Source organism: Candoia aspera, chromosome 7 (assembly GCF_035149785.1).
Source record: "Candoia aspera isolate rCanAsp1 chromosome 7, rCanAsp1.hap2, whole genome shotgun sequence".
Taxonomy (NCBI): Eukaryota; Metazoa; Chordata; class Lepidosauria; order Squamata; family Boidae; genus Candoia; species Candoia aspera.
Genome location: NC_086159.1, coordinates 33,176,561 through 33,248,649, shown reverse-complemented (window position 1 = coordinate 33,248,649; position 72,089 = coordinate 33,176,561). Strand labels below are relative to the sequence as shown.

At 42.7% G+C, this 72,089-nt stretch overlaps 1 protein-coding gene across 1 annotated transcript; it reads left to right on the top strand.

Moving 5' to 3' along the window:
• The first annotated feature begins 20,441 nt into the window (after positions 1 to 20,441).
• On the top strand, positions 20,442 to 61,908 carry EMP1 (epithelial membrane protein 1). Its single transcript, XM_063308578.1, has 5 exons — positions 20,442 to 20,646; positions 48,748 to 48,867; positions 58,584 to 58,689; positions 58,793 to 58,933; positions 59,995 to 61,908. The coding sequence occupies exons 2-5, from the start codon at positions 48,790 to 48,792 to the stop codon at positions 60,147 to 60,149; spliced, it is 480 nt and encodes a 159-aa protein (XP_063164648.1). The 5' UTR covers positions 20,442 to 20,646; positions 48,748 to 48,789; the 3' UTR covers positions 60,150 to 61,908.
• Positions 61,909 to 72,089: the final 10,181 nt, after the last annotated feature.

Genomic DNA, 72,089 nt, shown 5'->3' with positions numbered 1-72,089 from the left:
CTCAGAATTCACAGCTAACCCAGCCAACAATATTGGCAATTTGGAATTACAGGAACTTAATGCCAGACTGGGGAAGATTGATAAAGGATATAGTAGATTCCACCACTCCCACCCCCAAATAGTATTCAGACCACACAGCAGAAGAAATGCCATGATCTTTGGGTGTTTCTAGGCAAATGGCTTCAAGTACAACTGTGCAAAAGACACTTTGCAACCATTCTGACTTTTGCTGTTTAATTTTATTTATTTATTTAATTGATCATTTAGCTGATAACATGGATTTAATGGTTTTTTCCTTTAGTTTCTTTTTGGAAAGAAAATGATGAAAGAAATAGGAAACCTAAAAAGGCTTAGCAGTGGAAAATGCACACAGCACCAACCACTAAATGAATGAAGTAAAAAAAAAAAACCCTGCATCACAAACACCCCCACTAGTTTGGGAACACCCTTTATTTTTCTACATTTAATGCAGCATCTTATACATAATGAATAGTTTTTTAAAAAAAATGTACAGAGACATACACTCATGATAACAGGAATTGTCTTCATGTTGAAGAATTGAATTTGAACGTTTTATTAATCTGAAGAATATTCCAAAAAAGTTTCAAACTCAGAATGAAATATTTTGTATAGTATATATAGAATGTATACTACCATCCATGCAAAATGATTGAACATACCCCTCAGATTGGAGAGGTCCATTCTGAGTTTTTCAAAGGATTAGTCAGTGCTTGCTTAACTCTTAAAAGATGTTACATTTCTTTTTGCTGAAATTTAATGATGTGAGGAACGCCTTTCTGCCTTTGGAAGATCATTGCTCTGGCCAGCAACTTCCCTTCCCTTCCCTTCCCTTCCCTTCCCTTCCCTTCCCTTCTTTTGAATAGTTTAACAGAAAGGACAATTTCTGGTGTGAAAATTGACCATTTAGTTAGTATTCGGGCACTATAGCTCTTTTTGGAAAGAAAACGTGCCAAATCAGTCATTTGACTGGAAAATAAGCATAGCAAGAAAGCAAAAAATTATCCCATATTGCGGTTGATTTTCTTTCCTGCTATGTGAAACTTCGTTTCACATCTGAGATGTCCAGTGCACACGGGCCTCAATCTGGAAGAACCACTTTTGCTCTTTCAGGTTGCTGCTTTAATGGTCTTAAGACTGTTTCCCTCATTATGCTTCCCTCTTTGCCTTGCTGCAGTGTGTGGAGAAGCAGTCAGATGTTAACCCTCATTCTTCTTTCCAATATGCAGCAGTTAAGCACATGACAAGTTTCCAGACCCTTTGCCAGATGCACATCTGAAGAGAGTCTCATTTTAGCATTTGTAACTGATGTATATCTTTCTGAGTGTATGGGTGGGGATAGGGTGATGCAAGACAGAAGGGTCTTTTGGAATAAAATTAAATAAAACAAAAAGTGATCTATGAAGTGATGTATGGATGTGCTGGAAGAAAAGATGGTTTGCAGCATAGTAAACCTATGGAAATACATAGTGGAACATAAACTAGATTTTTCAATATTCCCTTTCCAATTTTTTTTTTTAATCTCATGCCTTTAATTTCTTTGCACTACTATTTCTTACTCCTTTTCTATACTTTGCATAATGTTATGTTTCCTGAAAGGGAATAGTGTGATGGGTATGAATATAATTACAAACCTTGGGCCAGTTAAAATGTTGCCCAGTCTCCTTGCAAACGTGATAATCTACACATTTGTACCTATGGAAATGAAATACTGTACATAAGATATATGCAAACAGATGGAAAAATATATGCAATGCATACTTCCAAGGCCCTACCTTCTGCTCCCAGACCGAATTTCTTTAAGTTGTCAATCCTGCCATTGGGCCTGTATATCTGTAAACTGCCTAAAGTGCTTCCATAAAAAGTTGTGGATAAAATCATATTTATATGTGCAGATATATGTACAGTTTACAGATATTTAAAAACATAATATAAAGAATAATGAAACAATAAATTACAACAATAAATCATTAAAAATTAAAAATTCCATTAATACATTAACTAATATAGGTGCCTAGGCTTCACAACTAACCCCTGTAGGGCCTCTAGAAGAACCAGGTTTTTACCAGTTTCCAGAAGGCCATAAAGGTGGGGGCGACCCTTCCTTCTGGGGCAGGCTGTTCTATTAGGAGAGGAGAGCTTCCACAGAGAATGCCTGTACTGGGCCTCCTCCTGCCACACCTCCTGGCAGGTGGAGCCCTCTCTGGATGTGTGGGTTAGGTGGAAGAAACTACTGGGGAGGGCAGTCAGCTACCCAGGCCTTGAACCATGTAGAATTTTAGGTATAGTCACCAGCACCTTGAATTGCACTTGAAAATATATTGATAACTGGTGCAGCTCCCACAGCAAGTAATGTGACAGTATTGTGGTTGTCCGGTAAGCATGCAGGCCGTTCCATTCTGCACTAGCTGAAGTTTCTAGGTGGTCTTTAAAGACAACCCATGTTGAACTAATTACACTAATCTAACTGAAAGATGGCAAGGACATGAATGACCATCCAGAGGGTGTCTTGTTTCCACCTTCTCCTCAAGTAGGAGCCAAGAATCCAGGAGACTCCCCAAGTTGTGAGCCTTCTTTCTCTGGAAAGTATAGCCTCATCAACAGTCCGATTTGGTACAACCCTAGAACCAATAGGTTTCTTAATTAAGAGCACCTCTATCTTGCTTGGATTGAATCTGAGCATGTTTTTCTCTATCCAGCCTCTGTCCTTACAGTCTTCAGGTACTGAATCAAAGCTTCCACTGCATCTCTCATTGAGGCTGGGGTACAGATGTTATCACCATATACAGTAGATGCTACCTTACCCTAAACAAATGGCTAATCTCTCCCAATGGCTTCATGTATGTCAGCCTTTGAGGTAGTCTGGACAGGAAACCGAAACTGTGAGTACTACTACCTTTATTGTAAGGATACAGTAACAGAGTCTTACAAATCTGAAAGCACTTCCTCCCTCCCCTGTCTTTACTTCCAGAGAACTAGGGAGGGTGCCTTCTGAGATGCTTTCTCCACCCCCATCCCTCCTTTGGACTCAGATATCATTTATCAGACCTTTGTCTAGGCTGCAGCTCTTTCTACTGTCTCCTAAGGTTATTCTCACAGCCCATTACATGTAGATGTTAAATAGGACAGAGAAAAAACTGAGCCCTGGGGCACCCCACTAATGGGGCACCTGTAGGTCTCCCCTCTCCCCCCCACTTGGACCAATTCTCTCAGGTAAGAGCAGAACCACCATAAAATAGTGCCTTCAATGCCTAATGTTCACTAAGAGCCCAGGAGGATACATGGTTGACAATATTAAAAGCTGCAAAGAGACCTAGGAGGACAGGGATGGTCACATTCTCTCCCTCCAAGTCTACCACAGGTCATCCCTGAGAGCAATCAGTATTGTTTCTGTCCTATGTCTCCCATCTGAAATCAAATTGTCATGGGTCTATATAATTAGTATTGTCTAGAGCGCTCTAAAATTATAGCCTCATGACATTCTCAACAACCTTTCCTAAAACTACATGCGCTTCACTTATTATCCAATGCAAATACTTCCTAACCCAGGGTAAATTAGTAGACTTAGGATAAATTAGCTGTACTTAGTTCCTCTTGAAATCAATGGAACATAAGTCATGAGCAACAAACTGACCTTTAATGCAATTAAATTGTGGGTTGGACCTGATGACCTTTAAAGTACCTTCCAACTCACATATCTGGATCCACTTTGACTGTTATGCCAGTTGCTCACCCTATAAACTGATGTCACACATCTGTTTAAATATTTAAGGGACCCTGTTTGGAGTGGCCATGTTGAAGTTTCTGAATAAAAGTTAATCTGTCTCCCTTAGAAATCCATAGGTCTAAACTGAAGACTTTCAAATTAAAAAATTAGTGAAGAATATTTTGAATGAAAGGTTTTAAAACAAATGTTACTTTGTGAAGTTGTTAAAGCAGCCTGGCCAATATTGTGCCATAATTAAGTAATGGGTTGGGCAATATAATTGCATCTCCTGCTTTCAGTTTTTAATTGAAAGATTTCTCCATTGTGTGAGACCTCTTTTATTCTATATCCTCCTCTGAGATACTCACTTGGTATTGTTGTTCTAGTGCTGGGACAACACTTCTAATTTACTATGACATTTATTTTAATTTTTGCTTAATGTTATATCTGTTGCTTTTATTGTTATTTTCATGTGATGTTTGTAAGCTGCTTTTACAAAATGGTTTTACACTGAAGACAAGGTTGTAGTTTATAATATCCATATCTGTATTAGATTATGAAAGATACTTTTGAAATTATTTTGACGGTCTTCTCATTGCCATTTACACTGGGACCTGTCAGCCCTTCAATGCACATAAAAAACAAGCAGAGCTTCAATCACATTTCATGACCACCTCTGACTTTTTTTGACCACACCCAGTGGACACATCTGACCAAACCAGCTTTGATTATTCATCATTAGATTCTCAGGGAATGCTAGCAGTACACACCACTGGCTATTTATCAGCTAATCAGCATCCTTAAGATATCCCCCTTCCCTTCATCTGGCTAACTGCAGAGAGAGACAGACATGCCCTTATTTTGAAACAGTGATGTCTGAGTTAATACTAATGATTCTTAGTGTCTCACATCTGTGGAGAAATCTTTCCAAGATAAATTATCTTCTAATATTGCAGTCCCATCCAGTTCAGTTGCTCTTATTCCAAGGAGAGTAGATACAGGATTGTAGCCAATTTCTACAATAGTTACTGGCTTTGTTTGGTTTAATACATGTACTTCATACAAAGAAAAAGAGACACAGCCATCTCCCACTAAAAAAGACATTTATTTTCTATGGGCCCAGTTTCACCATGTAGGGATGCATTTCATCTTTTGAACCAATACAGAGAATTTACACCTTGCAGGATGATCCTGTGCATACCTGATAATGATATTCCCCTGTATGAGATTTGCATCTAAAGAAACTCTGCTAGACTCAACAGTATTAAATAAGAGGATTCAGTGAAGGAACTCTGACTCCAAAAATTTTATGGATTTCAGCAGGTCTTCTGCTCCTTCTTTGTGCTATGGCTGAGTTTGATCTGAATGCATTGGTTTTATGGCAGGCTGTTCTTAGCAGCTCTGTCCCCCACTTGCCCAAGTTTTTTTTTTAATGAGTCACAGCGTTCAAAAGGTTCGTTTGGATAGGCATACCATAGATTGGATTTCAAAGGGAGAAACATCCAAAGAAATTCTTCAGATGTAAATGACCTCCAGATGTGAACATTTCCTCGTCCCAGTCCAGATTTGGAACAGAGGATGCCTGGAGTGTTTCTCTGTAGTGGAAGACTACCATTTCTAAGGTGTAAATATCTGGACAGACACTAGACACCAGTCATGAGTTAGGGTTTTCTGTATCTCTTTGCTGCCTTCTGTAATATGAGGAAAATAAAAATTGACCTTCAGGGCAATTGGGGGGAAGGGGGAAGAGACACGGAATCAACAATGAGATGCTGTGGAAAAAAATGAACCATTTGGAACATTTCAGAGTGTGCACCATTTCTAAAATAATATTCCCCCTCCCCTCTCTTCTACAAAATCAGGGCATCTGATTCAGTCTTACATTCTGAAATTTCTCCTGGGATGTCTGACAAAGAGACAGAAAGCCAACAATCACTGCAAAGCTGTAATTATGTTTGGCAGCAACTGCTCTGTTCATCATGCATTTTTTAAAATGAATTTTCCGGTTTAACTAATATCAAATAGATATTGCATATGTTTCTACTGATTCTATTTATTTACTAAAAAACTTAAGCTGCCCAATAGCCAAAGCTCTCTCTGGGCAGTTTCAATAAAACACACTAAAAATACAGTTTGATAAAAACATATACAATAAAGTTAAATAAAATGCAAACTAAAAGACCATATAAACTAGGAAGGGGCAAGGGCAAGTCATTAAAAATCTAAAGCACTATAAATTAAAATACAATTGCTGTAAAATACGAATATATATATGATGTTTATAACTTCTGGAAGTTATAAAATATGTAACTTCCAGCAAGATGGTGGTGAGAGTGGGTTGGTGGTGTAAATGCAGGCTGTTCAAACATTTGTTATGGAGGCTATTGGAGCTGTTGGAAGGTATGCTGGCTGGTTGGTGGTATAGGAACCTACCTGCCTTTCCTGGGCTAGCTTTAGTGGAGAACTGGACTGCTTTGAATTGGACTTACATCTACAGTGGGTGTTTTGTGACAGCCACTGTGGAGGAGGTTTGCCAGAGTAAATTTGCTGCTATTTTTCCACCTGTGGGTGGCAACCTGGCTGCTGGCAACAGAGGCATTGCTGATGGAGGCTCAGGAGGCTTTGGCAGGGGTGGTGAGAGTGCTCTGCCAGCTGGTGATGGCCAGAGACTGTGTCATCCTGTTGTGGGCAATGATAAAGCTGCCCAGCCATGTTTTTGCTATGCTTGTGACAGCAGGAGTGTGACAGACCGACTTGTGCTGGGGACAGACGCAGGGCCGCAACTGGGGGGACAACCGGGCGCTGAGCTGGTGAGGTGCCAAAATGAGCGCTGGGGGAGGTGCCAAAATGGGTGCGGAATCCATGTTTGCCCCGGGTGACACAGACCCTAGCTGCAGCCCTGGACAGGCGGTGCAGCACATTGTTTCCCATGGTGTCTGTAACAAGAGGCTGCCCATGACATTATCTAGGACTCTCAGGACTGTCTGGTATCACCTTTGGGGGAATCGGATGGTTGGGATCGGCTGAGCTGGGAGGGGGTAGCAGCAGTGGAAGGCTGGTGTCAAAAGGCTGTTGTGGACTCCCCCCTCTTGAGGAGGCCATTTTAACTCTGGTTCTCAAAGCCATGTCCTGAATGGTGGGGGGTTTCTTATGATAGAGGTTGACCACCCTTCTTGTGGGTGAAAGCCATGGGGGGATTGGTGGGTGTGGGTGGTGCATGGATTGGAGGGCAACCCCTAGCCAGCTGGTGAGAATGGCTGGTAGGGGAGACTGTTGTTGGTAGGTTGTAGAAGGGAGGGGGTTCACCTGAGTCCCTATGGTGCTGAGAGCATGAGCTAAAGTGCCTGGAAGACTCAGTTCCCTCCTCTCTTATGATGAATAAATGTGGGGAGGAGATGTAGGGATCCCCTTTTTTGGGAACTGGAGGGCATGGGTTGGGGTATGGGGAGGTCTCGGGGGGGTCAGGGTTGGGGCAGAATATCATGGTGTTGATGGGTACGGGAAGGTATGGTGAGAGGCCGGGGACAGGCCACACTCGAGGAACAAGGGCCTGGTGCCTGGTACAGGTCTCATGTTCTGGCCTCTGGATCTCAACCCCAGATTCAGAAGGCCCTAAAACCCAAAGCCTTGCTTGGGTTGAGTCTTAATACTAGTTGGAATCCCCTGGAAGCAATGAGATTATCGGAGGTCAATAGGAATTGACAATTCCTGTAGGAATTGCCTGTCTCCTGCATCTGGGACTTGGGACAAAGGTGAGGGCTTATCATTCATGTGTCTCTTATGCCCAACTGACATCAGGTGCAATCCTTCTCTTTTCCCAGATCAGAGAAGTTTCAGAGTCTGTGACAACCAAAGGTTTTATCTAGCTATCAAAGCCAGTCAAACTGTGTAGCACCTAAGGTCTTCCCTATCTGGGTCATCTTTAATGCTGTGATTAAGTATAGGACTTTTTCATGCAAAATGTATTTTGTACCATTGAATGAATGAATGATATACCCCTGTTTTGAATTTAGTGTGGTCACTACCACTATAGAGCATACTAAAGTTGGGATAATAATTTATTCCAGGCTATGGTATGAACTGAATTTGGTTTGCAACATTAGGGATATATGATGCTACACAAATGTACATTATTTATTTAATTGGGAGTGGGAGAGTTAATAACCTGTTCATGAAACTTCATTATACAATTGCATTTTCTTTTTACTGAAGTTATGAATGACAAGTAGAGAGAAGAGTTGTATTACTTGAAATGTCAGTAGGAACTCCTCCTCTTTGGCCCAGAAGCAAATGTGAAAGCATCTCAGGTATGCGATTACTTTAGGTGTTCCTGATCTATGCATTTCTCCCACACCCAACCCTTCTTTCCAGCCCATTCCTCCTCTCATTTGTGTGCACAGGCCTTCAGTCAACAGAAAGGTTAGTCATCTCCATGGTGGAATAGCTGTTACACTTACAGAGGGAACCACAAGTAATGCAAACACATTAACCAAAGTAATAAATTGACAGATTAATCCACTCAGCATGGGAAATTGCCCAATATGCCTCCATCCTCACATTTCTTAGCCTTCTTTTTACTCCTGAAGATTATCAGGGCATAATACAGAAACAGCAGTAGAAAACATAACTTACAAAGCTTTCATTCTGCATACCTCTTTAGGGAACAGCAGCTCTCTCAGCAATCTTATTACAGCCAGCTGGCCTACAGTCCCATTCTTCTCTTGCTTATCCATCTGTTTTCTGTGGATACTGTTCCTCTGTGTCTAGGTCCTGATACAATCTGCCCTGATTCTACTTTCTCCTTCTTTCCAGGCTCTCTATATCAGTTGCTCCTTCTGCTCCTCCTCCTCCTTTCTGTTCCTCTTCCACTCAACATGTAGTTTGCCTCACTCTCTTTATCCCATCTTCTTGACTTACCTTCTTTCTTTTATAGCTGACAGCTCCTTTTGAGTCTTCTAGAAACCTTTTGCCCATATTCTATGTATCCTTTGCAGAGATTCCAAATGCCTATTGTTTCTTGGACAGTTTGCAATGTCTTTAGACCACTGCTATCCTGTCAATGATGGAAACTGTATTCTCCCAAACACAATTGCTAGCTTCATAATCTTCCTTACATTTGGGGCATTCCAGCCCAGAACTGACATGTTCTTCTCTTATATGATTTATTGTGAGGGCTTGAATCCATTCATTGTCTGCAGGAGGTGGCCCAGTGTTTTCAAACTGCTTGAATAGCTGAGTAAAAATGGCATCCAGGCCATTGACACACCAAGCATAGTCTATGGGATATGAATGCAAGAGTCTAACATACTGTGTAAACTTAGCTAATAGTTATTCTGTTAATGGTAGTAAAGCAAACATTGGCTAAGTAAGTTGTCCGAATAGTATTCTTTCTGAGCCATGTTGCTGTTTCCCTCCTTGTTATGTGCTTCTAACCCCATTTTAAAACATTCAAAGTGGATTTTTGTTAAATTTGCAGGAATATGTCTTTGTCTATTACTTTCAACATTGTGCCATGTGAGTAGGATATCTGACATAGTTGTTTCATATCAAAAAACAGATTGTGAAAAATTCTGCTGTTGGTTCAGAATCTGTTTCAGCTTTCTGTTAGTTCAGGTATGAGGAGCTAAAGATCCTTCAAAAGACCTGTGAGAGACATGCATCCTTCAAAAAGCTACCCTAGAGTCATATTTATGTATTAATAGGAGAGCACATTTTAATTCATGCAAGAAACTTTAGTTGATTAGCTATACCAACAGAGACATTAAATCCTCCAGCTAGAATTACTATCCTATATTCTGTAGTGCCTTATAATATCTTTCTCTTATGATAGTTTTATGGCTTGTATCATTTAAACATTCAGAAACTGCAGAAGACCTAGCCTGAATATATGCAGCCATGAGAAGGCAAGTGGGATCAGTTTTATAACTGCAGTTTTCCCCCTTTTCTCACCACATTGCCTGCTCCACTTCTGCCCCATACCCCTATCTATGCTAAAGCAGAAAAATACTGCACCCATTCCAGTAATCCTGTGATCTGAATACATCTGGAAAACGAAACATATATACAATATGCAGTGGTGTTTGGTACGATCTAAGAATGTTGTGAGAACTGAGGTAAGCTAGTTTTAATTGCAAACACACTGCCAAAGTCATAATACTATAGTAATCATACTATATAAAGTAATCATACCTTATTGTGCAAACATCTATTTTTATAACAGGTCTCTCTTTTTCCAAGTTCTGAGCTCTCCTCCTCCTAAAATATCTGTTTCACATTATTTTCCCCAGTTAAAACTGCAATTGCATATTTCTATGCTGAATCTCAAACATTCATTTCCTGCCCATATGGTCATAAAATAGAGTGACAATATAGTGCAAAAAAGCAAGAAAAGAAACTTGTCTACAAATGAAGATGAAGAAAAGGTGCTCTAATCCTCAATGTATTGGCCATGATTGTGCACAATTCTACTATATATATATATATATATATATATATATAGAGAGAGAGAGAGAGAGAGAGAGAGAGACGGGGAGAGAGAATGAGAAATCTGAAGTATATTTTTCTGGCAACAACTCCTAGATCATGTCTAAAATTGGCTCAAATAATTCTCCTGCCCCGCTTTAATGCAAGTAGAAAGAGGCAGAATAATATAGTATAGTAGTGAACTGTGAATATGAGTTGGGGGTAATGTTGATAATAGCCAGGAAATCTGAGGCCAGACTCTCCTTCTTAGTCTCCCTCCCCACCCATCTGCAATTAAGACAGTAATACAGGCCTGTAAGGTTTCTACCAGAGGACTTATATGTGAAGTGCTTTGACTATCCCATTTTCATTTTTTAAGAGTGTTCCTCTCTTTTAACCTCTCTTTCCAAGAAACTTCACAGACAATGAAATGGTGCTTTCTTCTATTGTGTTCTGAAGCAGTGGGCAGCATCTTGGTTTTTGAAGACTTTTTTACTCACTTGGAAGTTTCATTCCTTGCAAGTCAAAAGGATGCCTTCATTATATGCTGGTCACAAAGCTCCATCCAGCATATGATGCTGGATAGTGAAAAACCAACCCAGGGGAGTGTAACACATTCTGCCCCATTTAAGGCTGAACAACATACATAGTTCTGCTACATTGATCTGTCTACTTTTGGACTCAGATGTTATATCTGGCAATTTTTTCCTGCACTTTTTACAATTAAAAATCTGTAGAAAAAAATCACCAGGCTGGCTCTAGCAAGCAGACAGAAAACGTGCTTATTTTGAAAATATGTGAAGTAGCTATGGCTTTCCTTTCATCTTGCATTATTATTAGTAGAAGTATTACTGTTATTTAAAAAAAATGTTGTTACAGTATGCCAGGTTCTTTGCAAGCTAGAAGATTTTCTTTCTTAGTTACTTCTTGGAATGGTTTTGTGATCATGCAGTATCATGGTGTCACATGGCCATTTCAAGAAACATTAACTCTTTGAAGAGTGGTACTGCCATAAACAAACAAACAAACAAACATTTAAGTTAAAAATAGGTGGGAAAGAACATATCTCATATGTTTTAGAAAGTACAATCCTTGTCTGCTTTACTGGGAATTTTCTTTTTCTGGGGAAGGATGAATACTAGCTGGACTTTGTGCCACCTGATAAAATTTGGAATGAAGTATTCATAGTTGCTCCCAGCAGGATATGTAGTGGATTTTATTCCTGCTCTCATGGTTATAATGCCAGCTCCACTGATTTATAACCTTTCCCTAACTGGGTGCTTTCCAAGTGTGTTGGAGTTCAACTGCCACAGCCCCTTGGTGCATCCAGAGGCACCAAACTAGGACAGCTGGCTTAAAAGCATCTCTTTTCCACATCTGTCAGTATTGCATGTGTTTGTTTATTAATAAATCTGTTCCGCTGATGTCCTAAATTAATATGCAAAATGTTATTAAAATATCTGCAAAAAAGTTTTTGTCTAAATAAATTTTGAAATATACCATTGGTTTTACTGACATATTTTCTCCACATGCATACATTTATAAAATAAGTATTTATAAGTATCAGGACATGTTGCTCTTATGTTTGCAAAGATCTTATTCTTTCAAGTTTGCCAATAAATGTCCAGCTTAAGTCAATAGGCTAATATGTACATTATAGAGTGGACTTTCTGTGTTGGGAAGTCTGTGACTGTTGTGTAATTCCGATACTCAGAATCAACTCCAGGACATAGTCTTCTTTAATTCTAAGTACATATCTTTTGCACCAATTCTAGTTGATGAATCTCAGGGTTTTAATTAAAAACAGAAAATTCTCCATGTTTAAAATCTGCTTGGACTGATTTATGCTGATTAGGAACCCTGCAGGGGTTTAGACAGGGATTTCCTCAGGCATTGCCAAGGATAGCACCTAGGATCTTCTCAGCATGCAAAGTGTGTACTCTGACATGGAGCCACCATCCTTTATTTGAGCAGCACACCAAAATAAATACAATTTTCTTGACTGTTTCTATTACTTGTGAAAAAGACTGAAAGATTATACAACCTTTTCTCATCCAGCAATGCATGACATCAATGATACTAATCTACTTGGCATGTGTGTTTTGACTGGATGACAGTTTACATACTTTCATGAAACCATGTATGAATGAAGAAAGACTGGTAGGCTCAGCATCTCTCTAAAATTCATGTCTTTTAGAAGGAGAAGAAGGAGTTTTATTTGTCCAATGTGTAATGGTTGATAAAATGTCAACCCCAAATTTTTAGAATGTAAAAATTAGATTTCTAAATTATGAGATGAAATGATACCCTTGAAGATTCTTTTTAGTTATAGACTATATTTGAGTTCTTTTATTCCCTGGCCACAGTCTACCTATTAGACTAAATGTTTTCCAAGAACACTGAAACTGTCCTCTTATGAAAATGATTGTGTATTCAAATAAGAGTTGGGATGACCAGTAGTGAAGGATGATGGAAGCTATAGTCCAATAACATTTGGAAGATCAGACGTTAAAAGTGCTTCTTCTACAGGCAAACCATTGTGTGTCTTGAATTAGTTCCTCCTGAAGCTGCAAATGAACTGCTCCAGTTTTCTAGCTATAGAAAGCCCAGGGGATGATAATTATGGGCTCTGTGTTCAGGTTAGTGAAAAAGGTAAGTAAATAATGGGTTAGAACTGTATATCAGTTACTTTTAATTAATGTTTTAGAAATCTCTGGGAAAGGGATTGGCATGATATTGCTATTAACGAACAGCAGGAAATGATTACTGTATATGTTGCCTCTGTAGCTCTTTTTCTTGCATGGGAAAGATGATTTTTTTGAAAAAGTACTCCCTGCCCCAGTAGATGAGAAAGTGGGTGGTATTCACCTATGGACCTGCAGAAAAGCACCTGGCTTATATTTTTTAAAGGCCATCGTGTGGAACAGTAACAACAAAATAAGTAAAATAGAAGAATGTAAGCCTTTTTGTGTGCTCAGGTGGCATTTCTTTAAAATGATAAATGCAGGTGGTACTAAGTAGGGTCTTAACACTGTCTGTCTTTACAGTGTCAGGGTCAATCCACATGAGGGGGGCCTGGTCCCTTCACATATATAGATCAGAGTATTTCATTGTCAGCAACGGGTAGGAGACTTTATGTACCTATTGGAACTGAATATAAAGCAAGCTGTCCCATCTGAACAGAGCCAATACCCTATGGGGTATTTTGGCTGAAGGGCAAGTTCAGTTTCATCCTTTCCTGAGTCCCTGACAGATAAAGGGAGCTGGTTCCAATTTTGGCATGGACTTGATTTGCGTGAGCTGCTTTAGGTAAGCATTTGATTTAAATGTTTGAAAGGCATCTGGTCTACATGGTTTTCATGGTGGAAAAATTAAAACCAAGAGTCTAAACTGAGATCAGTTCAGAAGCATGCCCAAATGTTGTCCAACACACAGAATGTGTGCAGATCCACACTGGGAGTAGTGTTGAAGTACAACTAGGTATTACAAAGGTGCACAGAAAACTCAGGAGTATTACCTATCAATTGGATCAAGTTTGTCATAGAATAGATGGAGATGTCTGATATCCCACTGATTTCAACTGATCTATGTATGACTAAGTCTGAGTCTGATCAGCCAGAGCCATCTGGGGCGTTGGGTGACCTAGAAATATGACAATTCATTTAATTTACAATTTAATTTAATTTAATTTAACACTTTAATTTATTAATGTAATGACAAATTAAATTTAAATGTTATACATATGCATGCAACTAACAACCTCAGCTCCTGAACGCAAGTTTCCATTTATTTGTGTTGCATGCTTAAAGCTGCTTTAGATACTCCTTTCTTCTGCCATTTGTGTACAGTATGCTTTATTGATTCCAATTTCTCTTACCTGTTTCCAAGGCTCACAAGTCATGATGTACAGAATGGTTTCCATTCAAACCTGTTCAAATTCAAAGTGCCCCATTTTGAGTATGAAACAGTTGCTTTGCATAAGAAACAGGCTATAACACTGAAATGTTTTGAGCATGGACCATTTCAGATGATTGAAACATCTCATTTTGAGTGTGAAACAAAGGTTTTTCATTTGAAGTGCCCCTTTTTGAGTGTAAATCAACTAATTCACACTCAGACGGGTATTTCAAATTTAAAACAGTTTATATTTTAACTGGGAATTCAAGATATTGGCCGCCACCTAAAAAGTTCTTTATGGCGTAGGACCTTGTTATTTGGGGGACCACCTTTTTCCAATTGTTTCTGCTGCCCCATACATTCAGGCAGAGTGGGTGCACTCCAGATCCCTTCAATTAAATGTTGCTATCTTGTGGGACTAAGGAAGCAAGCCATCTGTGGTGACCCCTGCCCTCTGGAATAGCATCTCCCCAGAGATATGGATGGTACCCACTCTCCTGGAGTTCCAGAAAGCTCTTAAGACCTGGCTCCATTCCCAGGCCTGGGGTTAATGTGGTTGTTATGTATTGGTACGGCCCTGTCATGTTTTTGTACAGTTTGTTGTTCTACTTGTTTTAGTCCAGGATGCTTGTTTATGTGGGTTTTAACTATTTTGATTGTTTTACTGTTTTTTTTTTTTTTTTGTAAGCTGCCCAGAGTGTTCTGGAGTGGGTGGCCATACTAATGCAATGAAATGAAATGAAATGAAATTTTTGAATTTTTTTTTGTAGCTGTATTCAAAGTCTTGGCTGGACACACAGCCAGAATGAATTAAAACAGAATTTGCTGCATGATCAAGGCAAAATTTCCAGATCTAAGAATCAGAATGGCATAATTTGACCATGGCACAGTAGATTAGCAGAGAGATCCTCTAGGCCAGTGTTCCTCAACCTTAGCAACTTTTAAGATGTGTGGACTTCAACTCCCAGCATTCCCTAATTGGGGGAGGAACATGCTTTGAGAAAAGAAACCTCTCAGAATCCTACTGAATGTGGACAGTTTGTCAAATACCTCTCTGCAGGTTGACCAGTGATTCTGTCATGGTAGTCCTCAGACAGAAGATCAGTTACTAGGGGTATGCAAGGCTTTATTTTTGAAGGCAGGGGTGTAAACGTAGCATCTTTGCAACTCCTTAGACCAAATACATCTTTTCCCAAGACTGGGGGCAGCTATAGAGGGCAGTTGCAATAACCTGGGAAATAATACAACTGTTTTAAGAGAGTTGTTAATGTTCACACCTTTGCATACTCCAAAATACCTTTTTGCCTTCAAATCTGAAATGCTGCACAGTCCTATCACTTATATTTACAGTGCACAAAAATGATATAGATATGATGGTAAACCTACTTTTAGCTTGGAAAGAATGAGTCATTTGTTGGGGGGTGGAATGTAACACATTCCACACTACAAAACTGGAACACTCTCTCCCCATCCCCCTATGGCATCAATGAAACCTCTTATGTGTAGCCCTGCTGGTTTATGCATGATGAATTCAATTCATCACAATGTTCTGAAGGACATCACATGGTTCTGTAAAATGCCATAGATATCACATGGATATCTTCAGATCTTATGCATGCTTTATACCCAGTAATAAAACAGAACTTCAACTTCCAGTGATGAGCCTCCTTTCCTAAAAGCCTTTGTGTTTCACTCTTTCTGGACTTCTGTAAACAAGAGTTGACTGTTTGCAGCAGTTCCAAAGACTCACCAGACAGTTATTGAACACTTTCTCTCTTTAGCTGCTATTTCTCCATTTCTAAAGCAAGACCAGGAGGACACAATATTCATAGAAAATACAGAGGGCAGCAGGAAGCAGAGATTTGGTCTTTCTTCAAGCCCCTAATTTTCCCATCCCAATTCTACCCTTTCCCAGACCCACATTTCCTTCAGAGTAGGTGCTGAGAGAGACTGAGAGATGTGGTAAGGGAACAATAAAGAATCCTTTTCCTCTCTGCTATTCTCTGGAAATTATGATTTCCAGACCCTGCTCAGCAAAAGAAATGTAATGGCCAGGATCTGATGATATGTGATGAAAAAGAGATAGAACGTGTCATTTTACCATGCATATGAACTCAGCTCTCTTTCCCCCTCATTTATGTAGCTGTTATGAATGAAGGTACAATGAGCCATACAGCATTCAGGCAAATAGATATTTGTGTGACAACGGGAACCTGAGTGGCCAGTTACCTTATATGTGAAGGGCACAGCTTGCATTTTCTGCAATTATATTGATTTTCCTGTCAAATAGCTTGTATTCTTGTATCCATGCTGCCATTTATTGCCTCCTGTTTCTCAGAGTTAAATAATGAGGACAGGTTTCACATAGTGTGAACACATCTACTTGGTAACTTGGGGAAGAGAGAGTTGAACAGTTGATATCTTTCAAATAGTGTCTGGGAGAAGCTAATCAAATTAAATGAAGTTAATGAAGGGTTTGCATACATTTATCTGCCCAAGGCTTAAACTAATTCTAGGAACAATTGATAGCTCTTCACAGGAATTTCTAGTGTTAAAGTCTGACCTAATCAGATTTCCAGGAAGAGACAGAAAAGTCTTTATGGCTGCCTGCCTGCCTGCCTGCCTGCCTGCCTGCCTTCCTTCCATTGTTATTAAAGAAGTTTTTAAAAAGAATAAAAACAATACAAATTTTGAACTGAAGAGAAGAAGAATAGGGAAAAGTAATAAGAAAGTGAAAAAGAAATAAAGTAAAAGAAATAGAAAAGAAAGAAAAATAAAAAAGTAATAAAGAAGTGACTTCCAATCTTCTTAACAATACATTTATATTTTACCCTCTCTATCTAAGATTACATCATAATTTCCTGATTTATTTATTTATTTATTTATTTATATTCAATTTCCATGGCTGCCCATCTCAGACAAGTGACTCTGGGCAGTGAACAGTCATAAAATCAACTAAAACTAAGCACAAACACAATACAGAAATAAATATATATAGCAGCCAAGAAAAATTATAACCATAGATATCAGTATAACCAGGAAATTGGGTCCTTAACACACTTGGGTCCCCAGGCCCAGGCACATAACCAGGACTTCAAGACCTTATGAAAGGCCAACAGGGTCAGGGCCATCCTAACCTCTGGAGGGAGAATGTTCCAGAGGGCAGGGGCTATGGCAGAGAAGACACGCCTCCTAGTCCCCACCAGCCGACATTCCTTGGCTGATGGGGCCCAAAGCATGCCTACCTGCCAGACCAAATAGGGTAGAAACAACTGGGAGAAGACGGTCCCTCAGGTAACCCAGTACGGAGCCATGAAGGGCTTTAAACATGACAACCAGCACCTTGAATTGCATCTGGAAACACACTGACAACCAATGCAGCTTGCTCAGTAGTGGTGTTACATGTGTCAAATATCCAACACCATTTACTACCCATACAGCTGCATTCTGCCCCAGCTGAAGCTTCTGAATGCTCTTCAAGGTCAGCCCTGTATAGAGTACATTGCAGTAATCCAGATGAGGGGTCACAAGGGCATGAGTGACTGTGAGCAAAGCCTCCCAGTCCAGGAATGGGCACAACTGGCACACAACCCAAAGGTGTACAAAGGCCCTCCTAGCCATGGCTGCCATCTGCTCTTCTAATAGGAGCTGTGAATCCAAAAGGATCCCCAGATTGCACACCAGGTCCGTCTGGGGCAATGCCACCCCACCCAGGACCAAAGGTGGAGAAACCTTATCACCAGAAGGCCCAAATACTCAAAGCCTCTCAGTCTTGCTTGAGTTGAAGCCCATTGTGCCCCATCCAGGCCCCTACAGGCTCCAGGTTCTGGGACAGGACATCCAAGGCATCACTCAGGTGGCCTGGGGTAGAAATATAAAGCTTGGTATCATCAGCATATTGATGGTACTTCACCCGAAACCATTGGATTACCTCACCCAGCAGCCTCATGTAGATGTTAAGTAAGTGAGGAGAGAGGACTGAGCTCTGGGACGCCACACAAAGGACCTCTCCCACCTCTATCAACACTGCCTGGAACCAACCCTGGAGGAAGGAGGAAAGCCAACGCAACACAGTGCCACCCAACCCCAATTTCTGAAGCCGGTCCAGAAGGATACCATGAACAATAATCTACCTTTCCATAATCTACGCTTTCTAATCATCAAATCCATAAATCATCAGGGTTTTTTTCAGCAAAAGCTTTATGGCTTATTTCTTAAGCATGACTTTGTCATCCTAAATGGCATTTTCCCGTCCAATATGGACTGCATTGTAACAGCCATCTGATGGACAAGTGATAATCAGTGATGGGCACTGGATTGTCCTTGCTGATTCCTTTACCTTCTAGTTCAGATCTGAATACTACCTCAAGGGTGCTACAGTACTTCTACCCAAGGTCAGTTCAACCCAGAAGATGATCTGTGAAGACAGAATTGAAAGTGAGAGATCTTCAGTTTGTTGTGGTCACTGTGCCTACAGAATGGCAAGGGACCAGAGTTAGTTAGACATCCTAATTGGAAGATATTATTAAACAGTTGTGCAGGCTGAGTGGAATGATTGGGAATGACTATACTAAGAGTTATTAGCAGATCCTGAACTGCCCATCCTAATTAATCTCAAATTTTAGGATGGACATTTGTGGGTCCAGTAACAATGCTTAGCATAGTCACCAGCATTAATGAGGTATGACATCTAAAACAATTGTAATGTATAAGGAACTCTTCATTTATGAACAATTGCAGTTTTATGAAGTTAAGTTGGATGCTTACATAGCTGCTTTGGGAGTCCTACTGCCCTTTGCCCCAAGCTACAAAATGTCCTTGGCTAATCCTCATGCCACATCACAGAAAAACCTCCTGAAGGTCCCAGTTCAGTTTGAGTCACTTTACAAGCACTGTTTGCTATTGCTGCTGTAATTATTATCATTTTGTTTATATCCCAGAGAGTACTCAAGCTGGCTTCATAGGAATCTTACTCAACATTGTAAAGATGAAAAGGTGAATCAATTCAAAGGCAGCTGGGTTGTTTTGGGGATCTGGAATTCTATCTATCTGATGTTGATATGAATCCTTTTGTGCCTTTCTGTCAATTGGGCCCTCATGGAGATAAACAATTTTAAAAAACGACAAACATAAATTAAACATAAACAATGGAATCCAATGAATTCTCATTTGAGAATTCCAAAGTCATAGCCTTTGGAAAGTGTGGATATTGGCATATGATTGTATTTTGTTTCAGGTACAGTGGTTTCTTTTATTTGTATCCCACCTTTCCTCCAGAAGCTCAATGCATCTTGGGGAGTATCCCTCCTCCATTTTTCTCTACAACAACAAACTGGGGGAGTAGGTTGGATTGAGAGATAGTAATTGGTTCAAAGTTACTAAGTGAGTTTTCATGGCTGCAAGTGGACTTGAATTTAGGCTTCCTTTCTCATAGTCCAGCACTTCAACCATTACACCACATTGACATATTTCTTCTCCATCCCTACAACAGGGTCCATGCCCACATAGCTCATGCCCTAGTACTCACCTTTCTTGCAGGTTGATATGGCTTGGTCCCCTGCAATTTTTCTAAGGAGATCAAGTATCACTTGTATGTGCTCTCCCACGGGGCAGGTTTTATGATTGGACGTAAACAGCAAATGAAGATGCAGCAGTGACAGTGGCAACAAAGAAGTGAACTCACTCTTGGAGATGGATTCTCAAAACATCTTGCCCAAGGTTCTAAATCTGGAGCCAGGAGGGAATAATTATGGCCCATGGTTTGGGTGGCAGAGATCAATCCACCAAATCAGTGCTTCATGTAAGCATATGCCTTCTGAAATTGAAGATATGAGCCGGTGTCACAGTGTTCTCACAGAACTCTACGATGGGCACACCCAGAAATTGGATAACTTGACATTCCAATAAGCCAAAGTTCACCACATTCCAACCCCCCCCCCCCACAAGTGCTGTTTTCTATGAATGGCCAACATTCTCCACACTGTGGCGAAGGAGGGTGGTGTTGGAGCATGACTCATGAGACTATCACCACCCTCTGTACCCAGCAATTGTTTCTCTATTTTTGTGTACTGGATTTCGTTGGCATTATTGCAATATTTGTAGCTGTTAGTGTTTGTTTATCTATTATTATTGGCAACAAGAATTCTTTTTACTCTTTAAGCAGACAGAGCTCGAGTCTTTGTTCCTTGTTTTATTACTCATCAGGCTGGAAGTCTCCCTGTTTTTATACAGTCTTCTCTCACGGCTGCTTTTGCTGCACTGAGTCATGAAGAAAAAGAGACTTCGCAATTGCCGGTTCCCGCCCAGCAGCTACTGGCTCAGATCCAAGAAAACAGGGTGGAGTGGATTGATTTTTTTTCTTGTTCTCCCTGCAAAGGGAGTCTGATTCATTGAAACTTCTCAAACACAGTCAAAGGACACCACCCAACTGAACATCCCAATACAACAGCTGGAAAACTTATAACCCCTCCAGCTGGGGCACTCCCTACACTGCATCTCTGGGTTTCAAGGCAGCAGGAGGACAAGCAGGCAGAAGCTCCCTTCACAGAGGACCTTTCACCAAGGTAAGTCTGCTTTCCAACATCTCTGACTGCCCATTCCTGCTCTCTCTTTGTGAGCTCCCATCTTTCACATTGAGCTAGGAGCACACTGGCTTGCTTTTCATCCACATGCTTGCTTGGGCTTTCAGTGGATTTTTAACTTAACGATTGTTCAAGCACACATTTGAGCAGCTCCACTTCTAGCAGGCATCCCAGAGAGAAGGAGTGACAGTTGCAGAGGCTAATATTCCTTGCCAAAATTAAAGCATGCATGTGGAGAAGAGACAGCCTAAGGTGCAAGTATGGCAGAAAGTTCCACATTCCTTTATTATGAAACTTTTGCATTTGCAAATTTCTCTTGTGAGGAAAACGCATCTTGTAGTGAAATTTGAACCGGAGGCAGCAGAAACTGCCACAATGAAGAATCCAATTAATTTCTCCTGAGAAAGGTCCATTTCCTTTAACACAGGAATACAGAAAAAAGAGGCTGTGGACTGTAACACGACTTTGATGGGTGTCAGCAGTTCTTGTGATTAGAGAGCTTGGTTTTATTCACACATCTGCTATGGCATTGGGTTTTTTCCCTAGCACCTAGAGCAAATAAATTTTACTTTGAGTAAGAAAATTCCCAGTGTGAGGATGATGTTAAAGATAACTGCCAGTGATTTAAGAAATTAAAGAAGATCAATATGGAATTGTGGGGAGGAGATGCACCTATATTTGAGTGGTTTTATTGATTACAGAATAGTTTTGGAGAGGTGGACCTATAGATTGACATAATCTCTGATTGCTAGTAATTTCTCTTAGTTGTTTTCTCTAGGAATGACCCATGCCTTAATTGCTTTGATTTTAGATTATCAACAAGTTTGTTTCCAGTCTTAAATTAAGGAAGTGCTGGATCTATAATCTATATAGATTTAGTGCTAGATCTATAATCTATAAAGGCATAAAATATAACTGAGAACTAGAATTTCTAAAAGATGACTTTCTCCCAGATGAATCTTTCTCCTAATTGGCACTCATAATCAGAAGTCTCACCAGTGGATTATATCTGTAGGCAGTTGAGACAGGAGCTCCCTCAGAGTAATACTTATGTAGTAACAGTCTATAGCAACTATGCTCTTCTTTATAATAAAGAACTATATACAGTTCTTATGTAAGAACTCCATGCAGGCTGTAATGCATAATAATCATGTCATGACCAAATACATTTTTACTCATACTGTTCATACTGTTACTTTATTATTAGGTAAATATTTTACTTAGTTTTATTACTTATTTTCTTCTGATATTTCATACCCTTAGCTGCACATTGGGCAGAGAAGCCCAATCAAATAAAAAAAATATGTCATTTAGACGAGTGAAATTTAAGATTATTTAATTGGCATTATAGATGCATTATTTGAATGTAGATTGTGTCATATACGGTATATATGTGATGTTTCATAATGCAGATGCTATTATAGCTGTAAGCAATTTGCTTTCAACTCAGCTTGATACTTTCCTTGCCAAGTATCAACTTTAAAGAACAGTGTTTAATTAATGCTATTCACTGATCAACATGCAGGCAGTTAAGCAATATGAAACTTCTAATAATTCAGTAATAGCACAGATCAATTATCTCCAATTGAGATTAGACGTTACTTTGCAGAAATGTCTCAATAGACACTGCTTTGTTTTTTGCCCTGAAGACAGCCATGTTCCAAGGGTGGTTGGAACAAAAAAGCATTTCTAAGACTGCAGTACAGTCTATTGAAAATGTACTTTCCCCCTTAATAATAGCATATGTGTGGGTGTACATACACACATGGCTTAAAGAGGCTTAGATACTGTGCTTGATGGAACACAATTTTCCCTAGGTGTGGCCTGTTTATGTTCCAATGAGGTGATTGTTCTTTCTGTGAGTATGCAATAAAGTGGATAAATCTACTGAAGTTAATGAACTTCACCTGATTTGGATAAAGAACATACTCATCTCTTCTTATAGCTATGAGACTAGCCCTATTTTGTGTTCCCTTGGGTAATCCCATCCAAACTTTCTTCTAATTCTTAGTCTTTGCTTCTGGAGTCCATTCATATTGTTAGAAAAGATGCCCGGGAGAAGTTGAAATGGGTGAGCTCCAGGATTATGGAGCTCACACTGAAATGTAGTTTGCTTCCAGATAAGATGGTGGTGCAGAATCATGACATAAAAGACCTTTTGAAACTTCTGCAGTAATGACCTACCATCTCCTACCACATCACAACATTAGCAGCTGCTTATTGACAAGACTGATATTATGATATCAACTGCATTAATATTTCATTCATGCAGTTGATAAGCATGTCTCCATTTTTTCAAGTGTTCATTCCACAGACTGCAGAATGCAAGTTTCTCTGAGAGCCTTTTCACACCTGATCCTCTCATATACATATGTAAATGTGCACTAATAGGCTATTCAAACCCTAAAAGTCTTCTTTTTTCAGGCAAATGTGTATAAATTTAGGTTATCTATATTACTGATATCGGGCATCATGTGAAAATATCTTATTTATTAAAAATGGGACTAATGTAGTTTCTGTAGAAAAGCTTTCTGCCTTCCCACCTAATTTCCTGCTCCTTTTCATTTTGGTGCCTATTTTAAAAAGGAATACCAGATGGACTTATTGGCTAGGAGAAATTTGCAACAGCAAGGATTTTTTTTTTAAACTAAGTTGGATCACGAGTTAAACAGCTTATGTCACAGCGCCCATGATCACTCGTTTGTGTGCTGCTCATGAAGGCCCTGATGGCTGATGCTTCACAATAATAGAAAGCATAAGATTGAACTAACAGTCATGCCAAAAAGTTTCAAATGACTCAATCTATGAAGTTGTGGGGAGAGAAGAATATTCTTGCTCAAGGAAAATCATATGTCAGGGAGTGGGACAAATGCACATCCTAGAATGCTGCTAATTAGACACAGCACTGCTGGATCAGGCCACATATTCAGCTAATCCAGTATCCAGTTTCCAATAGTGCCCAGCTATATAAATATGGGATGGGTACAACCTGGGCAGGAAGGTAACAGCTTCTGCTAAATATTCTCTCCACTATCTGGTGTGTAGAAGTATATTTCCTCTGAAAACAGAGGATCAATTTAGCTATCATAGCAAATGGCTACTGATTTGAATGAACAATATTTAGAAGAGGGTGGCAACTGTTTCTGAACCTGGTGTTACTGTGCAACCTCATATGATGGCCAGGGTGCTGCCCCAAAAGTTGAATTTTTGAAAAATTAGCTTTCCAGGGTAAGTTGCTGGTGCCTGTGGATGCTTGGATGCTGATTCCCAACCTTTAGCTCTTCTGCCACCCTATCTGATGAGCTTTAGTCTTTTCAGTGGCTAATGAAAAAAATAACCACCAATATTTATGGTTATGGCATTTGGTCCCGTGCTGCTGTTATTGTTGGTATATCTTTACTGTTATTTTAACTGGTTTATTCTCTAAAGCAGCTTTAAAATATCAGCTGTAAACTGGGACATAGTATACTCTCACATACATACACACTGTAATCTACCACACTGGTCCAGTGTAGGTTGGTAGATACAGTAGATATGCTTCCACTTCCTAGGCTAGGGCTGAGTGAAAGTGACTGGCTCAAAGTTATCCACCTACTTCTGTGCCTAAAGGAGGATTACAACCTGGTCTTCCCACTCCTAGGTTATGGTTATGTTCCATAACCTTCAATGAAAATGCCTTCATACTGCAGTGGATTCATTTGACTACCTACCTACCTATCTTTGGCTGTTTAATTTGACCCCACCTAAGAATCATGAAAAGAGTCTGAACTGGAGAATATGCTACCATTTGAAGCCATTAAGAAAAAAAGAATACATTTTTTAAAAAATTATCACATTTCTCCACTGCCCATCTCGGCAAACGTTTTTAAAAGAAATGAAAGAATTCTAAGCTCACTTTGAGGGCTCCAGGAGGAGATACCATGAATACAAAATTTGGTTAAGTGGACAGAAGAAGGCTGAGTAGAAAAAATGACTGTTCAAAATAGTTACGTGTGTATGAGGAGGGACTTATGCTTGGATTAATATGCTTAGTAACACCAGTCAGCTCAAGCCTTTGGCAGGGTAGATTCCCTGATTCTTTTGAGAACAGGGAATCACCTGATCACAGTCCTTCTGTAAGAGAGAATGTCTGTGTCTCAAAGTTTGGTTGAAGCAGTTTATAACTTATGTTTGAGGAGGTTCATTTTTCTATATTGATCTGTACCTTAGGAACCGTAATGGTGCCAGGCTTTATACTTCTGAATCCGTATCTTCAGCCTCTTCCATAATTGACTGCTATTTGGGTTCCTTTTTCCAAGAACCAGCTATGCGTTCATTGAACAGAAAGACCCGTGGAAAAACAAGTGACCCATTTTAGTCTAGTCCAGCATATGTGAGAACCCAATGGCTGCTTCTGGCCTTCTTTTAAGCCCAGGGGTGCCTGTGAACCCCATAGGCACCTTCAGTGCAGCTTCAGAGTTCCTTTAAAATTCACCATCAAATTGCAATTTTTAGGTGACTGAAGTGGAAAATGATGATATGCACAGTGAGTAGTCATGATATCTGCATTTAATTAACTTAATGTTAATTCATTTGAAACTGGAATTTAATTAAACCAAATGTCATATTTGCATTGGTTCTGCCCGGTCCTTTGCCCTGACTTTGCCCACTTTTTTTGTGCCTAGTCCCCACCATGCCTTTTAAAGGCTAAATTAGACTTTTGGCCCTCAAAATGTAGCACACCCCTGAGTCAAATAATTCAGATTCAAGTGTTTGGGACTATTTCTTTACTTTCTAGAGATGATTCAAAGAGACAGAGCAAAAGCCTTCGTCTGCCATCATTAACAAAGCAAAAGGGAACATGCAGGATCTCAAAAACATCTTTAAGGAAGGGGCTTTATCTTCCCTAGAATGTGCAGTTTATATGCAGAGGACAAGGGAATTTGGTGGGCTGCTCCACTCAGCTCCTGTATTCACATAATATAGCAAACCACTCTTAGTTGCAGAATATTTTGTATTTCCATGTTTTGCTTTGGTTTTTTTTAAAGGTTAGTGGATTGTTTATAACCTAAAGCAGAAATAGAGAGGACAGACGTGTTCAGTGTGGCATCTCCTTCTAAATAGGAGGGGCTCCTCTGTTGAGGCCAATGTCTCAAGACCCAGCGAGCATTCTGAAGCTTTCCATCTAATATAACAGAAGGCTTTTATTCAAACTCAAATGGGATAAATAGCCTTTCTTTTAAGTGCTGGGCAGTGAGAATTCAGTGGTGTCTCTTTTCTCATAATGCCTTTGGATTCTGGAGTGGTTTTTGAAAAGCAAAGAAGGCACAGCTGATGGTTCAGGAAGAGTTTTTGTTTTTGTTTAAAAAGTTAAAAAGGAGTTTGAAATAAACAATGTAGCCTTACAGATTAGGCCACCATATCTGGATGACCACTAGATGACAGCAAAGAGATAAGGAAAATGCCAATACTTTGCTGCAATTTAGTTGTTGTCTGGATTCTTGCAGCCCAGATACGGTAGCCATACAGTTCAGCATTCTACCATTTCGCAAACCATTGTACTCCAGCTATACTTTCCCAAATGTGCTGTTGGTTATGGCTCAGGAAGAAAATCTGTCAGAACATCATCCCAGTTCTGCTTCCAATATTCTTGTGCTGGAGGGAAAAATAAAACTTTCAAGTGGGTTTCAACTGTGGTCCTACAGTTTGTGATGAGAAAGAAGAATAATCTGATGGTTGATATTTTGGAGACTAAAAGCAAGGTCATTTTCATCCCTGAGACTTACAGTGGCTTAGTTTTAAGTAGAAAATGGCATGATGTGGCCATGCTGTCTCATATTTTATGGCTACATCTGTGGATGCTTTGGATCTTGCAATCTCAGATGACCACTCCTTGTTCTCCTCCATTCAACATCCTTATTGTAATATACTTAGGACTTCTCCAGGGTGTTTATGTGAATTACAGGTAGACACATTTTTTGATAAAAGAGAACAGAAGGTAGAAACACTTGTTTCCACCTTAGAAATACAGGTTAGAGTCCGTTTGAGAAGAGTTACAAATGAAATGTTAGAGTTCAATGTCCTTTTTTGTGATGTCAATGGGATGTGTCCCTCTTAAAAGTGAGGTGGGAAATCCAAATAAAAGGGAGCTGGAGTTAAATTCAATAGAAGCAAAACCAAGAAGAGAAAAAAAAAAGTATTATTTGCACAAGCAGCAAAATTGGATCTTTTGTAATGGAAATTGTCACTATAAGCACATATTGATAGTTATAGTATGTGCATTTAGCTCAGCTTGAACTAACACTCCTTTATTGTCATGCACTGCCTACCGCTGAGTAAAGCACAGACACTGGTTCGGTTGAAGCAGGTTCTGTTTTATTCATCACGTAGTGTCAGTTGTGGAAAAAAGCCGAGAGTGAAGGGAGCGCATCGGTGCGGGGTTTAAATACCCCGCGCCGGTCAGCGCCCCCTCTCCTTAGGTTACATCACCCGCCCTTTGTCCTGCATCCTTTCGTGCCGGTAGGTGTAGGATTGCGGGGCCCCTGCGGGTGCCCCGGGATCACCCATCATCGGTCTCCTCCTTCAGCCGATGATTGCTGTCCGCTGGGCGATCTCCGTGGTGCTCCTGCTAATAGCTTGGGTGTGCCTCGTGATCCGCCTTGTCTTTGTCTTCTTTTCCTTCTCTTTGTGTCGTGATGGCTTTGCGTGCTATGCTTATTTTGTGTCCCTTCCTTCTGCTTCCTTGTCTTTGTCATGTGTGCCGATGTGCTGATGTCTTCAGCTCATCGGCACTCATGACATACCGCCCCCTATCCAAATAGTGCCCCCCCCTGGCTTGCAGGTTGTCCCCTAGGAGAGCTGTCAAATTTTTTTTTTTTTTTTTTTAAATTGCCCGCTGGAGTGTTTTTGCCCCTCCCTTTGTTCCGCCCTCTACCTCGTGTTCATCTAGGGTGTGTTCCCAGTGCGCACGCCCAGACCACACCCTGGGCGTGCGCATGCCCCGGCCACACCCTGCTAGTTTGGCTCAGTTCAGCGAGGCGAGAGGCGTGGCTGGTCGGGTGCTGTTCAGCTCCAGGTAGGGCCCTTATCTTTTAGTGCTTGCGTCGTCTTTGTTATGTGTGCTCCTGGGTGTTGCCCCCAGGCATGCACTGTTGACTTGATTGCCACTCCCCCGTGGGCCCGGGGCGGGGGGAGGGTGCTGGTGACCGCTTGTCACTCCCTCGTGGGCCCGGGGCGGGGGGGGGTGAGTCCTGGGGGGGGAGGTCCACCCAAGTCGCGGGCTTGGGGGGGGCCCTTTCCCTTGGGGCGCGGTAGGTGGGGGGGGCCCGCGGGGGAGGGGGTGTGCAGGTGCCGGTTTGCTTGTCTCGCCTTAGGCTTGTCGGGGTACACCCGGTGAAATGCCCGGGTCAGGTCAGGCGCTTTAACGTTGTGCGCCGCCACCCATTCTGGGTGGGGGAAGTGTTTCCACCTGACCAAATAGTGTAAAGTTCCCCGTTGCCTGCGGGAGTCGAGTATGTCCCTTACTTCGAAGTGATGTTGGCCGTCGATCATCACCGATGAGGGCAGTGGCGTGCTTGGGTGCCATCGAGAGGTAGTTGCAGGTTTCAGGAGGCTGGTGTGGAATACCGGGTGGATTCTCCGTAGATTGTGCGGCAGGTCCAGGCGTATTGCCACCGGATTCACTATCTGTGTGACTCGGAGCGGCCCGATATACTTAGGCCCCAGTTTTTTCGAGGGTTGAGGCGACTTTAGGAATTTGGTGGATAGGTAGACCATATCCCCAGCCTGGAACGTCGGTTGCTGGCGCCGGTGCTTGTCGGCCTGCTCTTTGTAGGCCGCCTGTGCTTCCTTCAGCGCTGCCGTGATTATTGGCCACGATTCCGCAATCTTCCGTCCCCAGTCACTAGCGTCCACCTGGGGTCCCGGGGGTTGTGGTAGCTCCGGTATGGGGACGAAGTCGCGCCCCGAGACTACTTCGAACGGAGTTTTCCCCGTGCTCGTGTGGACGGCGTTGTTGTATGCGACTTCGGCGAACGGGAGCAGTTCAACCCAGTCGTCTTGGTGGTAGTTGGTGTATGAGCGTATAAATTGTTCTAGGGTGGCATTGAGGACCTCTGTGGCTCCGTCCGTCTGGGGGTGCCAGGCCGTGGATAGGGCTTGTTGGGTGCCCGTCAGCTTTAGGAAGGCCCGCCAGAATTTAGAAGTGAATTGTGTGCCCCTGTCGGTCACGACACGTGCGGGACATCCGGGTAAACTGTACACGTGTATGAGGAAGAGTTTGGCTAGTTGTTGTGCGGACGGGACCGATGCGCAGGGGATGAAGTGGGCCTGTTTCGAAAAGTAGTCTTCCACCACCCAAATGGCCGTTTTCTTCTGGCTGGGTGGGAGATCTACTATAAAATCCATGGAGATTTCCTCCCATGGGCGGGAGGGTTCCGCCACCTGTTGTAAAAGTCCCGAGGGCTTGCCTGGTGCCCGTTTGGCTCTGGCGCATGTTGGGCAGGATGCTACGTAGGCTTTCCCGTCCCGTCTTAGCGCGGGCCACCAGAATTGACGCCTTGTTAGGTGCAGGGTCTTAAGGAACCCAAAGTGTCCCGCTTGCTTGGTGTCGTGGGATCTGTGCAAGATCGCTTGGCGTTGCGAGTCCGGGACATAGATTCTGCCTTCCCCCCATGCCAGGTCCTGTGCCATCGTTACCTTGTCGGGGTTTGCTAGGAACCAGGGGTCGGTTTTGAGGGCGGCGGTGAGGTCCGTGCGTATCCCCCCTGGCAGTTGCGGTTGGCGTCGTCTGGTCACTGGTTGCCCCGCCGTCGGTTGCGCCGTAGAGTTGTGCTGCCTCCGAGCGCCGCTCCGGGTGGTCACAGCCATCCCCAGTTGGGAAGCGGATAGGACCGTCCCGATCATGTCTGGGGCGGGCTCTTCGTCTTGGGGCAGTCGGGAAAGGGCGTCGGCCAGGAAGTTCTTTTTACCCGGCATGAACTTCAGCTGAAAGTTGAAGCGGCTGAAGAATTGGGCCCATCGGACCTGTTTTGGGCTGAGGCGTCTGGGCGTTCGGAGGGCCTCGAGGTTCCGGTGGTTGGTCCAGACCTCGAATGGTTGGGCGGCTCCTTCGAGTAGGTGCCTCCATGTTTCCAGCGCCGATTTTACCGCGAAGGCTTCCTTCTCCCAGACGTGCCATCGCCTTTCTGTCTCGGAGAATTTCCTCGACAGGTAGGCGCATGGCTTCAGGACTCCTGTGGGGTCCTTTTGGAGTAGGATGGCCCCCAGGGAGAAGTCTGAGGCGTCGGCTTGGACCACGAACGTCCGTTCTGGGTCCGGGTGCGCGAGGATTGGCTCTGTGGTGAACAGCACTTTCAGCTTAGTGAATGCGGTCTGGCACGCGGGAGTCCAATTCAGTACTGTGCCCGGGTTCTTGGCGCGTTGGGTGTCCCCCACCCCTTTGGTTTTGAGGAGGTCCGTTAGGGGGAGGGCTATCTCCGCGAACCCCCATGCGAATGACCTGTAAAAATTTGCGAAGCCGAGGAAGCTCTGGAGTTGGCGTCTGTTGCGGGGGCGTTCCCAGTTCACCACCGCCTCGACTTTTGCGGGGTCCATTTCTATGCCGTCTCCGGAGATTCGGTACCCCAGGTAGTCTAGGCGCGCTTTATGGAATTCGCACTTTGAGGGTTTGGCATAGAGCTGCGCCCTTCTTAGCTTATCAAGGACTTGTCTGACTAGGGTCACATGTTCCTCGTGCGTTTTGGTGTAGATAAGGACGTCGTCTATGTAGACGAGGACCCCTTTGAACAGGTGTTCATGCAGAACCTCATTGATGAGCTGCATAAACACCCCCGGGGCCCCCGCTAGTCCGAACGGCAGCACTTTGTACTGGAAGGCGCCTAGGGGGCAGTTGAACGCAGTTTTCCATTCGTCCCCCTCCCTGATTCGGATGCAGTAGTACGCCTCGCGAAGGTCCAGCTTGGAGAAGACCTTGCCCGTGGACAGGTGGGCGAGCATATCTTTTACCAGGGGTAAGGGGTATTTATTGGACAGGGAAGCCGCGTTAAGGCCACGGTAGTCGGTGCAAAGCCGTAGGGTGCCGTCTTTTTTCTCCCGGAATAAGACGGGGGCTCCGACCGGTGAGCATGCTGGCTCTATGAATCCCCTCTCTAGGTTTTTATCGATGAACTCCCGGAGGGTTGCCATCTCCTTCGGGGTCATCGAGTAGATCTTCGGCCTAGGTAAGGGGACGTCGGGCAGCAGGTCAATCCGACAGTCCGTCTTGCAGTGGGGGGGTAGTTGATCAGCTTCCGCCTCTCCAAAGACCTTGGAGAAGTCAGCGTATTGTTCCGGTAGGTCTGCTGGGGTAGCTGTGTTGTCCTGGGTAGCCGCCTCTGCTCGTCCCACAGTGGGGTTGGTTCTGCCCGCCGGAACTGGTGCCCGGTACTCGCCGTCGTCGAATAGGAAGGTGCGGGTCTCCCAGTCGATGCGCAGGTTGTTTGTCGCGAGCCATGGCATTCCCAAGACTGCGATGGGTCGTCCTATGTGGGTGACTACGAACGATGTGCGTTCGGTGTGGGTGCCCATTTGCAGGGTGACCGGCTCGGTCTGCATCGTGGCTGGTTTCCCTCCCGCTGTTGAGCCGTCCAGCTGGTGGAATGCCAGCGGCGTGGGGAGGGGGGAGCAGCGGAGGTCGAGTTTGGCGACTATGTCGGGGTGGATCAGGTTTTTCGAGCACCCCGAGTCCACTAGTGCCGCGGCCATGGTGACTCCGTTGCCGGCAGAGAGTTTGATTGCCGCCATTATAACGGAGCTTTCGCCGTTCTGTCGAAGTGGTCCGCGCTGCTGTCCCACCGCCTGCCTCGCGGCGCGTTTTAGGGCAGGCGGGGAGCGTTTCCCGCCAGCTGGTCTGGGTCTACGGCGTCCTCTCCCCCCCAGTAGGCGTCCCAGCCTTCGTCTGGTGTCGCTGTGGCTCCGGTCATTCGGCGGTGGGGGGGCGGCGGCGGGTTAGGTGGTTTGAGGCTAGTTTTCGGGGCGGGTTTGGGAGCACTAGCCGGCGGTCGGTTGGCGAAGCAATCTGCTGTCTTGTGCCCCAGTTTTCCACACCTCCCGCAGGGCCCGCAATTAAATTTCTTCCTTGGGTATGTGGGACCGGCCGTCCCCACGTGTGGCGCGGGTACCTTTGGGCAGGTGTTGGTCGTGTCTTCCGTCGTTGCCATGAGGAAGGTGCGGTGCGCGTGTTCGGCTTTCCCCGCGAGGTGGATCCAGCCGTGTAGAGTCTCCGGGTCATCCCGGTAGAGGGCCCATTGGAGTACGTCGCGGTTGAGCCCCCTTTTGAACATTTCCAGCAGGGTGGTCTCGGACCAGTCGTTGATCTTCCCTGCGAGGGCTTTAAACTCGAGGGCGTAGTCCGGGACAGTGCGTGCGCCCTGTTTGAGTCTTTGGAGTGCGCTTTTCGTCCTCACTTTGGCTAGTGGGTCCTCAAAGTAGCGCTTCATCTCGGTGATGAAGGCGTGGAAGTTGGCGAGGGCGGGGGAGCTGGACTCATACATTTGGATGTACCAGTCCGCCGCCCGGTCTTGTAGTTTGATCGCCACGGCTGCGATCTTGTCCGCTTCGGAGTCATAGGAGTGTCCGTGCCTCCCCATGAACTCCCTGGCGTTCGTAATAAAGAACGACAGTTTCGCGGGGTTCCCATCAAAGAAGATGGGGAAGTCCTTTGGGGCCCGGGCGTTTTGTGAGCCCCCTCCTCTCACTTCCCGGCCTGTGGCGTCGTCCGCCTGGGCCGTTTGTTGATCATTATCTGGCCCGTGGGAGTGCGACGCCCCGCTCGGGGTGTGGACCTGTGCGGGGGCGTTGTTGGGCTGCGCAGGGGACATCAACGATTGAAGCATGGTCCGGAGTTCCTTCAGCTGGGCCTCCATGGCCGCAAGTCTAGCTTGTGCGTCCCCGTCCGCGATCCGCGCCGCCGCTGGGGCCGGTTCCATCGGTGTGTCGGCGGGGGTGGGTCGCCGGTGGGGTTCAGGCAATCCCGTCCGTTGGTCTGCTTCCTCCGCCATCGGCTGGGTTGCCTCTTCGTCCTCCCCCGTGCTTACCGCCGTTGGGCTGCCACTCCACTCCCGTGGCTGGGGTGTGATGTGGGGCGAGGGGTTCTCCGCTGGTCTCGGGAGGTATGTTGCTCCCTCCCGTGGCCGGGTTGCCTCCATCGCCATCTCCCCCTGGGGTTGGAGCTGAGGCTCGGGTTGGGCCGGGTGGGTGTCCATGGCTCCGGGAGTCCGCGGTGCCTCTGGCCTCGATCGGTCCTCCTCTGCTTCTTGCCGTGCGGCTCGCCCCCCTTGTCCGCGTTGCGCCGGCCTCATCATTCCTGGTCTTCCCGCCGTCTACTCCTCCCGCGGCTCGTTGTCGTCCGGTGGGGCTCGGCGACGCTGAGTTTGTGTCTCTCGGCTTTATGTCATGCACTGCCTACCACTGAGTAAAGCACAGACACTGGTTCGGTTGAAGCAGGTTCTGTTTTATTCATCACGTAGTGTCAGTTGTGGAAAAAAGCCGAGAGTGAAGGGAGCGCGTCGGTGCGGGGTTTAAATACCCCACGCTGGTCAGCGCCCCCTCTCCTTAGGTTATGTCACCCGCCCTTTGTCCTGCATCCTTTTGTGCCGGTAGGTGTAGGGTTGCGGGGCCCCTGCGGGTGCCCCGGGATCGCCCATCATCGGTCTCCTCCTTCAGCTGATGATTGCTGTCCGCTGGGCGATCTCCGTGGCGCTCCTGCTAATAGCTTGGGTGTGCCTCGTGATCCGCCTTGTCTTTGTCTTCTTTTCCTTCTCTTTGTGTCGTGATGGCTTTGCGTGCTATGCTTATTTTGTGTCCCTTCCTTCTGCTTCCTTGTCTTTGTCATGTGTGCCGATGTGCTGATGTCTTCAGCTCATCGGCACTCATGACATTTATACACCCAAATCAGCCTCCTGAACTTACAAGTACTTCCTTCTTTTCAGTATGTATTTAGGGTAGAATAAAGATTTCAAGTTTGTATTGAAAATAGTACTGGATGGTGTGGTTGTTCTGGATAAATTAGGATGTTGCTTTGTACCAATAATTATTTTAGCCCAGGTTCCAGCAAAGTCTTTCTAGTTCTGTCTTCCCTGGGAGCAGAACTGATACTTTCCACAGTAGCCTCAACTACTCCCCTCTTCCCAGCAAAGATGCAAAATGTATACCTGCAAAGAGGCACCATGGTGCCTTTCTGCAGGTGATGCTGATCAGACAGGGAAAAACAGCATTGGGCAACCCTGTCTTAAGCATTTTAATTCCATGTTTGTCCTTGCAAGAAGCAATTGAAGGGCTTTCAGCTTTTTGACTATGCCTTTAAAACTGCTTGATATTCAGCAATTAGCAGTAGTTTTCCTGACATGATTAGAAATATTGCCACTTGCTGTTTACTGCAGATCAACCCATCCTTAAATCAAGCTCAACTGCGGGCAGTGAAGATTGCAGGGAAACTAAGCGGGAGTGCGTGGCGGGTGGGGGGTTTATTGCTAAATAATCCCTTTCCTTTTTTTTCATGCTTGATATACTTATATTGTACATAGGCCAGGCTTGTGACTAATAAAGAATACATTAATGTGAAATTACCAATGTATGGACTAGTAAAGGTGAGATTGGCCCCAACCCTGCTGGCTTTTTAGAAGGCCTTCAAAATTTGGATGTGCCATCAGGCTTGCGGATCCCATGGAAGTGTGGAGCACATTAAGTGGTTGCACTGTGTATAAGTTTAGACTGTACTCTCCTCTGTCTTTTTGTTATTGTAGTTGTTAACTGTAGTTGTTAACTGTTGGTTTTAATGGTTGAATTTTGTGATTGTTAGTTTGTGTTTTAATTGTGTACACCGCCCAGAGTCACATGCAAGTGAGTTGGGCAGCCATATAAATTCAATGAATAAATTCAATAAATAAATAAATAAATGAAATCCGCAGAACTAGTCTAATTGTGTTTGATCAAACTACTGAAAACTTGGTAGATCTCCAAGGTAGTCTTATGTGGCATTTCTAATAAACCACTAGGTAATTCCTTGCAACCTTTGAAAATCTACTTATATTTGTATGTGTTTTTTCTACATTGGCGTGCCTGAGAAAAAAATATTGGTTTTCAGCTGGCAAAACATACATGTTTTGTTTTAATTCCAGAGGTGGAATGATTACTGTACATGTAAATACTTGTATCAGGACTAAAGCCAAGAATCACGTTGCCTGTTTCAGCATGAACTTTCTTCTGGCTGTAAGAGATTACATGCACTTTCCAGTTCTAAGTGGAACCAACCTTATTATCATGTAGCATCCAGAAAAAAAAAAATCATATAAGAAGAATTTGAAGCAGGGCAAAACCATTCCCTCTGAGGAGCACTAACTGGGTAGTTCTGGGTCTACCCAGTAGTAAATTCCTTTGCTTCATTCACGTTATTCAGCACTGATTGTAACAGCTATGCTAGTTATTATAATTGTTGTATTACACATGTTGGGACTGGATCTGAGAGAGAGTGGCTTGCCTAAGGCTACCCAGGTGAATTCATGGTTGTAGTCAATTGTGCAAACAAAACTGCTAGATCAAATAAATGTTCTCTTCTCCATTGAAGCAATTCCATCCTTACTTTCCCATTTCCTTAACAGAGAAAATCTTTTCATTTTTTTAAATTAAATCATGGAAAGGTACCCTGAGTGGCCTCTAGATAGAAATATAGGATATAAAATGAAATAATAATAACGACAGCTACCTTCCACAGGTAGCTGTTCTGCATTGTTCATTTAGCAATATGTAACAAATGCATCTAGATGTTGTGTTTCATTCAGGTACCACTTTTAATTTTTCCAGCTTATGAAAATATATGTTGATGCAGTTTGAAGGAATGCCTAGAAAAGGTGCAATCCATACGTAGTTTGATCAAACAAAAACCTACAGAGTTCAGGGGTGACTTTTGGACAGCCTGACCACTGTCAATAATTTTGTAAGCTCCATCATCATTAATATCCTAAGCTTCTGCTATAAGTTACAGTGAGACAGAACTGAAGTACTGACCCATTGCATATTTCACAGACATTGTATAATAATTCCTAAACAAATAGTCACTTGTGTTCTATTTCCTCATCTTTTGAGTAATGTTTGAAAGCCACAGTCATATAAAAACACTTATTGCATTAGTACAACAGTATCAACTTCCTGATTTGTTTATTTATATATTAGGTTTATGTGCTGTTCCAATCAGAACTGACACTGAACTGTTTACAGACCTAATACACTGTAGCTGGATTAAACTAATAAAAATATTATGAATAATAATATCATCACCATAAATACTCCATGCTCTCAGGCATCAACCCAAATCCAAATAGTCCCCTACAGGAGGGGACACCAGACCCAGAAGACTCACTGAAAAAGCCAGATCTTGATTGCTTTTTAAAAGGCCAAAAGGGTTGGGGCTAATCTGACTTCCAGGAAATGCTGTTCCAGAAAAGGATGGCAGCTCCTAACACAGCCTGACCGACCCCACCCCCCATGCTCCCTGCAGATGATACTCCTTATGGCAGTGTTTCTCAACCTTAGCAACTTGAAGACGTGTGGACTCCAACTCCCAGAATTCCCCAGCCAGCCATGGAGTCCACACATCTTAAAGTCACTGAGGGTGAGAAACACTGCCCTATGGGCTGGAACCCAGAAGGAACCTTCGCTTCCAGATCTTAACAGATGAACAGAAGCAACTGGGACTAAGGCCTGTTCTGGTCTGGAGCAGAAATGGGAAACAATGGCCTTCTAGATGTAGAGGAATTTCAACTAGCAAAAACTCCAGCAAGCATGGGAAAATTAAAACTTATCATATGAGGGCCACAGTTTCCCAACCCCTTATGTAGCATGTGAGGCAGCATGATTCTTATCAGAGTTGCTATTATGAGTTTCCACATGCTACAAAAGTAACATGAAATCATACTTTTGCACAGCCTGGATTTTCAGTGGCACACACAGACTACAATGGGACACAAATGCAAAGTTATACATGTGAACTCTGTAGGAATTGTCAGGAAAACAGTGTCATTGTTTAGAAAGAAGCTCACCTGTCCCTTTCAAAGCAGGAGTAGTTAACCTGCAGCTCCAGGTCTGTGAGTTACCAGGTCTGTAAGTAAAAAACTGAATTTTTGCAATTCTGAGAGCTTCCTCTGTAATTGCTGAAAGCTGATAGCATAGTTTCTTGCCATTGTTTTGACTGAAAATGCAAGAAAACTGTAGTGTGACCCCTAAAGTAGACATATCATAACAGAACCCTTCAAACTCCCCTAAATTAAATCCATCCTCATGTGTGATACTATCTGTTCACTTTGTGGCTCTTAGTGGCCCCCTCCCCATATTAAGTGTGACTTTTGTTCACCAAAAGTTTGCCCACCCATGCCACAAAATTCTCTCACAAAAAAAGAGCAACCATCCCTAATCCAGTATTTCTCAACCTTGGCAACTTTAAGATGTGTGGACTTCAACTCCTAGAATTCTGGAAGTTGAAGTCCACACATCTTAAAGTTGCCAAGGTTGAGAAACCCTGCCCTAAAAAGTATCAGATCCTGTTCATCTGTAAGATAAAACTCCAATCCTACAACCTGGCCTAGTGTTTCATGCTTTTTTCCTCTCTGATTCCCTCCCTCCCTCTGAGAAAGTAGCAAGGGCTCTTAAGACTTTGGCCATATGTAAACCAGAGGAAAGCCAGAATTCAGCAGAAGCTTGTGCCAAAGCACTGGATGTAAAGGTGCATCAACTTAATTCTTTCTTGACCCATAAAAATGCAGGAGGACATTTTATGCTTTGAAAGTGGGGAGAAAAGATCTCTGTGTGGCTTTCATTCATCACAACCCCCCTTTTTTGTTCCTGGCTTCTACCCTTCCTTCTTTCCTGCACATCTGGAGTAAAAGTGGGTGGGCCCAAAGAGATACAGTAGTTTCCTCCCATGGTTGCTTTTGGCTGCCTTCCAGCCTCAGGTGGCTGCCTGGACCCCTCCCTTCTGGAGACTCTCACAGGGCTTAATGTTCTGTGGTTGTCACTTTCTGAGCAAATGTCAGATGCACTTGCTAGTCTTCAGGACAGTCACCCCTTCTCCAAATGAATCACGGCAACCAGGAAAGCAAGATGTTGCTCATGTTTTCCATCCCTCTCACCGCTGCAAGTGACAGCAGTTATTCTTTCCAGGATGCTTTTCTGAGCATTGCCTGATGCTGCCCAGGCTTGCTCACTGAGGGTTTCCACTGCTCAGTTAGTTCATGGGCTTTCCTTCACCAAAACCTCTCCTAAAAACTAGCCAATGCATGTTCAGTTGGCTTAGTGGCATATCCCATTACCATATGCTTCATCATGTGTGTGTTTGTGTACTCCAGGACAGTTATATGTAAACATTGAGTATGTATTTGAATCTTTTTATTTACTTCTTATAACTCAAATGTCCTAAAACCTGTATGCACAACTATGTATATCTACCTTCCATTTGCCTTTCCTTTCAAAGACTCAACTTGTCAAGTCAGGATGAAGGGTCAAAACAGGATGTACAGACTGCCTATAATAGCCCATTTGTGGCTTTTCAGATGGGAGCAGAATAAGACATACTCTAACCTCTTTACAGTACTTTCCTTTTCAGGGAGATGGTTGGCTTTGTATGGCTTAAATGAGCCAAGACTCCCAAATGCACTTAGTGTGATTTTGAGATGTATGGCATATTTTACTGAGGGCGGCACTCAGCACTTGACTTATCACAAATCTTACCATGTATTTGCTCTAGTTTTTGATTCATCACTTTAATTTCCAAATGTCTTAGTACTTGATTTAAACCACTATTTGCTATATTACTCATCCTTTTGACAAGGAGCTAACTTTTGGCCATGATAATCACATTTGTGAGGGAGGCAGAAGCAAATGCCAGAGGAATGGGCTTTCTGACAGGAAGTGCCTGTTACCTCCATCTCTTCTCTATGAATTACAAAACTGTAGAGGCCTGCAGTTAGCATGCAACATACAACCTGCACGTCTCCTTCTCTGCCAGATCCCGACTACGCAATCAATGAATTCCTCCCTCCCTCTTTTGTCTTCCTCACCACTTCTTTCTATCTATGTATTATCAGTGTAACAGGGGCATTCACAGTGGCATACCAAAGGTGGGGTAGTTGGAGCAGCCCACCCCAAGAGGGAATGCTGCTGAAGATGAGGAAGAGACCATCTGGAGGGTAGGTGGCAGGTATGGAGTTGGATCACTGCTGCTCAAAGCTAGTAGTGCTTCTGGGAACTTGCAGTGCGATTTGGCAAGTGAAGGCAGCTGCCCTGGGTGTCAAACATGCTAGAATATGCCACCAGGTATTCAGAAAGCTGCCCACTGGGAGAAGTATGGTTGAGCTATGAGAAGCAGCTGTAGAGGAACAATCTTGCAGCTAACCACATTTGGGTGGGAAGCATCACCCAGATTGCCCAGAGGCCAGTACATTTCCTTCTACCACGAGATTTGGAAATCTCAGTTTGCTTCTTCTCACAATACAATAGAACCAGGAAGGGCAACTTTTGGAACTTTGGGAGCATGTCCCTGGAGGGCTTACCTTTCAGAAAATGGATAACGTTTTGTGTGTCGCTAGTTAGAAATCAGTTATTTACTGCAAGGCAAATCAATGAGGTTGTTTCCTTCCAGCCCATTTATATTTCCCTTTTTATGTGTTTGTGGGGGTGGGCTAAAGTGGAATAAAGTGGGGTAAAGTGAAAGAGATGAACAATTTAAAACAAACCATTGGGTTAGAGCCACACACATACACACAATCCCCTTAATTTTTCTAAGAATGCTTCTATGTTTCATGGGAACCCTAGGGGTATTCTTGAAAATAAATGATACTAGAGATTGGAACTTTGCTTTGTAGACGCCAATTCAATTTTGAAGATAAAAGTGTGTGTGTGTATGCATGCGTATGTGTGTGTGTACACATACTATATATATAGTATACACTCTCTCTCTCTCTCTCTCTCTCTCTATATATATATATATATATATAGAGAGAGAGAGAGAGAGAGAGAGAGAGTTTGTCTCTCTGTCTGTCTGGTGGGTACCAGAGAAAATTCTCTAGGAACTACATCGTACTCTGTGGTTTTCACTGATCAGAAGTGCTGCAGACTAGTGAGGGCACTTCTGTCTGAATGGTGGTGAAGAGCATTTTGTTCCCAGGTAAGCTGATTTTTTTTTCTTCCTTCCACTGAGACACTTCTTCAGCACATATAATTATGCTTCTAAGAGGAATCCCTGACTGTGAGCAACTGCCAAAATGATGGCTGTTTTGAGCTCTGCAAATACTCCTATCCCTTCTGCACCCACGTCTCTTTCAGAGTTTTATGAATACCTCAGCCTCCTTGAAGCCTTTCATTGCTACCAGAGAGACAGGGATGAGTTTTGTCAGCTCTGAGGTTTAACCCTTTCTCCTGCAATTATTTTCGCTAGCTCATGGTCTGTGGCTATCCTGAAGCCTGACTCCTTGCATATCATGAAATATGACTGTGGCACGCCATCACCTGCTCACTTGATAGTACAGTGGGAGACAGGGTTCTCTTATATTATTATTTTGTCTCTTCAGAGGCATGGAAAACCTTTTTATGTTTCCTTGGGTGAAAGAAGCAAATAGCAAAGGCAAGTTATTGTCTGTATTATGGGCATTTTGTTCTTTTAAAAAATCCTGCCTCATGGTAGGTGGAGCTGAACATTATCAGGCCTTCATTAGATTAAATTCTGTCCTCATCCAGGATTCTTCCCATATATGTAATCAAAATATACATATATCATTTAATAAAAAGGATTGATTTTCTTTTGGGGGTAGGGGAGATTTTGAAATATATTAAGGAAAAAAGCTCTATTTCTATAAAATTAGAAGTATCACATAGCTCACAGAGCTGATGGGGAGGAAGAGTGGAATGGAGGGTACTCACATAAATATCTGAAGAACAGCTGTATCTATTCATTACTTTAGTACAGTGGTTTTCAAACTTGGCAACTTTAAGATGTGTGGACTTCAACTCCCAGAATTCCCCAGCCAGCATGCTGGGAAGTTGAAGTCCACACATCTTAAAAGTTCCAAGTTTGAAAAACACTGCTTTAGTACCAATAGTGAGTATATAATGAGCAAAGATATCTGATCTCAATGGAGGAACTCCAAATTGGACATGAAGGGGTGAACTCATTAGAAAAGTAAAACTTTCCATCATAAACTTACACTGAAGTTTCTTCATTGTAAATGTAGTTAAAGGCAGAGATGGGAACATTTCAAAATTATAGAATCTACTTTGCTTTGTATTGGAGCCCCAAGATCTGCCAAACTATAGCCTGGTACAAACAACATATGCTTAAAATTAAATGAATTCTGAGTCCAAAAAACTGTTTTGAATACCAGAATTTACTGGAGCTTGCAGCAAATTCCATTGCTGATTATCCCAAGTTTTATTCATGTCAGCAGTATAATTTAGGGCAGTGTTCCTCAACCTTGGCAGCTCTAAGCTGTGTGGACTTCAACTCCCAGAATTCCCCAGCCAGCTTTGCTGATAAATTCTGATCTATATTCTGTCCATATCTGGTTTAGGAAATACTTCAGCAGCAAATCAAGGAATGACTAGTCTCTCTTCGTACTAGAGGATATAATGTATTCTGTTTTCTTCTGTCTGCCCTTTCTGAGCATGGAAAATGTGAAACTTGCTAAGACTTTAAAAAGTTTGAATTTCCAAGTGTTCCCTGAAGCATGTTATCAAACACTCTTTATTAGGAATTAGACAAACATAAGTAAGTATTATGAGGGGGAAATGTATAGTCCCTTGTTGAAATATGAGGTTATTCCTGAAGTTTTAAAAAAATCAGATTAATCAGCAGATGACTAGGGCAGTGTTTTTCAACCTTGGCAACTTTAAGATGTGTGGACTTCAACACCCAGAATTCCCCAGCTGCCAGCTAGCTGGAGAATTCTTGGAGTTGAAGTCCACATATCTTAAAGCTGCCAGGGTTGAGGAACCCTGGACTAGGGCATAGCAATTCCATTAGTCTCATGTTCCTGATACCCTCCCATGCTAAGGTGCACCAAATGGCTACCCAGAACTGGGCCTTTTCAGTGGTAGCCCCTGCCTTTGGAATGGTCTTTCCACTGAGGTATGCCTGGTGCCATCTTGATTCTCTCTTCTGTGTCAGATGTACCGGGAGAGTAGAGTAGAAATGTTTCTCAATAAATAAAGGCAAACTAGATAGCTACAGAAAAGTTTTACATCACAGGGATAAATAACAGACAAAATGCAAAGATGTTTCTTGTCATATATTCCCTTATCTGGGAGTAGGTCCCATTCAAGAGTTCTTCTCAGTGGGCATATGTAGGAGTTGACTGTTAGCAATTCTTTTTAGAAAGGAAAAATGCCATCAGGCACATGATTATGCTTTCACTGAATCAATACTGATGGTTTGTGATACTGAATATAATTTTCTCTAGAACGTAAACTGCTTCAAATATGGCATTCCATAATGAAATATAGATCTCCCACCACTGATATCACTATTGGAATTCAGATTAGGGGATGGATTTAAGCCATAACTGTTGAGGAACAGAACTATCAATTAAGTAAATCAACAACTTCCTTGCCCTGAAGAACCACCATTTTGGGATAAGTACCTCTTGGCTGGATGGCTTTGGGCTTGTGGGCATAACATTTATAAGAGGAAAAGACTTTATCTGCAGCTATCAATTGAAAATACATGTTTATGATGTCTCCTTGGTACAAAGAGGACTATTGCTATCACTGTAAGCCTCTCACTTACTACTCTGTACTGGAGAAGAGAAAGATAATGGAGAAATAAGGCCAAAGCAACATCAGGACAGTGCAGGTTGGAAGTGTAGCTAGTATTCCACGTGTGACATCAGAATATTTCAGAAAGTGATTCAGGAAAAAAAAGGCTTTGAAGATATATTCAGTACAGAAGAAACCCAATCATGTCTAGGCTAAAGCACAACAAAATATGTCATTTTTGTCTCTTGTTTCAAAAATTTTGAGTGTTCTGTTTGGTTACTTGCCAATTTTGGTGGAGGACAACTAGAAAAGGAATGATGGATAGACCTAGCAAAAAAGGGTGAAGTTGTATCATCTGGTTCCAAAACAGGCCAAATACCTTTTAAAAGCTGTTCTCTCATGCATGCAGGCCTGCAATTAGATGAAGAAGAGGGAATGCAGGAGATAGAATAAATGAGTAACATATGTGATTCTGTAAATCTCTGTGGTTAAGGTTTCCATGACACGCATTATTAAAGGAAATCTGTGTTATTATATATTTTATCATCACAACTACTCTGTTTCTAACCTTGGAGGGTTTCTTTCTGATCACGGTCACAATGTCCTTTGACAACAAAAACAGCATCAATACAGTTTTCTTCTCTACTTATTAAAGCTGCTTTCTTAACCATCTGTATCTGGGAATTAACCCCACTGGAAACAATTGGGCTTATTTCTGAATAACAAGCACAGAGCTGCATAGCTAGCAAATCAGAATGGAGATTAACATTTGTCATTATCTGGGTGATTTGCAGCAGGAACCTACCATCATGCAACAGGTTTGGTCCATCCAACCTAACGTTGTCTGGTGGTAGTTCTCCATGGTTCCGCATAAGAATCTTTCCCAGCCCTGCTAGGAAACAGCAGGAATTGTATCTGGGACCTTTGGTAGGCAAAACAAGTTGTCTACCACTGAGCAGATCAGCAGGAGTTTCTGACTCCCAATTGTTAGAGAAATAGGGGCAACAAAAAGTCTTCAGTTCTATTTGTCTGAGTTACAAAGGAGGTAAGGGCAGCTAATATTTGTTTCCTAATATTTGTTTATTTTAAATCTCTGTCGTGAGTTGTGCCATGGTCATTGTTTGTCTCTTTGCAGCAGTGATACTCACCTGTTAAGTTTTGGCATTAATGCATTTCCTTGACCAGGTCTTTCTGTAGTTTCACTTGCCTGTTTCAGAGTTTTGTGTTCATGTTACTTATTAAGATGGATAGTTGCCTGTTTATTTTTCTCTCAGTGTATAGCTCATGGGATCCAGTTGCAAATTTGCTCCACCCCTAAAGGGATTATTTTGCAAGTGTCTCCACAATCCCAGCCTCTAAATTGCAGCTGTTTCTAGTCTGAGGGCAATTATGCACTGCAGCCTAAACTGCTCTTCTCCCATGCCACTCCCAGCTGTTTCTTAAGCCAGAAATTCCAATAAGTGCTCCTTATTGAATTGCAGTCCCATAAAGTAGTAGGGAGCTTATTTCATTCTGGGGGTTATGTGGTAGCACATCTGGAGATCCTCTGTTTGTTGGTGTGGCAGAGATACATAGCTGTGAGGTAGACCGAAAGTTAAGGGTTGCCAGAGATGGAGGAAAGTACTAATGTAGTATCTTGGGAACAGGAAGCACGTGTATTCATATCCTCTTATTAAAAGAAGCCCTGAGACCAGGGATTCCGACACTGCCATGGAGGATCCAGCATTTGCTTCTATGTTACGGCAGCATCACGGATGACTAAGATGTTGAGCTTTTTCCACTTCCTAACAAAAACAGTCAGCAGCACCACTAAGAAATTCCACAGATAATCACTAGTTGTTCAGTCAGGAAAGAATGGGAACATGAATCAACTTAATTACAAATAAATGACAGCTTTTTTCAGAAATGTACTCAGACAGGCTTATTGTATTAAAAAGGCTTGGGTGGGTCCCACATTACAAAGCCTGGATTGTTCTTGTGCAGAAAACTCCACAGTAACATCATTGATCTCTCTCCTCTAACAATAGGTCTTCCTAAATGTCACTGCATCCAGCCTGACAGTAGCCTAGCATGTTGCTCATGTGGATACCAGCCATACCTCTGCTACAGTGAATAGAAAGCTTGCCATCTAGAGATAGGCAATTCAGGCTGTGAGTGGGGAGACTGCATGCTAGAGTGTTCCCATACACGCAGAAAAGTAGCATCTCCTAATGCAGTAGCAAGGGTGGTAATGGACACTCATCTCTGGGATCAAGAGGATTAAGAGACACCTAGAGCGCTGCTGGAGGAAGACAAAGACCGAATCCGACCAAACACAAGCTAGAGCTGCTGTTAAGGCCTAGCTTGTGGTGGTAAGAGCGGTGAAACATCAATATTTCTCCACTTTTATTGCATCCGCAGAATGCCACCTGGCAGCCCTGTTTAAGATTACCTGATCCCTTTTTGGGGAAAGGGGAATCAGAAATCCATCTATAGGGCCATGCTGAGGAGTTTTCTAGGCATCTGCAGGATAAAATCACTCAGATCTGTTCCAAGTTGGACTCTGACCGTGAGATGCCCGGAGAACATACTTACCCAGTTATCTGGGAACAGTTTGATCCCGTTGGGCCCGAGGAAGTGGATAGGATTCTCCGGACTGTAAATGCCACCACCTGCCAATTAGATCCATGCCCCTCCTGGCTGGTGAAGGCAGCTTGGGAGGGGACGTGTGGTTGGGTCCAGACAATGGTAAATACATCTTTGAGAGAGGGGGTGTTTCTGGCAGCCTTTAAAGAGGTGCTGGTGTGCCCCCTCCTCAAGAAACCATTGCTGGACCCTAGCGTACTGGACAATTTTCATCCAGTCTCCCATCTCCCCTTTTTGAGAAAGTGGCATTGCAGCTCCAGAGGATCCTGGATGAAATGGATTATCTAGACCCCTTCCAGTCAGGTTTCAGGCCCGGTTATGGGATGGAAATGGCATTGGTTGCAGTTATGGATGACCTCTGGCAGGAGCAGGATGGAGGCAGTGCATCCATCCTGGCTCTTCTTGACCTCTCAGCAGCTGTCAATACCATCGACCATGGTATCCTTTTGGGGTGACTCAGGGAGTTGGTGGTAGGTGGTGTGGTTTTATGCTGGTTCACTTTCTTCCTCCAGGGCCAGTCCCAATCAGTGTTGATAGGGAGCAAGAGATCCAGCCCGTGGCCCCTCCTTTGTGGGGTGCTACAGGGCTCGGTACTCTCTCCACTCCTTTTTAACATCTACATCAAACCTCTGGGTGAGATCATCCGTCACCAGGGATGAGGTATGCTGATGATACCCAGCATCAGTATGCTGAAGATACTCAATTATACATCTCCATCCCGGGTGAAGTAAGTGATGCTGTGACCACCCTCTCCAGGTGCCTGGGGGCTGTGGGGGCCTGGATGGGGAACAACAGGCTTCATCTGAACCCTGGTAAGATGGAGTGGCTGTGGATTAATGGCCCCTCGGTTCCCAGGAGTTTGCCATCTTTAGTTCTGGATGGGGTCACACTGCCACAGACAGACCTGGTGTGTAACTTGGGGGTCCTCTTGGACTCACGACTCCTGCTCAAAGAGTAGGTGGCAGTCGTGGCCAGAAGGGCCTTTGCTCAACTTCATGTTGTGTGCCAGTTATGCCCTTTCCTGGACCGAGAAGCCTTTTGAACAGTCACTCATGCCCTGGTCATCTCCCACATAGACTACTGTAATGCACTCTGCATAGGGCTACCCTTGAAGAATATCCAGAAGCTACAGTTGGTCCAGAATGCAGCCGTGCAGGCAATCTTTGGTGCCCCAAGGTCAGGGCATATAAAACCTCTGCTATGTGAACTGCACTGGGTCCCAGTCTGCTTCTGGGTCCAATTCAAGGTGTTGGTTATGACCTTTAAAGCCCTACAAGGCATGGAGCCAGATTACATGAGGGACTGTCTCATCCCCATCACATCGACCTGTCCCACCTGGTCATGCAAAGAGGGCATGTTATGGACCCCATCCGTAAAGGAATTCTATCTGGCGGGGTCTCGGAAAAGTGCTTTCTCTGCAGTAGCTCCTGCCCTCTAGAATATCCTTCCCCCGGAGGTGAGACAGGTCCCCTTGCTCCTGGACTTCCATAAAAAATTAAAAATCTGGTTTTGCCAGCAGGCCTGGAGCGGGAAGAGGAATAGCCACTCCTGGGGATGGCTGGTGCCCTAGGACGATCCCGGAACGGCCCTTATACTCACAGGCTGATAGAGAACTTTTAGCCATCTAGATTTTATCATATTTTCATTTTTATTGTATTTTGTATTTATAATCATTTTGAATTTTAACTTGTTTTTATTGTAAACTGACCAGAGTCCCTCCTGCGCGGGTGGGGGAGATGGAAGGTGATAAAAATCTAATAACTAAATAAATAAATAAAATATTACAGCTACCTTGCATGGGCTGCTGGTTTGTTGTTGACTGCCTTTAAAGCCCTTGTAGGTTACCTGATATCTGTTTCACCCTGAGTCCTTCTGAAGACCAGGTGGAGAAGGCTGAGACTGCGTTCATGGAACTGGCCATCAGTTCTGTGGAACACTTTGCCTCATGAAGTCCAAATAATTTTTTCTTTAGGTACTTTCCATTGGTAAGGAAAGATACTTTTATTCTTGCAGGTTTTTGTCTTGCTGAATTGATTCTTTATCTGAATGATCTAATGCCATTCAGTCCCTAATTACATCAGTACCTATGCTTTATTAAATGCTCATTTTGGGCTTTTCATTATGGCAAACCCCAATATATATGTGTCAGTAGGACAAGATATGAGAGCCAGTTTGGTGTAGTGGTTTAAGGCACCAGGCTAGAAACCAGGTGGTATCTGTCTGATGGGCATTGCTTTGCTCAGAGCAAAACCATGGATCTATTTTATGTACAGAGATACAAAATTATATGAACTTCGGTAAGCAAGGAAATATTTAGATGAGACAAACAGAACTTTCAAATCATGTGCCGGACAACTCTCCACTATCAGAGGTGTGCAACCTTTTTCCTGGCAAGGCTGTCCTGGGCCTTTGAACAGTGTGCTTGGGGCTGCATTGCAAAAAATTGTGGGTGAAGCCAGGGCAAAACTTAACTTTAATTGGAATTACATTTAATTCATATTAAGTACAGATATATAACTATATGATAATTTGTAATGCATAACTCACTAGCCATGCAGCAAATAATGTTTCCCTTCCCTTCACTTTAACAGTTACAATTTGGTAAAACTTTTGAAGTCCTTAGGAACTATTCTCAGGACATCCAAAAGCCACATGTGACTTGTGCTTCAGATCATGAACCTCTGCCTAATATTAACCACCTAAAAGACCTTACATCATGCATAAACCAATATTTTTGCTTGCAAATTATTATTTGGTACTCTTCTGTGTCATAGACTACTGAACTTGCATATCTGGATTGGCAGGTCATTGTCTCTATGGGGTGGAATAGAGCTCTTAAAATCAGTAAGCTCTGAGGCAGCGTATACAAGAACATATTGCTTTCTCTAAAGACCCTGGATGTATAGCACTTGCTGGGAATAAAGGACTAGACCAGAAGAAAAACCCCATTCACTAAAGAGCTCAGAGGGAGACCTTGGGCCAGGAAATCTCTTGCTGAGCTTGCAGGATACTAGTGAAAATACAAGCAGGTGGAGGAGTCCCTCCCAGGATTCACCTGAGTTCCTTGGAGTACTGCTTGTGGTACTTTTTTTCTTGTGTATGCCTGTGCTACCTTGCTTAAAACTGACTAGGGCAATGTTTCTCAACCTCAACAACTTTAAGATGTGTGGACTTCAACTCCCAGCATGCTGGCTGGGAAATTCTGGGAGCTGAAGTCCACACATCTTAAAGTTGCTAAGGTTGGGAAACACTGGTTTAGAGGGAGCAGGGCAGAACAAAAGTTGGTGAATGCAAAGCCAAGAGGCAAAGTTTGAAAACTGGGTAAGGTCTGAAATTAGAACAAGGCCTGAATACCACAAGTATCAACTGTGCTGTAAAGGGGGGATGATGGGATTTAAACAAAAATAAATGTAATAAGTGTATACATTTTCTTAGACTTATTTATGTATTCAAGCTCCTTTTCCAAACACACATGATTTTTAGATACTTTAATGTCCAGAAAAAATTGTTTTGGTATTCAGAGTGCTTCACTAACATCTCAAAGTAATTAAACTGAACATTTGCTAGTATTTGCAGATCTACCTCACTGATCAGACTTTTTAGGATATGTCCTTCATTGCCTGCATGTATAGAATTAGTGTTGAACCATGTACTTACATTCAGTGCTTGTCCTTAGATTAACCTATATCTGTTTCTTCCCCAAAGACTTCTCTGCATTTGAGACCATTCCTGAAGTGAGGAGCCAAGATGCTGGTGCTACTGGCTGGAATTTTTGTGGTCCATATTGCCACTGTCATCATGCTCTTTGTCTCCACCATTTCTAACGTAAGTAGCAAAACCTTCCCAATGTTACTGTTCTGTAGTAGCAACAATAAGCTACTTATTGTTGCTACTGTTGGATCTCTTCCAACTTGGTGCAGACCCATGGTGAGAAATGCTTTTCCTTATTGTGTTTTGGGCCATCTGATAGTTGTAGTACCATGGTACAGACAGGATGAAAATATAAGGGTAGGTGATCTGGAATTTTCAATCCTGTTTCTATTTTTAAACTGGGGCAGGGGGAGAGATAAGGAGTTGAGCAGTTCTGAAAAAGAAAAGTGTGTGTCTTATTATTGGAGGCTTTGCACGTGCAGTTTACTTGTTACCTGGTTATAAAACAGCAAAAATCCTATCACTATAATCAGGGAGGGAAGAGGTGGTGTCCAGGGGCTATAGTATAAAAGAGCTAGGAACCTCATTGGGCCATATGCTCTAGGCTGCCAGTCCCTTCATTTTCAAACTGAGTTCAATACACTCTCCTAAATTCAGGATCATCTAGTAGTGTTGGACTTCAACATCCCCTTCCCTCCTGCCTACAAATTCTGGGCCGTGCAGAGTGATTTCGGACATCGCACTACACTATGGTTCATTTAGCTACATTTTATTAAATAAACAACAATTGGCTGGGTTTGCACAGCACTAAGCCTTTAACTATGGTGTGCAAACTGCAATGCCTGTGATCACACAAGGCATGTTAGGACAATACCAAACAAACCACATTATGGTTTGTGTTGTATGGACCAGATCAGAACTGACCATATCTGGAAAGTGCCAGACCTGGGGAGGACTGGTTATTACATTCTTGAGTCACAAATCCTTAAAAGCCAGTTCATCAACCATATATTTGTGCTGATCTACCTTCCAAAAACTAATGACCTCCAGAAAAAAAACAACAGCAAATGCTTCTAGTTTGTTTATATGGATTAAGGTTTCTAAATCTGGTTGCTGAAAATTACAACAGAAGTAACGCCCTAAGGCCCCGCGTATTCCCTGCTTATTAACTGAAACAAAGCAGCAATTCAAGACAGCTTGAAGGTGTGAAATGGAGATCTTCCCACTCTCTTTTCCTGATCCTGAAAACACCTGGACCCACCCCACTCAGAAACAAGTCGAGTGAGTGGAGTTAGGACATACTAGTTATAAGATGCTTTACTCTCCCACCTGCCAGACAGTCTGTTGTATAATTACAAGGTCTTTCCCAGCTTGTCTGCTTTTGGAATCATGAAACAGTCTCATGAGCAACTTGGCAAAGCCAAACCTGGTGGGGAGAGAGGGATATCATTTGGCAGGATTCTTGGTTTATATGACAGATCTAGCTTGGTTCCTTCCTGTCCATACTGAAACACCGTGTACGGTATCACTCTCAAGATAACAGGTTTCTGTGATTGAACAAGTGCAGATCAGCAGAGACAAGAGCACAATAATACTTAGGAACAAAGGTGTGTGTTTTACACGTTTGTGAATTGTCATTTTTAGAACTAATAATAAAATTGGTTGAATTAATACAAAGAAAACCAGTCTATTAAAAATGTTTTCTTAAATAGCTAGTTATATATATTTCATCAGCCATTCACAATCTGATGTTTTCCAGATGCGTTGAATGCTAAAATCATTAAAATGGGTTCTACCACAGCATGAGCATTAGCACCAACTGGCGTGTGCTTGTATCTGTCTTTCTCTGTTCAAAAATATACACAAAACTTCCTGTTTATGTGATATTCAAATATAAAGTGAAAACAGATTTAACTCTTCCTCTCAAAGCTTTAACTTTTATTTCACCCATTCCCTATCAAACTCTGACAGAGTAGCACCATTCATTGCAAATATTATTACAGAAATGACTTTTCTGCATTAAAAAAGCAGCAACAAAAACAACAGTATGGTCAATTGTTTAGATTAACTGGACTATTTTAGAACCTTCCATTTATGACTGATCAGTTCTGCTTGCACACACATATACTATTGATACTATACTGTATAGTGAATCTGGATAACCTATCTTTCATTTGACTGTCTCATATACCGGTTTCACGTGGCCTGTGTGATAATTAAAAACCAATATGATTAAGCTTGTACCTGCTGGCTAGATTCAGTACTTGATGTTATCTGATTAAATGTTTGCTGCATCCTGCACCAAGCAAGGTGTTAAACTAGATGACCTCTGAAGTGCCTTCCAACTCAGTAACTCTGTGATTCTATGACTGGGGATTACCTGTAGCTGAACAGGAAGCAAAGCTCAGGTGTGTAAGGCTATGTAAAGAGGGATAAGAAATCTTCTTGGAGGCTCTGGAGCATGAGATAAAGCAATACCTCATGGCAGGAAAAAAAAAATCTAACCATTTTGCGAGACCCCACAGGAAGCAATCTTCTCGAGTCTGTTCCTTCCACACTCCCAAAATGTTGAGCCTGAAGGCTTTGTTCCTACAGCATCAAATAAATCAATCAGGATCCTGAGGAGAAGGAAGCCTAGATGTCAGGACTGGATCATCTCACACATAGCTTTCTTCTATGCAGTATTTCTTCAAATGATTCAGTTACACCATTCCAGGAAATGGGGCACATAAGGCATTTTTAGTGTAAAAAAGATAGGCAAAACTTTTAGCATTTACTTATGCATTTAATAAGGTAAGCACTACCATGCCTCCCTCCCTCTTGCAAATTCTGAAAGGAATTTTTTCATTCCATGCAAAAGAGATAGACCCCCACCTCACCCCTTTGTTAGGAAGCAAAGAACTTCACAAAAGTAGGCTTGAGATAACCCACCCATTCAATTCCATACTACTCAATATTCTGGTCCTCATTGTATAAATTCCTCTGAACAAAATTTATATTCCTTTTAAGAGTTACTTGTTTAGTTGATTTGCTATTATAATTGACAAAAGGAAAGAGGTCCAAAGAAATGTCAAGAAATGCTATAATGTTATGGATATGCAATGGGCAATAAGGACCTGTTAATATATAATTTGGTCATAGGATAGCCTTTTCTAATGCTGTCTGGGAAGAATTGAAACTGTAGTCCCATGCATTCGGAAGGGCATCTCAGGTTGGGGAACAGTGGCACAAAATAGTTCTAGCTACAGTAATCTAGCAAAGCCTTTAATGCACAGGAAAAGTTGATTTTCTGGGGCTGAATGTGTTTCAAATTAACAGATTATTTCTCAGAAGCAATTACACCATGCATTGATTCTTCAGCCTCATACCCTATCTGGTTCAATTACTTAGCCTTTATTGATATGTTCTCAGATAATGTATAAGGGTACTTCAGCAACTAATTGCCCCTGAATATATATATTTTTTAAAGTCAGAATGTACCAAGCCACTAAATTTTCTGTGTGCCTTTGAGTTTTTCTCCTTTCTTTTTATTATCTTCTTCCCTTTTTTCCTTTTTTCCATGCCACTTACAAGCATATGCCAAATTTATAGTGAATTACAGGAAAGTTGGAGGAATTTGTTCTTTCAGTTCTGAGATGAACTGACCCAGACTGTGCCCCTTGGACTAATGTGCAGCACCAAAATTAGATCTCCACCATTTAGGAAACTTGCAAATATTCCAGCACAGTCCAGGTATGAAAAAGTATCAAAAGAATTTTAAAATGGGCATTTTGAAAGAATACATATATACATACATACGTACATACATACATACATACACACACAAACAATTTAGATATGAGTTCTCACTTAGATTTTTTTTTAAACACGGGAGTTGTTGTTTATTCGTTTAGTCGCTTCCGACTCTTCGTGACTTCATGGACCAGCCCACGCCAGAGCTTCCTGTCGGTCGTCAACACCCCCAGGTCCCCCAGGGACGAGTCCGTCACCTCTAGAATATCATCCATCCATCTTGCCCTTGGTCGGCCCCTCTTCCTTTTGCCTTCCACTCTCCCTAGCATCAGCATCTTCTCCAGGGTGTCCTGTCTTCTCATTATGTGGCCAAAGTATTTCAGTTTTGCCTTTAATATCATTCCCTCAAGTGAGCAGTCTGGCTTTATTTCCTGGAGGATGGACTGGTTGGATCTTCTTGCAGTCCAAGGCACTCTCAGAATTTTCCTCCAACACCACAGTTCAAAAGCATCAATCTTCCTTCTCTCAGCCTTCCTTATGGTCCAGCTCTCGCAGCCATATGTTACTACAGGGAACACCATTGCTTTAACTATGTGGGCCTTTGTTGTCAGTGTGATGTCTCTGCTCTTAACTATTTTATCAAGATTTGTCATTGCTCTTCTTCCAAGGATTAAGCGTCTTCTGATTTCCTGACTGCAGTCAGCATCTGCAGTAATCTTTGCACCTAGGAATACAAAGTCTTTCACTGCTTCTACATTTTCTCCCTCTATTTGCCAGTTATCAATCAAGAGTAGAATGGCATATATTAATGGACAGAAACATCCCAAAGTGACACTATAATGAATGGATCCACCCTAACTGAGTGCTGTATTTGCATCATATGTGTTGCCAACACATAGGGCCCAGCCATATGTTAGCATCTAGCTTATTTTCGCTTATCTCAAAAACAAAAGTAGGGTAGGATTTGGTTAGCACTTAGATTCAGTCCACTAAAAACAAAGTTCACACATGTGTACACATACGGACAGACAAAGACACACAAATCAGAAGGAGTCTAGTAGCACTTTTCAGTTTAGCACGTTTTATTTAAAAGGCATAAGCTTTTGCGAACTATAGCTCACTATTTGATGCTGCGGCTCATGAAAGCTTATGCCTTTAAATAAAAAGTGTTAGTCTGAAAAGTGCTCCCAGACTCCTCCTGACTTTTGGCTACCATAGACTAAAATGGCTGTTCTCCTACAACAGATATAAAAAATTAACTCGGCATGAGCTGGAGGCTTTTCCAATATTTATGATTGCCCTTGATGCCTGTGTGAATAGATTCTGAGGTCCAACATTTCTCCTAATAGAACAGGAATTGCCTTGTGGGCTATCTCTATCTATCTATCTATCTATCTATCTATCTATCTATCTATCTATCTATCTATCTATCTATCATCTTCATCTATCTGTCTCTCTTTCTTGTATTAAAAAACCTTCATGTGTAAGTTTATCTTATTTATTTATTTATTTATTATCTCACTTTTATTATTTTTATAAATAACGCAAGGTGGCGAACATACCTAATATTCCTTCCTCCTCCTATTTTCCCCACAACAACAACCCTGTGAGGTGGGTTGGACTGAGAGAGAGTGACTGGCCCAAGGTCACCCAGCCGGCTTTCATGCCTAAGGCAGGACTAGAACTCACAGACTCCTGGTTTCTAGCCCAGTACCTTAACCACTAGACCAAACTGGCTCTCAATCAAGTTGGTTGGTACTTCAAAAGAGCCAACCATTTAGACCTAAAAGTGAAGCAGCCTTGTCTAATCTGGTTGCCTCCTGATGTGCTGGAATTCATCTCCTCCAATCCAAAGTCCATGCAGCTGGTAACATGATCTGAAATCCAGTGAGAACCAGGTAGGGAAGACAAAATTAAGATGATTAAAGTTTTGCTAACATCAATTGCAAACAATAATCAAACAGGTTTTCCTTTACAAAAGATAAAAGAATTCTCAAATCATTATTATTGCTATTATGGACTACTATGAATATTTCAATAAAGTTAATGTAATGTTGATTTGATATTGTTGGAAACATTAGCTCTAAAGTACATAATTTCTGTTATGTTCCCTTAATTAGACCAATCTCAATAAGCTCACAATAAGTACAGCCCTCAGGAGATAAGCAAATAGGAGGGAACAGTTCCCCCCAACAATTTCTTTTATAATGGTTCAGTAGCATGGCTGAGCAGTTTATGTGGCTTTTTAGAAACTTCTGGTAAAAGATTCAAAATTCAAGATTCTTTCTACACCACTTCCTTTGGAAAAGAAAACAGTCTACTAAAAATCAGCTGAGGACTGATTTTCAATGACCCGCACCCAATGCTGCATGAATAAGTGTACTTATTAGGAAAGCAGACTCATTGGATTTCACAGCATTCACTCTGGACTGCTAGCTGATGAACACTAGAAGTGAACTGAGCAGGAAGGCAGTGGAATGTGTTACTCAGGGTTGCTTTGGCTACACTTAAATTTACATATCAACTGGCTCCTTTGCTTTAGTTTATGATGACATCTGCTGGATGCTTCTATCTGAAGCAGCCTAATCATTTTATACACACTCATACACACACACACACACACACACACCCATCGCCCACAAGCCAACATATCATTGAACAAAAACAGGAAAGATACTCAGAAGCCAAAAAACTCAGGAAACCACAATGAGTTCTTTGTTTTCTCAGCGCTCTGTTGTTCCAGTATTTGGCATCCATCCCGCCTCCTCAGAAATCCATGAGAATAGAATTTTGCAGAGAGAGTTTTAGGAATATCTTTGTCATATCCATTCCAGCTTCCCATGATTCTCATTTGAATATGGAAGATAGGAAATGTGCAGCTAGATTTCCCTCCAGGGATTTCCTCCAAATATTTTATGAAGTAAGTAGCCAGAGCAAAAATGCCCTGTTCTTTACTCTGCCACTCCACCAGCAGAAAGTCTGCCCCCCTAGACGCCATCATTGCTGCAGACCAAATGGGCCCCTATTAGCTATGTGAGGGACCCTTATCACTTGTAGCACTCAGCCTAATTACTTTTTGTGTATGAATAATGAATAGGACTTTTTTTAAAGCTCAGGAATACTCAGTTACAGTCATCTGGGTAGGTTTTATAAGGAATAAAACCCAAGGAGCCGTTTTCATGTTGTAAGTTACAAGGATTCACTGCCACCCCCCTGCACCCTTTCATAATGTAATACTAAGGTACAGAGACTAGTCTCTGAAAAATTGATATCCGTCTAACCCATTAGCATTTATTTTTAAAGTTGCATTATGTTTATTTGAACATACTCAAAATAGGACTAGGATATATGTAGGGGGCGGGTTATTTGTACTTTTCTTATTTTTTTAAATATAAGCTGCCCACAGTCACTGAGAGTGGGCAGCCTCTAAACTTTATCAGGAAATTATATAAAGAAATAAAGAAACAACTGAATTTTCATTTATTTCAATGGGCGGCCTCTAAATAAATCCGCTCTAAATGAGTCTGTATTCTACTCACTATAACCTAGAAGCATAGAAATATAGCTCTAGCCTAGGGGACAGTCAATATATAATGAGATGGTAGCTAACATATCAAATTACACTAAAAACTTTTTTAAATGATACAAATACATCAAAAAGTAAATAACTCTGACCATGCTTAGATCACAGGGAAAATCAAATAGAAGGACTATTTGTGACATCAGAAATGTTACCCTTTCTACCATATTCTCCAGGTATCTAGCATCTAATAATTCCTACAGGTTACTTGTTAATAAATTATTTGCATTTTTAAAAATCTGGGCATGTGGTTGTCTCAAAAAGGCAGGAGAGATCCTTCATGTAGTAGCCAGTCCAGCTTCTGGTATTAAGGCAACTGCAATGGGAATGGGGCATCCATGGTGGGGGAGGGTGTCAAACAAGGAGGGGGCAAAGTTTCATGTGGTTGCAGCTACTATTTTTGTGGTTTTGACCCTCTCCCCTGTGGATGCCCATGAATGGGAATGTCTAAGCCTTCTTTATGATTTATAAATATATTGTGGTATAAATGGAGTAAATGCAGCAAGCATTAAGATATATTATTGCAAGTGATGATAAGACAAACTTCTTTATTTAATACAGTGGCAGTAACTAGAGTTTTCTGGATTGACCATCTTTTATGTCACTCACTTCATGGCTGCCCTAAATTTACTCTTCTAAATCTCAATGAACACCTTAATTATTAGATTCTGGCTCTTCAGTAAAAAGTCAAGGAGCCATCACAGAAGGTCTGCTTAAGCATAAAATCTAGTGAAACCTAAACCTGAAAATCTCTGTTTTCTTTTTTAAAAAAAGATAATCCTACCTTTCTGAGTTTTTAAGGAAGAAGATCCAAAATCTGTGAACAGAAGGCCCAGGAATATGGAACAGATGGGCTAGTTCTACTGAAGTAAACTGTAGACAGGAATCATACTTAGTGGTAGAGCAGTAGTTTTCATACAGTGGGACATCACTTTGGTCCCAAGAATCTCTAATTAAAAAGGGTCAGATACAATGCAAAAGGCCTCTGCTTCAAGCCATTGAGAGCTATTGTCAGAACAGGAAATTCTAAGCTTGATGATGAAATAGTTCAAGGCAGTTCCTTATGACAAAAGCCATCAGTTGGAGTGACCATCACCATGTCATACAGTTTTCAAAGGAATGTGTGTGTGATTGTATTTAGGTGTTGAACATCAAAGCTAATTCATTTTGGTTGCCTAGGACAGAATGGTAAATACCTCTTCCTATCACAAGCTGAGAAGCCCAAAACTGAGAGATAAATGTGATAATAGCCATCACTTTAGGTGTTTCAAGAGAGGAGTAGAGGCATGGCTATTGGTGGCTAGTGGCCTCAGTGGCTGTAAACTGTCTCCAGAATCAAAGGCAGCATACTGTACCTTAGACACTAGCCTCTGGGAAGCAACAGTGTAAAAAGCTATCTCATAAATTTCCCAGATGGAGCAGACATGACACTATATGTGTCAGATTCCCCTGATCAAAGGTTTCACAGAAACCCTTATCGGAGCATCTACCATCATTTCCTTCTTCAAGGAATGGAATCCGTGTTGCCAGATGGGAGGGGGTGTGAAGTTGGAGTATGAAGTGGTTTATTATGGCTATGGAGGACATCAAGGACACGGGGTTGAGATATGCCAGGAATACCATCTGGATGGGAGGGGGGGTGACATGGTTTCATGGGAAAGGGGACTAACTAAGAGAATGTAGTTTTTAAGTTAGGTTTGAGCAGGAAATCTTTGTTCGTAGCTTGCCTTCTGTACCGTTCATTACGCTTCATTAAAACAGTTAAAGGAATCCCAGCCTCCTGACTGTGATTGTGTGAATGCTTGAATGATCAGGTGCTGACAATATGACACAATGCTGCAGTAAATAACTCTTTGGTTTAATCCAGTTGGCACTTAGGTTCCAATATTCTCTTTTTTATGCCCACTGAGTTTCTTTCCCCCTGTTCCTGTATCTTAGATCGTGACTGGTTCCAAACATTCCCAAATTTGCTAGTACAACAACAACAGCAACAACTATCTCAATACCATTTTGCAGGTAGCTTGAATTAACAAGATTTAAAAAAAATATTTTATCAATGGTTATTTCACTTGTTGTCTATTGGAAATCAACCCCCTTCTCCTTCCCTTCCCCAGGAATAAGGAAAACTCAAAATGGATTTTCTAGATGAGCATCAAATTGGGAATACTGTTAATTACAGTATTTCCTGAGCAACAACAACAACAATTTTCATGAATATCTCATTTTTTTTCTGTTTACATTATTCATTCTACTATACCTCTCTATTAAAGTTACTAAATCAATATTAAATTTCACATTCAGTAATTGCCTTGTATTTTGGCAAACTGCTTTTTCTCAGTTTATATTATCTTAAGCACATCACAATTTGAAATTATAATATGTGTATTCATATTGCTGAAAAAGCACCCTAATATCAGATATATGTCAATATAATCCAGAATTTATTTTGGTAAACCTAGTAATTATTGATGGCACTTTGCAAAAGGTCAGCTGAACTGGCTTCCAGTTTTAGCTTGATAAGTCAGTTTTCTTGAAGGGAGGTAATCTAACAATGAAGGTGGCTTCTGCTTTATTTTAGGTCTGGATGGTAACCTCCATTTCTGACAAAACAAACTCCTCAGGGCTCTGGAAGCAATGTTCAGAAAACACTTGCCAGGACCTTGTTGTTAATGATGATGACTTGGGTAAGAGATTATTTATTTTCATCTATACTTATTGCATTAATAGTACCTTGCTGTCCATTGGACTCATGCTTTCCTTTGTCCCATTCTTCCCATGTGTCTTTAGCTGCCCTCAAGGCTGTGCAGGCCTTCATAATCCTGGCCATCATCTTCTCCTTCATCTCTTTGGTCATGTTTGTGGTACAGCTCTTCACCATGGAGAAGGGAAAACGCTTCTACATCACTGGAGCTATTATGCTGATTTGCTGTAAGGAAAGCAATTGTCTATAGTAGCAAACTGGAAATTAGTCCAAAATACGAGGGAAGGATGGTATATAGTTATGATTGTATTGTATGTAAATATCTAGTACTTCACACTTTTATTGGATCCAAGAAGCACATAGTTCATTGCTTAAACAATATATACTGTATTAGAGAGTCTAAGGAAACAGAAAACCTAAGTCTAAACATTGGACTTCCTGGATAGCTGTTAAAGAAGGTACCAGAAAAATACTATGGGGAGGGTATTTTATAATTGTGAAGGCTACTGATGAAAAGGACCTTTCATCATGGCTACCTTCTATTCTTTTTTCACTGGGGGGAACTTGGAGAAGGGCCTCCAGTGTTAAAAATGAACAAAATGTTCAGTACATGTGAAAGAGATACTACCTTCTGTGACACTGTACAGAAGCAGTTACATTACTGCTGGAATTAGGGGCCTATTCCAGAGAGAAAAGTATGTTTATTCCAAGGTATTCAAGTAGACTTACCTATACATAAGAGGCTAGAAAAACTCTAAATGAGACTGAAGCAATCTTGTTGTAGACCAGCTTAAGACTACAAATAGCATGCAAGCATTGGAATTTTTGAGAACTCTTTCTCAGGCAGGGTGACAGGGAAGGAAAAAAAGGACAGAAAAATGTATAAGGGAAAATAATGTGATTAGCTTTCAGGATATCTGTTATGACTTTATATGGAATGACTGCAGACATGCAACTGGGCCCTATCAGCAGTAGTGTTAGGTTTTGAATTTGAAAAAAATAAATCCATCTGATAACTTAATCAGAAATCAAATCAGAATAGCCCTGTGCAGTTTGAGCTATTTTGTTATTGAAAGCGATATTTTGCTTCAAAGCAAAATATACTTTTTTTTATAATAAAGCAGTTGGATTTTTTTTTCAATATTCAAATTAAGGAAGTCAATCCTTTTCTTTCCACCTCTTTTCACTATGAAATCTACAGTTGTTTGGATGAGCTAAAAAATTAAAGTGTCTTCCCAATTTTATTTTATTTTATTATTTATTTGTTTGGTTGTTTTTGTCTTCACAGGGCTGTTTATTTTGATTGCTGCCTCGATCTATACTGCCCGATTTCCTCAGTATTACAAAGAAAGTCACCATGGATATTCTTTTATACTTGCCTGGATCTGCTTTTGCTTTAGCTTCATTATTGGGATCCTGTATCTTGTACTCAGGAAGAAATGAGAGTTGTCAGGGTAAAATTGAGAGGGAAGATTACAAATAGGGGGACTGGTGGGAGGGTTGTGAACTCACTTTGCTATGAGAACTGTTTGCCAAATGTAATGAATACACTACTCACCCAACATGCCTAATCACAGAAAAAATCCTCTAGAGAGAGTTGCTATAGACTCTCTCCTGTCATGAATCTAAGACCATGAAGATGGTTGAAGAACCTTCAGAGTAGCAGAGGTGATATCTCTCAGACTCCATTCAAAGGCCTCAGTGTTCTTCACTGACTGCAGAAAAGGCAGAAATAATGTAAGTTGTTCAACTTCCTCCTTGATCCTTCAGCAGCAAGACACATCACACATGATCACAACCACCCATTTCTAGTCATCCAAGAAGGTGTCAGCCTCCCCTCTAAATTAAACAGTGTTAGAGCTGACCATACTATAAAGTAAAATGAGGCACTTGCCTCAGTCATCTGATGCTGAAGGGTAGCAATGAAGTACTGGATGACAGAACTGTAGTTACTTCTCAAACTAACCTGCATCTCCTAAGCTATCTCACTGTTCCATAACCAGTTCCATTTATCACTGTGCCTATTTTCCAAATGTGGAATGGGAGATATGTTATTTCATTGTTCATCTCAGATTTTAAAAAATCTTTGGAATTAAAAGATATGAAATGTGAAAAATCAAGCTGTTTGAAGATTATCTTTAAAATTAATGTTTTAAAATATTTCATTTCCAATCTTTATTTGACATGTAAAGAAATAGTGCTGCTGCTGCTGAAGAAGACAAAGGGGCAATAGCCATTGGGGAATGAAAAGAGAGGTGAATGGTAAAGGAAGATGGGATAGGGTGGGGAAGGCAAGCAATAATCATAATTATATAGCATGTCATTAAGATGTGCAACTTTCTATCAGAATGTGATATATCCATTTGACAAAACCACATTACGAAGACAGAACTGTTGGGTCCGTAATGTCTGTGTTCTACAAGTGTCAGTCCTTGAGGCATTCAACTCTGGCGCATGGGATTTCATCTCCCAGCATTAAATTAGATAAAACTATCAACATTTTCTCACTTTATTGAATAGACTGGGGAGGACATTGTTAAACTAGGGCTTTCCGTATTGGAACTTGCATTTAAACTATAATATATAATGTTGGTATATGTATGTTGAGGGCAGACCTTAATATTGCATTGGACAAGAAAGAAATTATTTGTAGTATAAAACAGGGTTCCTTAGTCAGGATTCTGTTTTGCTAGATGATTATAGAAACAAGCCTTCTGTTTTTTCTGCCCATCTTAACTTTCCCCCTCTGCTTTTATTGCATATAATGTGTCTCCCAAGGGATAAGAAAAAGCCCAGCTAATTAAATTTTGCAAATAGTGGGCCAAGCAGAAAATTGCCATATGAAAGTGGAAATAATTCTTATTTCATCATAGTTACAGTTGCCTTCCTGCTATATAGATCAGTTAAAAATAATGAATGGAAACTATGCTTGGGAAGTTGCTAATACTCTCTCTGCTTTATTGTACCTGAGTGATATGAAAAGTAAGGAAGAGGGGACAAATTCAGGGTTGCAAGTTTAGTATAAACAGTATTCTCTTTCTTGCTTTCTTCATTATACTGTTTTTACATGTATTTGCTAGATTATGTTCTGTCATACTTGCCATTTCTCAACATTTATTGTATGTGCAGTCATTGTAAATATTTTGATACAAGTGTCCCTAGAAGTAGGGATATATAAAATAAAGTAAAAAAAAAATCAATTTCTCAGACATGTGAGTCTTATTGATTTTCCAGTAGCATGTATCAATAGTACTTCTTCCCCTCAAGTTAAAATGAAGACAATCTAGTGTTTTTGGGGCAACCAACTTGGCAGAATGCAACTCCTTCATGATGTCCAGAAGCTCAGGTAGAGTTGCTGCTATGCAGCTAAGGTGGTGATACACAGGTTATTTCTGGAACCCAGCTTTAAGTAAAGGCATTCACATTCAACTACTTATGGAACAGGGTGGCTGGCACCAGCTGAGATCTCACAAAGGATCATTGCCACCCCCACCCCCCATTTCTCGTGAGCAGATCTTGGATAGGGAACACCATCATGTTTCCAGACAGGTTTTAGTGATAACATGGTCAGCTCTTGCCTCCTGTATCATGGAGGAGTGAGATTTTATTGCATCCAGATGAAACACAACTGAGGACAAGGTCTCCAACAAAGAATCTAAGTTGTGCTGAACCAATGCAAAAATCTTGACTTTCTTTCCCCCCACTCCCTGCAGACACCCCTGTATTTGTCTGATCTACGCCCTAACTTTACCCTTACGTGAGCTAATAGACTCTTACATTCTGTGAGAGTTGCTCCAATACAACTTGGATTTCTACACAGCACTCTGAATATCTTAACCTTTATTGACCTACTTGAATCAAACTTTATTTTAAAATTCCTTGTGATCGGGTCAGTCTGCAGGGTGTCTGCAAGGAGTGGGGGAAAGGAAAGTCAAGCCGACTGGAGCATTCTAAGTTCCACCTGGTTTTTTTTATGCCTGTTGCACATGTGATGCACTTAAAAAAAAAGGTGGAGCTTTGATCACGTGATCTCAGCTGCCTTTTTAGCCATACCCTGAAGACACTTCTGGACAAATAGAAGGATTTAATAATTTATGGATTTGAGGAAAAGGTAGGAACATACACAAAAGACACCATTAACAAGAAGCCAGAGCAACAGAATGGTCTCTCTTCTCTTTCCCTCAGAAAAAGGCATGAGCAGTAAAGCAAGCAAATCATTTGTAGATAGTGGGGAAAAAAAACCTATGTTCAAAGAGCAGAAAAGCAGAGGGACACTCTACTCCCAAACAGTTTTAACACGGAGAATCTGTGGAGGTGATAAAGCTCACTGACTAATCATGCCAATGTCAGACCATCATATCACTCCATGCCACTCCCTGGCATTCTAAATAAGAGGGAAGCAGCAAAAACAAATATTCTGTAAGAACCTGGAAGCAGGAGAAAAGTGCTTTGTGGCCACTAGTTTTCATTCATTTCACTGAAGCCAGTCCAATAGTGGGATGATTCAATCAAATCTTCATCAAACTAAACCACTCCCTTTTGCATTTTTACAAAGCAATACTATTCTCTTAATTTACTGTATTAATTCGCAACCACAGCAGCCAACTTCTCTGTACATGGTAGATACTCACTCAAATGTGTATTGTGCGATATTGGAAACTGCAGGTTTCTAGGCCACATGAATATGGGGACAAAATGAAAATGCACCTTGCCTAGATGCTAAAAGCACTGAAAGCAGGGAACAAATCTGCTGAAATCAATTTGATATATTTAAGGTGAATAAAAAAATGTCTTTAGTCCCCTTAGAGATGTGTAAAACTATTTTCCATTGGCTGGATATAATTCCTATTAGTTAGAAATCTAAGACTTGTTATTCTGCCACGCAGTGGATTTGCTGTGGAAGAGCATGACGCTTCAGTGCTATGTAAGGAGGAACAAATCTGTGAATGTAGTTCTTGTTACCTTACCATAGGTTCTGTTCAGTCTCCCTGTTTATTGGCGGGGAGGGCACTCTGCAGAATTATTGATAACCTATTTTCCAAAGCACTTCTAAAGCAAGATTTTATGTGTGTGCTTTTCCTTGTCTGCATACCTTTCACACGCAACCGATAATAGGCAAATGCATTTTTGTACCTACTTCTTTATTATTCACTTTTTTTATTAGTATCTCCTCCTAATATGTGCATGTTTGTGGGTTTTGGAATTGCAAACCATAACATACAATTTTGAAATTTTGGGGTGCATATAAATTCTAATCCTACTCTATCTTCCAGGCAGATGTGGAATTAATATAGTCATTTAAAAATTTTAATGGACCAGGTCAAATCTCAATACACATTAGCACATATACAATTGCATCATGAGGTAATGTAAAATGTGTCTTAGTTCTAGGTCTGGTATCTAGTACATACTTATTAGGTGCAAATGTTATAAAATAAGTATTGTGATTGCTTGTATGTGACTAACAGTAGCCAATAAGCTACTGTTCTCATGATGCCTTTAACCTACAGTCCATTCAGTTAAATGCCTGGTAATTCATCACAGAAAGAAAGGGAGAAAAACTTGTGTGTGTATATGTGAATACCTGAACATGTTACAAGAAGCTCTAGAGGACAGGATCTGTTGACAGAATATTAAAATTAAAATATTAAAATTAAAAATAGTTAATATTAAGTATTTTAATATTAAAATATTAAATATTCTAATTTGGTTTGAAAGTAAAAAACCAGAGAGCTGAGGGCTATGCTATATACTATGGGAAAGGTAAGTGAGATGGCTGTAATAGGATGTCAGCCTTCCCAGGCAGACCAGACAGGAAACACGACCAGGTGAGCTAATACTACTTTATTGTAAGGCTACATTAACAGCATCTTGCAAGTCTGAAAGTACAAATCTCCCACCATCTCTTCTACAGTCTGAGAAGTTAGGGGGTACCTTCTGAGTCTCTTTCTCTGCCCATTATGCAGCTGTGGGCTATGCCCTGTCTTATCTGATTGTTCCCTAGGCAGCATCTCTTTCCCCCATCTCCCAAAGTCTTTCCCACATACCACTGCATAGGAAAAAAATACCTTGTCTTCAAATTTCAGTTTATGTTTAAAATTTCAGTAATTTGTTTAAAAAAGGAGGGGGTATATAATTCCTTCCTTTGAGCATTTCCTGGCTGCTATACCATGCAAAGTATTTCCGGGACATAAATAGAAACTCTCACAAAATTCATTTATGATATAGTATCTCTGAGGGGAAGACAACTATTGAGCAGTGAGGCAGCTCTTCTGCTGTGACATGCAGCAGTAGCAAATAAAACAAACAAACCAGTTTAACAAGAAAGAAGCTATTGCTGCTTCTAGAAGAAGTAGCCCAATCAATAGTGAATTTTGCAGTGTCCCCCCTGCATTGTCGAAATGATGTCCTTTCTGACATAGTAGTTATGATAACCCAACTGTCTTCTAGCAAGTCCCATCATAGGTTTTGGTCTGCAAAACTTCCCATATACTACTCATAATGAGATTTATAGTCCAAAATGGCCTGGAATATACCTTTCACACTTTGAGGAAGGTTGGATTTTAAATTATTATCTCCAGGAGGATGTTTGATGAAGTACAAAAAGTACACAGTTGAGGTATCAATGATCTTTGAGACCCAAAGGAAATACAGTGACTTCAGGTAATTTAAGTGAAATATCCAGTAGAACTGGATTTAATTTTTGGACTAAGACCTGAAAGACAGACAGATATGGAAAACAGCTATTTAAACTTTAGTCCAATTTAGGACATTATTGTTTTAGCAGGCAACAGGGAGACATTAGGCTAGATAATCATGATGATATAATGAAATCCAGTGCCACACTGTAGACTTTTATACAAGGAAAAACAAATAGAAGAATTCAGTCAGCATTTTACTCCAGGTATGAACTAGCCATTTGGTAGAAAATACTATTTCTTTTGGATCAAACTCATTTATTGCTACTACATGGAACTCCCTCTCCATTAAAAAAATAGAAGATTACAGTAGCTATATTGGTAATATTAAGGGGAACTAGTGCCTGGCCTCAGGTACTCCTAGCTCCACCCCCAAGTTCTTCTTCCCTGTCCCCACCCCCTTCCTAGTCAATATTGCCTTTTCTGGGCAAACTTCCTATCTTCAGTACCTTACTGCTCAATATGCTAAAACATATAATTGTTTTTTCCTCAGCCTAAATAACAATGGCAAATTTTGAGCCAGGGAGCTCTGTGAGGCTCCCGCAATGACTACTCATCTGCTACTGCTCCTGTATTTCATTTTTGAAGGAAGAAACATTTGCAAAGCTTGTTCTACCTCAGCAAGGAGATTAGAGCAGCCCGCAGAAATTGGACTAGCTAATAGAGAGAATGGGATTCTGTGATCATTTTATGACTAATAAGTTGCAACAGCAGCTTTAGTACCTTTGAGAGAATGGATTGGGCTGGAGAAATCTTCACAAAAATGCAATACAAAAAGAAAAAAAAAAAGCTAGGTTAAAAGTCAAAAAATCCAGCAAATAGAAATGCCATATTTTTTTTCTCCCAGAAGCAGAATAATTGGTAGCCTCACAGAATATAAACATCTGATTGAACTACTTCAGACTGTTTGTGGAAGTTCTGAATAGTGTCATGTTCCCCGTTGCAAGGCATATGTGCATCACAACGGGGAACATGCCCATCAGGAAGGAGGAAGAGATAACCATTACCCTTTAAGCACACAAATGCCTAAAACAATCATCAGCACAATAGAGGCACACCTCTGTCCAGACCTAAGACCCATTAACAGATCGGGGGAACTTCCACCCATTACCCCGGGGGACGCACCTGCACCGGACAAGAGTGAAGAGACAAAGGAGACCAGCGGAGATCGCCTAAATCACCCATCGACGAACCCATATCGCTGCAGATCACCCATCTGGATCCAGCTTATGGGACAATGGAGGGTGGAGGGGGACAAGGTCCGCCGCGTGGGTATAAACGGGGTACCCCACTACCACGCCCGCATTCCCGTCTTTTTCTCCGTATGCACTCTGCTTCCAATAAACAGGAAATCCTTAGACCCTCTAAGTGAGTCCGTGTCTTATTGGGAGTAAGGCTACCCTGACATAAAGACGGGAATTGAAAAAAATTTTTTTCCACTAGCACCAGTCCAGATCCAACCTATGAGGGAACCAAGCTAGTGATGGAAGAATTCATCACCCGACGAGGCGGCTACCCAGCGAATGGCAATGGAACCCACAACCCCGCGGATGGCAGACGCCTGGTGCCCCGACGGCGCGTGGCCCAGGAGAGCTCGGGATCGAGCTCGGAGGGAGAAGCGACGGCAAACGCCACCTGGGAGTCCCAAGGCACGTGGGTCACTGTTGACGAGATGGAGGAATCCTCGCCCGGATCGCCCGGAGCCTCGGGGGACCCGCGGGATGTCCCATCATCCATGGCATCGGGAACCGAAGGAGAGCGGCAGGGCCACTGCACCAAGAAGGGCTCGAGAACGGCGGCAAGGCTGAGCGCAGTCAAGGACAAGCTGGAGGCGATGCAGCAGCTGCTCCTGAGGTTAGCAGAAGTGTACGAATCCCACAGCCGGGGCGCGGAGGGGGCAGGCACCAGAAGCCCGACACCCCTTAACCCCCCCTCGAAGACGCACCAGCCAGAGAGCCGGAGGAGAGGTCCAGAGGACAACACAGCGCCAGGCAGAGTCCGCTTCCAGGAACCTGCCAGATGGGCTACTCCCCCCCCTCCCCCCCAATGGCGAGATGACTGGAATTAAGCGGGAGCTGGCAGGAGATGGTACCAACGCCACCCGAAGCCTGACGGAGGGAATCCCCACATCGAGACCAAAGAGCCCCGACCGCCCGAAGCACACCTCGACGCCCAGATGCGGCTTGGAGCCCACTGAGAGCGGCAATAAAGGACTTCGGGGTTAAGTTCGATGGGGACCCCACAAAACTCTCCTTTTTCCTCACAAACGTGAGGAACTATATGGAGGAATGGGGTCCCTGCTTCCGAACGGAAAAGGACAAAGTAAATGCCATCGCAATCAAATTAAAAGGATGGGCTGCTGACTGGTATATCCAGTTATGCCAGGCAGGTGCCCCAGAACTCGAGAACTGCAACGAGTTCCTCTGGGCAGTAGACCTGCACTTCAGGGACCCCCTGGAAAGGGAGAGGGCGAAAAGAGCCCTGAAAACCCTCAAACAAGGACAGTGCTCCATGGGAGATTATGCCATGGAGTTCCAAGCCCTGGCCGGGAAGGTCGAAGTTTGGTCGCAGTCCACCCTCATTGAGCGGTTCAAGGAGGGTCTAAACCTGAACGTACTCAGGTGGGCACTGTGCAGGAGCAACCCCAACACTCTGGTGGAGTGGATCCTGCTGGCCGGAGAGGCAGAGGACGCCCAGGACACTTTCCTCCAGGCAAAGAGGGAAGCGCAGCATGCAGAGGTGGTGAGAGGACCCGAACAGCAGCAGGACTGGCGAGGTTGAGACCCCAGCCCTGGAAGGAAGAAAGAGACCGATGGTTCACCAAGGGTCAGTGCCTTCGGTGCGGGAAGGAGGACCACAAGGCGGCAGCTTGCCCGAAAGCGAAGGCGAGAGACAGCTCGTGGAAGGCGCCAACCAAGCCAACCCCAGCACCCAGGAAAATGCCAGCCACGATGGGTGAAACCGCAGCAAAGGACTTCCCCTACTCCACCAAAGAAGAGGAAAGCGACAAAGACGAACCGGCGGGAAATGCCAGCCACCTGCCCTGAGGAGCACCAGAGGACAGGTGGAAGAAAACAAGAGGCACGACAATTTTGGGGTGAGTGCTAATTGTCCCACCCTACACATGAAAGTCACCCTAACCCACAGTGGAGAAACGGCAGAAGTTTGGGCGCTAATTGACTCCGGCTGCTCCAAGTGCCTTATGCACCCAGACCTGGTGGCCGCGCTAAACCTCCGCTGCTATCCACTTCAGCACCACATTGTTTTTACACAGTTGGATGGATCAGCAGCGGGAGGGGGCCCGGTCACCCAATACACGGACAAAGTTGCGCTGCAGCTCGGCAGCCACAAGGAAAGACTGCTGTTCATCGTGGCACCAGTGGGCCAACCCCTAATCATCCTAGGAATCCCATGGCTAGTACAACACAACCCACAAATAAACTGGACAACCAGGGAAATCATGTTTTCGGATGGGTGCTATCAAGCACCCACAGGGGATCGGGTTCCCCGTGCTGCAATGGGGAGGGCGGCGACTACATTGATGCATCTGGAGGCAGCGACCCTGGAGGGCCTGCCAGCCAGATATGCAGAGTTTGCCGATGTGTTTGGCGAAAAGGAGGCTGACAAACTCCCACCCCATAGAAAAACGGACTGCACTATAGAACTGGTCCCTAACACACCCTTACCAAAGCCCAAAATCTATGCGATGACCCAGAAGGAGCTGGCAGCATTAAGGGAGTTCGTAGATAAAAATTTAGTGCGGGGCTTTATTGAGCCCGCAAACTCACCAGTCAGAGCCCCAGTCCTCTTTCGGGAAAAAAAGGACGGGTCACTGAGGCTCTGTACCAACTACCGCGGTTTGAATGCCGCGTCCATCTCAAATAAATACCCCTTACCCGTCATCAAGGACATTCTTGCCCACCTGGCAAAGGGCAAGATATTCTCAAAACTGGACCTGAGGGAAGCCTATTTCCAAATACGAATACGGGAGGGGGATGAATGGAAGACGGCTTTCAACTGGCCACTGGGGTTGTTTCAATATAAAGTTTTACCATTTGGGTTGGCGGGGGCACCAGGAGTGTTTATGCAGTTAATCAACAAGGTCTTGCACGACCACTTATTCAAAGGGGTACTCGTCTATCTCGATGATGTTTTAATATATTCAGAGACGGAAGAAGAGCACGAACGCTTAGTGAAGCAAGTGCTCAGGAAACTCCGCAAGGCAGAACTATTTGCCAAGCTCTCCAAGCGCAAGTTTCATCAAACACAAATCGACTACTTGGGTTACAGAATCTCGGCGAGGGGCATCGAGATGGACCCAAACAAGGTCCAAGCCATCCTGGCATGGGAGCGCCCACGCACAAGGAGGCAACTTCAAAGTTTCCTCGGTTTCACAAATTTCTACAGGGGTTTTATCCAGGGGCTGGCAGAGATTGTGCTACCTCTAACTAACCTACTCCGTACAAAGGGCTTGGGGGACACACGAAAGTTACGGAACCCGGGAGCGCTCCTGAACTGGACTGCTGACTGTCAAAAAGCTTTTGATCACCTCAAAAGCCTCTTTACAGCAGAGCCAGTGCTGCAACACCCCGACCCAACCAAGCCTTTCGTGGTACAGGTCGACGCATCCGACTTCTCCATTGGGGCACTCCTGCTTCAGCGGGATTCTGACAATCAGCTGAAGCCCTGCGCGTACCTCTCCCGCAAGTTCTCAGAAACGGAAAGGAGATGGCACGTGTGGGAAAAGGAGGCGTTCGCAGTCAAAGCAGCCCTGGAGACATGGAGGCACCTCCTGGAAGGGGCCACCTGCCCCTTTGAAGTGTGGACAGACCACAAAAACCTAGAGGCTCTCAGCACTCCAAAACGCCTCAGCCCCAAGCAAGTACGCTGGGCGCAATTCTTCAGCCAATTCGACTTTAAATTAAAATTCATACCAGGGAGGAAGAACTTCCTAGCAGATGCCCTTTCCAGGAGGCCTCAGGACGCTAGTCAGGCATCGGACATTGTGGGTACTGTGTGGACCGACAGACAGCTGGGCTGCCCTGCCGCCACGCGCAGCCAAACAAGAACCCAACGGACCTCAGCACAAACACCCGCAGACGGAGGGAGACGCAGGTCAATTTCACCGAACTTGCAACAACAGCTTGTTCAAGCCATCAAAACAGATACATGGTTACAAAATAACCTACACAATGTATCTCTTAAGGACAGCCTAGCTTGGAAACAGAATAATTTGTATGTGCCAGAACAGTTGCGAGTGGAAGTTCTGAGCAGGTCACACGATGACAAGACAGCGGGGCACTTTGGGTTTGTTAAAACGCTGCATTTAATCAGGCGACAATTCTGGTGGCCTACTCTTAGGAAGGACGTTAAGGAGTATGTCGCTGCCTGCCCCACATGTGCCATGTCAAAACGAAAGGTGGGGAAGCCCCAAGGACTGTTGCAGCCAGTAGCAAGCCCCTCCCGCCCCGGGAGGAAATCTCGATGGACTTTATTGTTGATCTACCACCCAGCCAAAGAAAAACAGTCATCTGGGTGGTAAAAGACTATTTCTCCAAGCAGGCACACTTTATACCCTGTGCGTCCATCCCCTCCGTGCAACATCTGGCACGCCTCTTTTTAAATCTCATCTATAAACTCCACAGTGCCCCCTCCCATTTGGTGACTGATAGGGGCACACAATTTACCTCCAGGTTCTGGAAGGCATTTTTAAAACTAATAGGTACCAAGCAGGCACTGTCCACGGCTTGGCACCCCCACACAGATGGCTCTACGGAGATTCTTAACTCCACCCTGGAGAAATTCCTACGATCATTTATAAACTACCAACAGGACGACTGGGTAGACCTGCTACCCTTTGCGGAGGTGGCCTACAACAATGCAGTGCACCAGAGCACAGGTCACACCCCATTCAAAGTGACTTTGTCCCAATCCCGGAACTGCCCCAGCCAGACTCCCCACCCTGTTCCCCAGATGACTGGGTGGCGCAACTGGCCACGGTTTGGCCTGTCATACAGCTGGCTCTCTCAGACGCTCAAACCACATACAAAAGATTCGCGGACAACCACAGGGTGGCGCAGCCGAACTTCAAAGTGGGAGATAGGGTCTACCTCTCCACTAAGTTCATCAAATCCCCACAGCCCTCGAAGAAACTGGCACCCAAATTCATTGGACTGTTCCCAATCATAGAAATTATCAGCCCAGTGACTTTCAAGTTGGAGCTACCCCACAACTTGAGGCGCATACACCCAGTGTTCCACTGTGCCCTACTGAAACCAGCCACCCCTTCAAAATGGCACAACGAAACCCCCCCACCCCCACCCATCATGATAGATGGTCAACAACATTTTGAAATTAAGGAGGTACTAGACTCCAGGAGGCTAAGGGGCACCTTGCAGCACCTCGTCAAATGGAGACATTTTCCCCACCCGGAGTGGGTTCAAGCGCAAAACGTTTCAGCAAAACGGCTTGTCAAAAGCTTCCACAAAGCATACCCAGACAAACCGGCACCTTAGGATTTTATTGGGGAGGCAGTATGTCATGTTCCCCGTTGCAAGGCATATGTGCATCACAACGGGGAACATGCCCATCAGGAAGGAGGAAGGGATAACCATTACCCTTTAAGCACACAAACGCCTAAAACAATCACCAGCACAATAGAGGCACACCTCTGTCCAGACCTAAG

Bases quoted from the DNA above. Each gene is read 5' to 3' on its own strand.
- EMP1 (XM_063308578.1), top strand. From the start codon at position 48,790: ATGCTGGTGCTACTGGCTGGAATTTTTGTGGTCCATATTGCCACTGTC. The intron at 48,868-58,583 runs GTAAGTAGCAAA...GCTTTATTTTAG, and splicing joins TTGTCTCCACCATTTCTAAC to GTCTGGATGGTAACCTCCAT. The intron at 58,934-59,994 runs GTAAGGAAAGCA...TTGTCTTCACAG, and splicing joins AGCTATTATGCTGATTTGCT to GGCTGTTTATTTTGATTGCT.